This window comes from Artemia franciscana, unplaced genomic scaffold (genome assembly GCF_032884065.1).
Source record: "Artemia franciscana unplaced genomic scaffold, ASM3288406v1 PGA_scaffold_37, whole genome shotgun sequence".
Classification (NCBI taxonomy): Eukaryota; Metazoa; Arthropoda; class Branchiopoda; order Anostraca; family Artemiidae; genus Artemia; species Artemia franciscana.
This window is the reverse complement of record NW_027062675.1, coordinates 173,231-225,681: the sequence shown is the minus strand read 5'-3', so window position 1 is coordinate 225,681 and position 52,451 is coordinate 173,231. Positions and strand designations below refer to the sequence as shown.

The 52,451-nt window shown below is 35.5% G+C and overlaps 1 protein-coding gene across 1 annotated transcript; it reads left to right on the top strand.

The window, feature by feature from the left end:
• Positions 1 to 1,035: 1,035 nt before the first annotated feature.
• Positions 1,036 to 48,451, top strand: LOC136041761 (phosphatidylinositol 4,5-bisphosphate 3-kinase catalytic subunit alpha isoform-like). The gene is made up of 5 exons (XM_065726519.1): positions 1,036 to 1,209; positions 26,194 to 26,406; positions 32,113 to 32,195; positions 42,723 to 42,849; positions 45,804 to 48,451. Exons 1-5 carry the CDS (start codon positions 1,077 to 1,079, stop codon positions 46,073 to 46,075), a joined length of 828 nt encoding a protein of 275 aa, XP_065582591.1. The 5' UTR covers positions 1,036 to 1,076; the 3' UTR covers positions 46,076 to 48,451.
• The last annotated feature ends 4,000 nt before the right edge of the window (positions 48,452 to 52,451 follow it).

Genomic DNA, 52,451 nt, shown 5'->3' with positions numbered 1-52,451 from the left:
AATATAGGCAAGTTTCCAGAAATGGAAAACACAAACAACAGAAAAGTGCTTAAGAGAGTAATCACTATGGTCATGTGTTGAAACATCTCAAAGAATTGAGATAAGAAATAATTGTACAAAACTATCCATGGATTTTTTGATTTCCTTCATTCAACATTCAAACTTAAGTTACATTTCAAGCTCAGAATTTTATCTATTCCTTAAAAATTTGTCATAGCACAATATCATGGGACTTTAAGGAAAATGAGACCCATAATTGTTCTATTTTTACTGATTTTCTTTATTTATCTAACATAACCGATTTTTTTGCATTATAAAGAGGTGGGGGGGCGTTTTCTTTTATTTTTCTTCCGAAAGGTATGAATTTAATACATAAGAACATAGAAATAAAAAAATTAGTGGAACCAGACCACATGTAAAATATAAACATGCTTATGAAAATGAATATAATTTCTCATAGACCATTGTATAGGCTTTACATTTGCCCTGAAATTAGAAAAAATATCGATTACTCTATTTATTATATTCTTATAGTTTTAAAGTGAAATTGACCATTTAATATTTTTTTTCCTCAGTTATAGCAGCATTGTAAATCATTCCCACGTCCCAAGCCATTAAAAAATATTTTTAATTCATTTTTTATTGGCTGTTGAATACAAATTCATCTGCTGTTCCTTACTGTTAGACTATTGGACTTATTTTTGATTTTCTAGTGTTATTAGACCAGGGCTTAAGAACAAAATTTAATTTTTCCGTTTCGCCCTGATTTTAGGCGATTTCGATGAAGATGCACTTACTTATTATTCATAGCGGCGTTTATATTAAAGTGTATTTGATTACCAAAAGACCCCGGTGTTTCAGGAATCAAATTAATATATATTGGTTTAATAGTCATTCCAGCCTTATTTTTTTTATACACGAAACAAGAAAAAATAAACAAAAATAATTAATTTCAAGAAATTTTATGCTATATTTAGATGCCACTCAAAAGGACATCTATTATTTTCGAGCTTAGTCGTTATTCACCAATTTAGAAGAAAAGATAAAAACGCTTGTGCTTATAGAAATTTACAATAATGCCTCCTTCATCAGGTGAACTATGGGGATACCAGTTTATGCCCTCGACTATTGTTGTGGACTGTCTTCTACCCACTGGGATAATCATTCCGTTGTCTTGCCAGAGAAATTGGAAGCTAGAAGAAATCAAAGGTGTTATTTTGTTCATATAGCCTAATGTGTAGCCTGTTCTATTGAATTATGCCTAAGCTTATATCAAATTCCAGTAAAAAAGCCAAGCTTTGCGTGGTTGGCCATAGGTGGGCATTGGTCTAGTGTTTCTACTAGCTCCTTCTTAGAATCTATGGTAGCCTATTTGCCTTGAGAACTAACTGAAGAGAAGGAAAAATGCTAAGAAAACAGGCCTTACTTCATAGGCTAATAGGCTAGCCTATGCAGAATAATCATAGTTAACACACATAGCATGCACGCTTGCTGCATTTTGAAGTGAGAATTGTTTTTTAAAGACATTCAAACTTTCTATCAATCATTGTCAATGCTTGACTCAAGTGTCAAATAGGTTCCTAGGTGGTCAATTATGCTTCAATCATTTGATTGATTGAAGCTTTTGATCAAAATGATTGACTGTCTGTGGGCATCCTTAAAATGGGAAATAGGTAAATATTTACAGTTCATATAGGGTAAGACAACCAGTACTGGGACAATTTGATCACTCTGCCTATTCTGGGACAGAATCTTTGATTGGATTACAACATGTCCAATACTGGGACAAAAGACTTTAATCTTGGACACCCAATCTATACATTTTTCCAGTTTGCTTCCAAAAAACCTGTTGTCTTTTGTCCCAGTATTGGACATGTTGCAATCCAACCAAAGATTCTGTCCCAGAATAGGCAGAGTGATTGAAGTGTCCCAGTACCGGTTGTCTTACTAGCCTAATTGACTTAGCCTACCAATAAACTGAACTTGCCACTCAATGCCTTTTTTGTTTTCTTTGCAAATGTAGCAGGCCTAATTGCTTCTGTTGCAAATTCAGATTTTAGCACTTTTTGACCCAGTCTAACCTATCCTAACTATAAATAATTTTGGTAGCCTGCTGAAAAAATGTAGGCCTAGTATTATTTTGTTGAAAATGACCAAGAAAACAGTGCAGAGAAAACATAATAGGCCCATTATTTTGCCAAAAACAACCAATAAATTATACTTTAATCAAAAATTCATAATTTAAAGAGATCAAAAAGTTTTTAAATTTGTATTTGTATAGTAGTGATTATTATATTTGTAAAGAACATAAAAAGGCATCAAGTAGTATGTTCACTTTCTTGGTAAGTCAATTATATGAACTACAAAATATAGGTAAATGTTTACTTCCATTCCAAGTAAACTAAAGTGCATATTAGGCTACTACATATAGCAAGATTCTAATGATTTCATATTGTTTCTTTGTCATTATTAGAGAAGCACATCCATTTTTTAGGTTTCAAGTACCCCTATTCAACAAGACTAAAAAGGCATAAATTGGGCTTGCTTACTGGTAACATTACCTGTAAAGCAAAGCATAGTAGTCCATGAGCCCTGCAGGGCAAGGTCTGTATTCTAGGCTATATTTATTCAACAAAGAGTGATAAAACTAAAAAAAAAACTCAAATAAATATAGAATACAGACCTCACCCCACTGCCTGCAGGGCTCATGGACTAACATGCTTTGCTCTATAGCTAATGTTACCTGTAAACAAGTCCACTTTTGGCTTTTTTAGTTTGCCCCATGGAGGAGGAGGAGGGTCAACCACAAATGGATATGCTTCTCTAATAATGACAAAGACACAAATGTGATCATCAGAATCTTGCTATATGCAGTAATACTCACTTTAGAGCACTTGGAACAAAAGTAAACATTTACCAAAATATTTACTGGGAAATATATAATTTGGGCCATAGACTATATTTTCACATTTGGGGCATTAGGGTAAAGTATAGCGAGGATGCATGCAACATTTGTGAACTATGATTATTCTGCCTTCTTAGTACATGACTGCAAAAACCTGGCAACTTTTTACATTACCTTACCTTAATCCATCTGTGAGCTTTAAGGTATTCCAGACCTGTAGTGCTCTTGAGTTGACTGCCAGTTGAACCTCTACTGCTTCTTCTCCTACTCTTTGTGAAGTTGGTTTTGAAGGACTGGATGGAGGGAGCATTGACAGTTGAATCTTTCAGTTTATTCCAATGATTTATGACTCTTCTTGAAAAGAAAGTTTGGCAAGTTTTAGATTAGGAGCTTGACTTTGGTAGCTTCTTGGAGTGTCCTCTTGTGTTGTGCTGGCTGGTACTGAGATTGCCACCAAAGATTGCTGACTTTTCGTTCTGTAGCTTGTAAGTAAGCATCATATTGCTGCACAAGCGTCAGTAAACCAGAGTGGGTAGTTTGAGGTACTTGAGGCAGTCCTCATATAAGGTTGATGCTAGACTTCATATGCATTTTGTTGCTCATCTCTGTACGTTTTTGATGAGCCTCACATCTTGTTGATAAGAAGGACCAGCAAGACACATGCCAAAATTGAGATGAGGTCTGATGAGAGCCTTGTATAATTTTATAAATATAGATGCCTGTCTGCTGTTGAGGGTTTGTTTCAATAGTCCAAGACTGGAGATTGCACAGGAAACAACATGCTGGACATGGCTGTGAAATTTCAGTTTATCATCAATAATGACACCTAGATCCCTTTCTTCTGTTCTCTTCTTTAGTTGCTCTCTTACTTTGGTGGTGGGGTTGTAGATCATGTAGTTTGCCATTGGATTATTGGGTCCAAGGTGTAATACACAGCACTTTCCTACGTTAAATTAGAGAAGCCAGTCATGGGTCCAAGCTTGTAACTCATTTGTGTTGCACTGGATACTCTGAGGGCAAGCAATACCAAAGAGTTTGGCATCATCAGCAAACAGGTGCATGCCATTTTCAAGATGGTTAAATATATCATTGATGCAAATTAGAAAGAGAGTTGGGCCCTGTACAGTTCCCTGTGGTACTCCACTCATTACTTCAGGCTTGTCAGAGTATTTTGGTTTGCCATCAATGAATTCTCAAAGTAATTTTTGCAGGTCTGCATGCTCTTTTCAATGAATCCATTTGCTGTGGGGTGGTAGGGGCTAGATATGTTGTGTTTGATACCCTAATCTTTTGTGAATAAGTGAAATTCCTTGGAGTTGAATTGGGGCTTATTATCTGAAGTGAGGATTGCTGGTATACCATGGCATACAAATTGCCCCTTCAGCTGAGTGAAGGGCTACACATGTGTAGCAGTAGTAGAGGTTAAGATATCCAGCTAACAATAGTCAATAGTTATGATATAGTCTTTGCCATTCCACTCAAACAGGTCACACCGAACTGTTGCCAGGATAGGGCTGGAAGTGGTGTGCAAATCATTGGTTCTTTTTGGTTGTTGGCTTTTGTTTGAATGCAGACATTGCACTTTTGGATACATACCTTGATCTATTTTCCTATGCCAGGCCAGTAGACTACCATTTGAGTTCTCTGCTTTGTTTTGTCTGTTCTTGAGTATGAAGAATGCAAAGCCTTATAAAATATTTTCTTGTAAAAGGGTGGGGATGACAGTTCTGGAGCCTTTACAGATTAAACCATTGTGCATTGAAAAGTCCTGATGAATGTTCCAGTATGGCACTATTGTGTTTGAGCATGATTTTCAGTTACTTGGCCAATGTTCTTTATTAGTCTTTCTTAGTGCTTTCAGTTTATGATCTACAGCAGTCTTTTGCCTGATTTCCTCTAGTTTGCTGTCTGTAGCAGGTAGAGCTTTAACAAATGAGTGGACAAATATTTCGATTTCTTCATGCATATGTTCATCCACATCTGCAAATGAAGTCTTGATAGTGCATCTGCAACTTTGATTTCTTTACCAGCCCTATATTTAAAATAAGGTCATACAGCTAAAGAATTCGTGAGGCATTGAATTCTTGGTGAAGCTGTATGAAGAGGTTTTGTGAGAATTGTTTCAAGGGGTCAATGATCTGTGATGACTTGTACTCTGCTTCCATGGATGTAATGGTGAAAATGACAGCACCCATAGACAATTGCAAACAATCCTTTTTCCAGTTGAGAATAATATTGCTCTAACTTACTCGGTGATCTTGATGCATATCCGCACTTGCGTGCGGAGAGGTGCTGTCAAAATTATATTTTCAATTTTATTTACACGCAGTGGCGTTGTTTGACATTTGTGTATCTAATCTATGATTTTCGTTTTAAAAATATGAACTTGAGGATTATTTTGGATATTGAATCTCCGCACAGCAGGTAGAGAATTTCTGTGGTTTTTACCCCGGGTGAAGACGAGTTGGTCGGGTTTGAGGTAGTCCTCCTCCCAATCAGCCTAGTACACAGCACCTAGTTTTTTTCCAAGTTAGTTATGACTAAATATTACTGCCCTGAGTGTAGAAACCCAGCAACTAGTGGGACAGTTCAGTGCACCAAATGCAGTCAATGGTGGCATCCTAAGTGTGCAAGGATCACGCTTGGAGCAAGAGAAAAACTACAGGTATGGTTGTGCTTAAATTGTGACTTCCCCACTTCACCTTCATTTACTAGCGGTATGAAAATTCCGTGCAAAGTTACGCCACAAGCGTGCCCTAGACCTAGATCCTTTGGCAAAAACACACCCATAGTCACACCAAGGAATTCTAATCCCAAAACTAAGACAGTAACTAGGCCCAGCAGTGAGGATAAAACTCCATGCACGAATTGTTCTGAATACGTTAATGAAGTCTCAGCTTTAACTAACAGATGTTCCGTTCTTGAGAATCAACTCTCAGCTATTCAAAATGAACTATTACCCTTAAGAAATGCTCACGAATCACTCCAATCTGATTTACGTAACCTTCAGAACTTAACTGACGAAAAAACAACAACTATTGACACCCTAATGATGCAGTTAAATCAGTTGGGAATCCTTTCACCCATGCCACCCGTGAAATTACGCTCGTCTCCCTTTAGCTCTGAAATGAATAATTCTATACAAGGCCCGAGCAATCAGATTTGTAACTCATTAAGTGACGTAAAAAGTGCATGCAGTGTGAGAATGATCCTCGATAACGAGATTCAGGAAAGTGTTAAATTAGCTGACGTAAGGTTAACTGACGAGAATAATTTTCGTAACATTCAACCGACTGAAGATGAACCGTTAATTGTTTTCGAGAAAATAGTGCAACAAAAAGTTAAGCGCAAGCCCTTAACCAGTAAAGGATGTAATATTATATGCAGGTTTTTTGTGAAAGAGGCTCCCAAATTTAACAAGATATGTCGGTATTTTAATGAAAATGGTTTCTGTAAGCACAGAAAAAAGTGTCGTTTTTTACATATATGTCCGCGCTTTATTTCAAAAACTTGCAGTAATAATGAGTGTAATTTTGACCACGTTGATTTATGTTGTGTTTTATCATGTACGGAAAAAGAATGTGTTTTCGCGCATGCGTGTTGCGGTACATCAAAAAGACGTAGCTCCAGTCACACCAATCGACAGGAAAATACTTTTCTGGATCCGAACCCGGCATCAAAAAACTTAATTGGACGGGGGTTACGAATTCAAAAACATCGCGATTACACCTTTTGCGGACCTCCGTGGCCCCCCTTACCAACAATCCCTCCCGTACATCAACATACCCCCAACCAAGCGTGTGTTGCGCCTTCTCGGTCGGTCGGAATGTTTTTCCCGGATCCGCTACCTCAGCAGCATCAACTTTTCTACCCCCCACAAAAGATAACGTCCCCGAGCCCCCCGACAGTGTTTCAAATCCCCGTACCTCCCCCCTCCTGTCCACCCTCACAGCCCCCAATGGCGAGGACACAATTTCTTTCGTTTCAGCCGAAATTCCAGTACTGAATAAATTTGAGCCCCTGGTTGGTATGGGTAATCCTGATGACAGCCTCACCCACCAGGGAAATAACATATTCTTACAAAGACCTACAACAAGAACATCAAACACCACTAAGGTAAAGTATTATAATTCTGATGTTTTTTCCTTCCCTAGGTTTATTTACGCAAATGCTGAAAGTTTAAATTTTGATAAAGTGGCTGAGTTAGAAAGTCTAGCTCAGGCAACAAAGGCATCTGTCCTAATGGTTTCTGAAGTTCATCGACAAAACCCAGAACTCCTGAAAATAGGTGGTTTTGATGAGTTTATAAAAATACGACCTGATGACCATCCACTGGGGAAAAAAGGTGGCGGAGTTCTTATTTATGCCCATGAAATTTTTAAAGCAGCTAGACTTGATGTCCCTTTTTTAACTGAGTACGACGAAATAATGTGGGTCATTCTAAAACCACGATGTCTCCCCCGGAAATTCACTGGTATTGCTCTCTGCGTGTATTATTACTCGCCGGGTCAGACGAGTGAATACCGCCAAGCATTCGTAGAAAAGCTACAGCTCAGTTCGGATTTTGTTTTGGGCAAATACCCATCATGCGGAATTTTCATGATGGGCGATGCCAATGAATTAAAGCTCCATCACCTGGACGCCGGAATCGGCCTGAAGCAGCTCGTCAATTTTCCCACAACCAAAGGTGGCACCTCCCTTGACCGAATTTCCACAAATATGCACGAATTTTACAACATACCTACGACCGGGGCTCCAATTGGAGGAAGTTACCACTTTTCTCTTGAACTTAACCCCACCTGTTCCATTAAAATCGATTACACTACAACTGTAACTATCAGTCGACCAATCACAAGTGAGGGACTTCTGACTTTTGGCCAATGGTTAAGCTGCGAGAAATGGGAAAAATTCCAAGATGCTAAAAGTAGCAACGAAAAAGCTACTATTTTCCAAGAAGCTTTGCTTCATAATTACAAGGCCTGTTTTCCTGAGAAGTCAACAAAACGTTTCTCGTCAGATCGACCATATATTACACAAGAAGTTAAGAAAATGGTAATGGAAAAGAGATGGCTTTTCCGTCAAGGTAATACCCAACAAGCCAACAGGTTGAAAAACAAACTAAGAAAAGTCACTCGAAAACACGCGAACAAATATGTAGAACGTAAAGTTAATCATCTGTTCGAGTCCAAACCAAGCCAGTGGTACAACCGAATCAAAAGGATGACGGGCAAGGTGGAAAAAGGAGTCGATTTTGGCATTGATGAAGATGACGTCGTAACAGCCAACTCCCTTAATAAACATCTGGGTAACATTGTGCAATCCCTCCCGCCTTTGCTGAGCGTGGGAATACCCACCCCTCCTCCTGAGTCTTTTGATTTACCTTTGATATCAGAGTCCCAGGTGTTTTTCAAATTAAAAAGGCTTAAAAGAACAAGCATTACCCCTGTAGATATTCCCATTGATCTCATCAAAGCATTTCCAGATTATCTTAATGGCCCCCTAACACTCCTTTTTAATCAGGTGACAAAAACAGGTGAGTATCCATCAATTTGGAAAAATGGGTTCATTACACCAATACCAAAAAAAGATGCGCCCAATGATTTTTCGGGTGTCCGACCGATCACTATGACACCCATTTTTAGCAAAGTGTATGAAAGTTTTGTTGCAGCATGGCTGAAAGACCGTATTCTGGACAAAATTGATCCAAGGCAGTTTGGAAATATGCCAAACACATCTACATCTCATTACTTAGTAAGTATAATTGACAGTATTTTGCAAAAACTCGATGAACCAGATTCTTGGATTAATCTTATTGCAATAGATCTAAGAAAAGCTTTTGATTTAATTTGCCACAAAATTCTTGTAAAAAAACTTCTTGGACTAGGTGTAGATTCATTCCTTGTACGTTTAATTGCTAGTTTTCTTTCTGGTAGATGTCAACGGACAAAATATAAGTCCACCTACTCCGACCCACTGCCCATTTTTTGTGGAGTTCCCCAAGGTACCCTCTTGGGACCACTTTTGTTTCTTGTTATAATAAATGATTTGGCAACAACACTGGACGATCGCTGGAAGTATGTCGACGATCTGTCGCTCATTGAATGTTGTCGGAAAAACCTACCAAGCAGAGCAGGTTCATTAATGAAAGATATATGTCAAGAGGCAAAGGTGGACAAAATGACTGTCAACTTTGATAAATCTGTAATTTTAACATTTTCTTTTTTAAAATCTGCGCCAGTTTTTAATCCACCTATTCCCAGCGCCAGTCACGTGACCGAAATTAAACTGCTCGGCGTCCATATCACTTCAGATCTGAAGTGGAATAAACATGTTGATGGCATGTTAAAAAAAGCTAATTTGGCCATCAGGTCTCTAAAGTTGTTGGCTCGCCATGGAATCCCTGCACCACACCTCCTACGCATCTATTTCTCTTTTATACGTTCCACACTTGAATACTGTTGCCCTGTATGGCATTTCGGGCTGACTAGGGAACAGTCGGACCGGGTTGAGAGGGTGCAATACCGTGCCCTCCTAGTAATCTCAAAAGCCCCAAAAATACCGTACATATCCCTCCTTAATCAGTTTCAACTTCAAACCCTTCAATCTCGTCGTTTAAAACTAGCCCTATCCTTTGGTAATAAAATTTTGTCCAGCCCTATACACCGAAATATCCTTCCTCCCCAACATCAACCGGCACGGGTAAGGCCACTCAGGGCCGTTGCAGAGCCTGTATCAAAACTTCAACCTGTGACTGTGTCACATGCTCGTTATGAGCTTAGTTTTGTGCCCTCGTTTGTTAAGTTGTTTAATGCTGGATCGACTTTTTAATCCGGATTATTGTTGTTAATTGTATTATTATAATTTTGTGTATATTTGTTGACTTATTTTCGTGTGTATGTGACAATTATTATTGTTAATTGTATATATTATTAATTTTGTGAATGTTAATTTTGACTTGTCGACGAATTTTTGTGTGTGTATGACAATAAAAACTAATAATCGGCTCTGTCCGTCGAATGTTTTTTAAATAAAATGAATTTGAATTTGAATATGCAAAAACTTTCTCATTTGTAGATATTTGGGTTCCAAGTCCATGTTTTGAGGCATCAACTTTCAGCTCTATAGTCTGGCTGGAACTATCAAAGAAAGCCAAGTTCACGATTCTTTGGTATATTTTAGGCAGGTGGTGTGAAAGTCCTTCTAATCAAATTCAGTTGTTTTGAGCAGGTCTTTCAATGGTTGGCTTTGAGTGTCAAGATTTGGGATGTATCAGGAGAGGAAGTTCAGAATACCCAAGAGAGTTAGAAGCTTGTCCTTGGATTTTAGTAAAGGCATCTCAATGATTGCTTGCAACTTCTTCATGGTCAGGTTTAATACCTGTACTGCTAATAATTTGGCCAAAATAGCAGACTGATTGAACAGAAAACTTGCATTTTGCTCTATTAAACTTCATACCTTTTATTTTTGCTCTTTCTAGTATAGCTTCATGTCATCTGTCATGTTCTTCTAGGGTGGTTCCATAGATGAGAAGGTTGTCTACAAGTATTTTAAGACCCTCTAGCCCTTGTAAAATTTCTTCAATCTATTGCTGGAACTCATCCTGTGCAGACATTGAGCCAACTGGATTTCATTTCCAGCAATACCTACCTTAAATTGTGTTGAATGTGATAAGATCTGATGCACTTTCAGAAAAGGTCATTGACCAGTAGCCTGAGGTAGCATCTAACTTTGAGTAGTACTTAGGTCCACCATTGCATCTTCAAAGGTTGGAATGTTGGAACAGGGTAATAAGGGTGCTCGATAGCTTTGTTAAGATCAACTGGGTCAATGCAAAGTCTAATAACCCCATCTTTTTTTTTCTACCAGCACCATTGTGTTCTCTGACTTGGTAGGTTTTCCTACTTTTTCTATTATTCCAATATTTTCTTGCATTTCAAGTTCTTTTTTCAGTCTTCCTCTCATTGTAACAGGAACCTTTCTTGCAGGAAAAGCTGTTGGAGTGGATCCTTCTTTGAAATAAATCTCACACTCTCACTCTATTTTCCCAATGCCAGAGAGCAATTGTTCATATAGTGCAAGAACCATTCAAGTTTGCTGATTGACTCTTTTCTTTTTTTATGTCTACATTAAGGACAATTTTCACCAAGTTTAGTTCTTTGCTTGATTTTAATTGACAAATAGGAATAAAATTATCATCAACTATGAAGAAATTGTGTTTTTGTTCTGTGTTTCCATAACTTCATGATAAAATACAGGTTCCAATGGTAGGGATTGTTGAACCACACTAACAATTGAGTTTTTGCTTTGTATGTGGTACTGCTGGTTTTGGAATTAGTAAACTAAAGTAATTTTGTGGAATGGTGTTTACTGGAACTCCATTGTCAATCTTAAAACTGATTGAATACTGGTTTTTAATCTTTAATGAAATAAAAGCCTCATCCTTATTTCCATGTTATTGGACAGTATAAAGCAGAATTTCCTCTTCTTCAACTCCCTCTGAAGCTTTACCCAATGCAGTGTCTTCAATGGCATGCTTTGTTTTGCCTCAACAGTCTTTTGCAAAGTGATTAAGTTTTTTACACTTCGAGCATACTTTCCCTTTTGCAGGGCAGGGATGGCCAGGCCCATAGGTTCCAATACAAAAGTAACATTCAGTCCTTTTTTGTCTTAATCTTGAGTCTATTGGTTTTTGCTGTCTTTTGTGGATTGTTTCAACTTCTTGTTTGATGGGAGAAGGATTAGAGCTGTGTCTGGATTGTTCCTTACACTCTACAAAGTTCTCTGCTCTTTCTAGTGTTAGGCTGTTTCCTTCTGCAAGTACTTTCTCATGTATTCTGGTATTTCTAATACCACAATCAATTTTATCTTTAGCCGTCTCCTAGATAATTTTATCTTTAGCCATCTCCATAGGATCATGGTATCTCCAAGGCTTAACTAACAACTTCAACTCAGTAATAAATGTCTTGAGTGTTTCTCCTTCATGTTGGTCATGCCTTTGAAAAATATATTGAGCAAATACTTTGTTCTACTTCGAGCTTAGGATGGATTGATGGTTTACCCATATGCTGGTATAATTCCTGAATATCCTAATAATTTTTGTATTTATTCAGCTAAAAAACAAGTCTAGTTGTACTGAAAACATTTTTTTTTCAAGCTATATGTTTTTATTTCTCATAATCTCTAAATAAAGAAGAAAAAAATCACCATCATAACCAAGATTATTGACAAAAACAAATGAATATGGATTGATTATTCATGGGTTGGATGAAATGTTAAAACAAATTTCAATAGTAGTTGAAAGTTCTTAAGCCGAACTGGCCAGACATGACAATAAACAACAAAGACAGATAAAACAAACAAAGAGAGATAAATAAACAACAAAGAGAGATAAAACTCCTCAAAAAAAAAATCTCAAACGAGACTGCAGCCAGTAGAGAGAAAAGAGGTGAAAGACTAAAATAACGCATATATATTGAAGACGCCTAGCTTAGATACAGGCGAAATATCTGCGTTATTTTAGTCTTTCATCTCTTCTCTCTCTACTGGCTGCAGTCTCGTTTGAGGTTGTTTTTTTTTGTGGAGTTTTATCTCTCTTTGTTGTTTTTTAAATAAAAAAAACAAGTTTTTTAAAATGAAAATAAGGAGCAACATTAAAGCTTAAAACGTACAGAAATTACTCCGTATATGAAAGGGGCTTTTCCTCCTCAACGCCCCACTCTTCACGCTAAAGTGTGACTCTTTCTCTAAACTCTATTTTTAAAACAGTGCGAAATTTTAGCGCAAAGAGCGGGGCGTTGAGGAGGAAAAGCCCCTTTCATATACGGAGTAATTTTTGTTCGTTTTAAGTTTTAATGTTGCTCCTTACTTTCATTTAAAAAAACTATTTTTTTTTATTTAATTTCTGGACGTTTTTGATTTAATGCATGTTTTGATCTTGGCTCTCCGCATATAAATAATTAAAACGAAATTTGCATATTAATTAATTGCAATTAATCGGAATATTTTGAGAAAAAATGAGCGAGGGAGGAGGCCTAGTTGCCCTCCAATTTTTCGATTACTTCAAAAAGCAACTAGAATTTTTAATTTTTTACAAACGTTTTCACTGGTAAAAACTATACGTAACTTACGAATTAACTTACATAACGAACTTCTATATTCGTATGTTTTTATTGCGTATATGAGGGGGTTCAACCCTCGTCGATATCTTGCTCTTTACACTAAAGCTTGAATTTTGTCCCAATTCCTTAAGAATGACCTCTAAATGACAAAGGCTGTAGAATAAATAGTTGAATTTACTAAAAATACTTTAGCGTAAAGAGTGAGGTATAACGAGGAGGGTAACCCCTCATATGCGTAATAATTTTTGTTGGTTTAAGTTTTAATGCTGCTCCTTACTTTCAGTAGAAAAAACTTTTCATATTTATTTTTCCTTTGTTTTTTCAAATAATGCTAGAAAATCCTGCATCCTCTCCATTGAAATTCTCTCCCCCCATGAGAAGTTTATCCATGGAAATATCCTCCCACGTAACCCCCCTCAACCCTCCCCAAAAATCCCCCTGAAGACGTCTGTACACTTTCCAGTAACCATTACTATATGTAAATACAGGTCAAATTTTGTAACTTGTAGCCCCTCCCACGGGGACTGCGGGGGAGTAAGTCGTCCCTATAGACATAGTTACTAGGTTTTTCGACTATGGTGTATAAAATGGCTATCTAAGAATTTTGATCTGGTGACTTTGGGGAAAAATGAGCGTGGGAGGGGGCCTAGGAGCCCTCAATTTTTTTTGGTCACTTAAAAAGGGCACTAGACCTTTTAATTTCCGTTAGAATGAGCCCTCTCGTGACATTTTAGGACCACTGAGTCGATACGATCACCCCTGGAAAAAAACAACAAATAAACACGCATCCGTGATCTGTCCTCCTGCAAAAAATTCCTCGTTTTTGTAAATAGGAGCTTGAAACTTCTACAATAAGGTTCTCTAATACGCTGAATCTGATGGTGTGATTTTCGTTAAGATTGTATGACTTTTAGGGGGTGTTTTTCCCTATTTTCTAAAATGAGGCACATTTTCTCAGGCTCGTAACTTTTGATAGGTACAACTGATCTTGATGAAACTTATATATTTAAAATCAGCATTAAAATTTGATTCTTTTGATGTAACTATTGGTATCAAAAAATTTTTCCAGTTCTTTTGTTATCGTTATCGTTTTTCCAGTTTTTAGAGTTTCGGTTACTTTTGAGCCGGGTTGCTCCTTACTACAGTTTGTTACCATGAATTGTTTGATTAATAGTAGTTGTAATGTAGTGCTTTGGATTAATGGGTATAGGGAAAAGTGTATAAACTTTTGGGTGGAGAATTTGCAATATCTTGAGGTTGCGTAGAGCTGATGGAATTCTAACCCCCATTATGTTGCAACATAAATATAGACAAATGATAAGAAACTATACCCCTGTACATGCCTTAAAAGTATCAAGTTTATTTCCTTAGCGCCTTCTGAGGTATTGGAGATACACCTTTTAACAATAATGGATGCACATAGTGAGTTTTGATTTAGTTCAATCTCCAACTCCACATGCCATGACAATTTTAACTTAATAGCCATAGCTGTTCCTGAGATGTAGATATACTGTATGGATAAAACTCAATGCCCATAATATCTTTTGATTTACCTTAAATTTCCCCAAAACATACTCTGAAGGTCTAACATCTGGATTTAACCTGAAGTTTTTCCTGGGATATTGCAGAGACATATTTTTGATAATCTGGTTAAACATATTTTATTTTCACTTAGTTTTGCATCCCTATCAACTTTCCTGAAAGGTTGAAATCGAAACCTTACTTCATTCCTGAGATATAGTATCTTTGCCGTTTTGACAACCAGGATACACTTAAACTCTTTTGATTTAGCTCAATAGTAGTTGTAAAGGTGAAGTAGCCTAAGTAGAAGTAATTAGGCTTAGTAATGAAGTATATCATCAGGGAGAAATCCTGCTGCATGGCCTCACCATGCCAGAAGGGTGGCAACAGCCCTGCCAACCCAACCTTGGCAAACGCCAGCAAACACACAGAAGGGGTGCCATTGGATTGGGAACCTGTCAGTTAAATATATACCTACAAATCAATGGATATGGCACAAAGAATTAGAAAACCAACTTTGACTACAACATTCCTGGCAAGCAATACATTTGGGCTTCATTGACTCCAACAAAATATGAACTACTACTACTACTAATAACTCACTGCAGCACCAGGCCACCTGAGGCCAACACAGCTACGCACGCTCCTCCTCCAACCTAATCTATTCAAGGCCTCCTTCTTTACACTCTCCCAGGAAGTTCCCAATTGCTTTAAATCTTTATTTATGACATCCTCCCAACCCAGACAAGGACGATCTGCTTTCCGTGTAGCCCCATACGGTTGGCCTAAAGTGAACTAGCTGACCACCTATTGAAACACTGACAATCCCTCAGTGTAGTGTGCTGGAACGCATATTCATTGAAATGCCCTGCAACCCCGACCTTCATAGCAGGTGAATGCGAAAGATATTGCATAGGTTTTCTGTGTGTATCTGAAACCCAGCTAAATGAAAATCTGGAAGATGAGCTTGTCTCCACCCCTGGTAGAAAATCCGGATTCCACTTTTTCAATTATGGACCTAGCAATGCCTGTGGTAATGAAGGGGTTGATCTCCCCCTCAGTACTAGAGCAGCAAAATCCCTAGTTGAATGGCAGCCAATCTCACCCTGTTTGGCTAAGACTCATCTTAAAGGTCACCTGTTCAACATCACTGTCATCTCAGTCTATGCACCAACCAGAGCCACGACGAAAGTATAGTTGACGAGTTCTACAATGTTCTGATTCAGTCATTGAGAACAGTACCAAACCGTGATTTACTCATCCTAGGAGGTCGATTTGTCAATTTTGTCAATCTGCCACATATAGTACCTTCTGGTTTAGTTTTACATCATCTCAACCATCCCTGGAAATAAAAACTCAATACCCTCTCCTGTTGCAAAGATATTGTTTCTATGCTATTTTGGTAACCTACATGCCCTTAAACCCTTTTGGTTTAGCTCGATTGTAGTATCAGAAGTATCAATCATTGTAATCCTAAAAGTTTCAAGTAATACCCTCAGCCATTCTTGAGATATTAGTGAGATGTTCTATTGACAACCAATATGGACATAGTGTCTTTTAATTAGTTTTAAAGCTGCATAAATTTTCCCTGAAAGTTTCTACTTTATACCCTCTTCCAGTTGTAATATATCCCACCTAAGCCATTTTGAAAACCTGGATACACTTAAATTATTTTGATGTAGTTGAATAATAGCAGTAATTGTTATATATGTAGCAATATGGACATAGTACCTTTTGGTTGTTTCAATATCCCCCTCAATATGTACTGGAAGTTTCAACTTAAAACTTCAATTCAGCTGTTCAACTTCGGCTGTTCCTGGGATGTTGCTGTTATGCTCATTTGTTGGGCACAACTGTGGGGGTTTGACATACCCAATATCCCTTGAGACATAGTTATTGGACCTTTCAACTATGTTGAATAAAATGGCCATCTTGAATTGTTTATCAGATGTGTTTGAAGAATTAATGGCTTTGGGAGGGGGGCTACTTGCCCACCAATAACTTTTGACTCTTAAAAAGGGCACTAGAGCTTTTAATATCCAATCAAATGAGCTCCTTTTGTTAACCTGCATGCATTTATTATTTTTTTTCATATCCCCCTAAACATTTGCATTAACTATAACTATCTCTAATCATTCCCTAAAATTTTCAGCTTAATACCCTTAGCCTAACTTGTTACAGCAATTGCGGTAGAAATATTAGTAGTATACAAATAATGCCTTTTGTTTAGTTCAAATCCACCACAATATTCCCTGAAAGATCTAGTTTAATAACGGAAGTTTTTACGATAGTTCTGTGCTACCTATGATATTGCTCATATAGCCTTTTTAAAACCTGCATGCGCACAGTTTTTTTCATCTACCTCTAAACATTTAAATCAACTCAAAATCCCCCTAAATATTCCCTCAATATTTTACCTTAATACCCTTTGCCTCATTTGTTATGTCAATTGTAGTAGTAATATTAGTAGTATACACTTAGTGCCTTTTGGTTATTCAAAATCTGACACAACTTACCCTGAAAGATCCAATTTAATAGTCTAAGCCAATCTTGAAATATTGCTGTTGTATCCTTCTGACAATCTACATGCTCATGGTTTGTTTTGATTTAGTTCAACTTCCACCTAAATATTCCTTGAAAGCCTCACCTTAATGCCCTTAGCTTCAGTAGCAGTAATAGTTTTAGCAGTAGTAGTTCCATTAGTAGCAGTACATAGCACCTTTATTTTTTTTCGCAACATTCTCCTCAACACATGCTGAAAGTTTCAACTTAGTACCATAAACTATTCCTTAAGCACTGCTGATGTCCTCTTCACAACTAGTATACACATGGTGCGTTTTGAGTTAGTTCAAGACTGTTTCAAATTCCCTAACATTTTTGCTTCAATAACCTTAGCTATAATAACAGTAGTAGTAGTAATAAAATTAGCAGTAGAATTAGTGCTACTAGCCTTAGTTTTAGTAATAGTAGCAGTAGGATGCAAATATTGCCTTTTGGTTTGTTCAACATCCCGCACAACAAGCCCTGTAAGTTTCAATTTCAGACCCCAAGCCATTCCTAAGATATTACTGATACACCCTTTTGACAACCTGCATGCATATGGTGTGTTGTGAGTCAGTTCAATCCTCACCCCCTTCAGTATTCCCTGAAAATTTCACCTTCATACCCTTAGCAATAGCTGTAGTTGTGTTAGTAGAAGTACAATAGTATTGTACAGTACAGTTGTGTTTGTAGAACTAGTAGTATTATTAAGAGTAATAGTACTAGTAGCTGGAGTATTAATAACATTTTTGCTTTTGGTCAGTTGAACATCCCCCTCGTCAAGCTCTGGAAGTTTCAACTTAATATGATCAACTGTTGCTATCATAGCAGTTTCTAAGATTATGCTGATATGCCCTTTTTATAATCTGTATGTGCATAATATGTTTTGATTTAGTTCAACTTCCCCCTCAACACTTCCTGAAATTAACAGCTTAATGCTCGTAGCATTAGTAGTAGTTGCAATAGAAGTAGTAGTTGGAGTAGTAGTAGTAGTTGGAGTAGTAGTAGTATTAGCAGTGGTAGTATTACTAGCAGTAGCATCAGGGCTGGATTTGTCTTTGGCACCCCTAGGTCCAAGGGATTTACAGGGAAATCCCTGAAAATTTGGGGAGAGTGAAAGTCCTGAATAGAAAGCAACTGATGCGTGATGAGCCAAAAGTAATTCAAGAGAGAGGTGATACCAAGCCCTCAGCTGCCATTCTTAGGAGATATCTGACAGTTTCTAAGTAGCCTCTGAATTCCTGTGTTGTTCAAAAATCACTTTTCTGTGAATAGGCAACACAGTAGAAAAGTGCACCTGTCGCCTTAATGGTAAATCACATCAGTCCAGTTTTTGTTTAGAAAGAAGAAATTGCTCAGTTTTTTTCTGTGCCCTTCGGCATTGTGTACCCCTTGGGTCAGGCCTAGTGGGCCTATAAATACATCCTGGCCGTAGTTCGTTACAGTTCGTTACCACAAACTGCTTTATAAGTATATGCCAAATTTTATATATTTGTTGTTCTACCTAAGAAGCGATCAGGACTCGTTGGAATTAGCAGCATCTCCCAGGACCCTAGTTTGAACTGCAGATCCATGACTGAAAGCTCCATTTGTATACCTTAGCAGTGTTCTTAGGTAATATTGTTATTTTGTAGTTTCACTAGTTCATGATCCGTCTTTTTTTTCACAGAATTCACCACACTTATTACGAAATTCTATCAGAATCTACAAAAAGATGTTTCTTGAAATCCATAAACTATACAGGAAAATTTTAGAACTAAGTTTAAGAGAGCTGGGCTGCTAGAATTTTTTTCTTTTTTTTTTGTATTCTGGCTGAAGAGGTAAAGCATTGAAAAAATAATCAAGAAAAATCAAATAAGGATTTCCAGAGTTGGGTAGTATTCAGCAATGCTTTAGGCTGAATTTTTTGATATTACTAAGCAATAGTCACATTTTTGAATTCAGGTTAATACAAAAACAGAAATATTTGACTTAACACCTAAAGATTTTGTAACTACAAAAGGCCCCCTCCCACTTACATATCCCCCCAAATTCACGGTATCAAAATTCTGAGATAGCCATTCTGTTCAGCCGAGTCGAAAACCTTCAAGCTATGTTTTTGGGGATGACTTAATAGCCCCCAGTCCCCGGGGGAGGGTCTGCAAGTTACTAACTTAGACCATTGTTTACATATAGTGATTGTTAATTATGAAGTATGCAGACGTTTTCAGGGGGATTTTTTCGCGTTGGGGTGGGGGTGGGTTGCGGGGAGGAGGTTACGGGGGAGCTTCTTTCCATGGTGGAATATTTCATGAGGGAAGATAATTTTCTTGAAAGGGGGCACAGAATTTTCTAGCATTATTAAGAAAAAACAATGAGAAAGTATTTTTTTTTTCAACTGGAAGTAACGAGCAGCATTAAAACCTAAAACGAACACAAAATATTACGTATGTAAGGGGGTTCGTCTCCTCCACAATACCTTGCTCTTTACGCTAAAGTATTTTTTAGCAATTTCAACTATTTATTCTAAGACCTTTGTGATTCAGGGGTCATTCTTAAAGATTTGGGACAAAATTCAAGCTTTAGTGTAAAGAACGAGGTATTGACCGGGGGTCGAATCCCCTCATATACGTAATAAAAATACACAGATATAGAAGTTTGTTACTTAAGTTAATTCGTAGGCTACGCATGTTTATTACTAACAAAAACATTTATAAAAAAAAATAAAAAATCTAGTTGCATTTTTAAGCAACCAAAAATCGGAGGGCAACTAGGCCTCCTCGCCCACTCCCTTTTTTTTTTTTATTAAAATCGTCCGGTCAAAACTATGAGAAAGCCATTTAGCCAAAAAAAAAAAAATAAAAAAAATAGTAATGTGCAAATTTCATTATTCATGTGCGGTGAGCCAAAATCAAAACATGCATTAATTAAAAAACGTTCAGAAATCAAATAAAAAAGCAGGTTTTTTTAACTGCAAGTAAGGAGCAACAATAAAACTTAAAACAAACATAAATTATTCCGTATTTTAAAGAGGTGTGACCCCTCCTCTACTCCTCGCTCTTTACGCTAAAGTTTTTTATTGTTTTAAAAAGTAGAGTTGTGTGAAAGAGTCAAACTTTAGCGTAAAGAGCGAGGCGTTGAGGAGGGGTCAACCTCTTTTAAATACAGAATAATTTCTGTTCGTTTTAAGTTTTAATGTCGCTCCTTACTTACAGTTAGAAAAACTTGTTTTTTATTTAGTCTTACTAAAATATGTGCTGTTTTCATGTTTGACTTAGAGTCTGCTTTTGCTGGGCTGTGGGCCATGGTGATATGGTTCTTTTGAGTTGATCTGAATTAATGTCCGTTGGATGCATTTTTTTTTAAAGTTTTGTCATATTTTTTCAGGATAATTCAAGTCTCACATACACACTACAAATGTTAATTTTGACACTTGGAACTCGTCAGTTTGCCGTCAAATTGTCAGATAGCAGAAAGTCTCTGTCTTGCATGTAGAAACAATTCAATTGCTACCTATAAACTGAAATATTTCCTCATACCACAAAGGTTTCACTCTAGTAAATTTTACAGTACAAGACATTAGACCTGACTTTTCTTTAGAATGGAATATTTTGGTCAAATAAGAATTTTTAATTGCTTTAAATGACCTTGAATCTCTCTTCTGCAAGGTAAAGCTCAGGATCCTGTAAAATTCTTGCTGGTGTCTTGTACTAGAAGATAGATGGGCTGAAAGACCTGTCTATGTAAACTTGAATCTTGAATTTCTCAATGGTGTCGGCAGGCACGGTTTCTTTGTATATGTTATTCCACTTGATTTTAACTTAATTGAGCACCTCAAGTCATAGTTGCATTAGAGGGAGGAGGTTTAGGGGTAGAAGGTTTCAAGAACTTAAGGTATTTTGTATAAATTTGCCTATAAGCGAGTGAAAAGGTCTGCCAGGAATGACAAGAGAACTTATGCTGAATACATAGCAGCGGAGACAGAAAGAGCAGCTGGCCGGGTGATGGTAGGGTCGTTTATATGCTTACTACGAAGCTTTCCGGCGCGCAAACAGACCCTTGCCCCTTCATAGAGGATAAAAGTGGGCAGCTGCTTACCAATCAGGTATACGATGTCCAAAACCGTTTGAGTGAGGATCTGTCCCAAACTTGAGTCATAATAAAAGAATATTCCTTTTAACACATGTTTGAACTGCATGCTGAAAATCTTTACATACCTATTCTTGATGTTTAAAGAAGTCTTGAATTGAACAGAAAACCTCTATTGATGCTAATAATAGACATTGCATGTGAAGATCATTCTAAGGTGGAAAAAGGAATCAGTTCGAAAAAAGTTTTTTTTTATATATATATATATATATATATATATATATATATATATATATATATATATATATATATATATATATATATATATATATATATATATATGTATATATATATATATATATATATATATATGTATATATATATATATACATATATATATATACATATATATATATATATATATCTATATATATAAAAATAAGTTGTCTGTCTGTGGATGTGTGGATGGATGTGTGGATGGATGTGTCAGGTGACGTCACCTGAAAAAACTGGATTAGGTGACGTCAAAACTGAAAAAACTAAAAAAAGGCAAAAACTACAAAAAAAACTAAAAACTAATAAAAAAAATAAAAAAGCTAAAAAACTAAAAAAACTATAAAGGTAAAAACCAATAAAAAACTAAAAAAAAAACTGAAAAAACTAAAAAAAGGCAAAAACTACAAAAAAAAACTAAAAACTAATAAAAAAAGTAAAAAAGCTAAAAAACTAAAAAAACTAAAAAAACTAAAAAAAGGTAAAAAACTAAAAAAAATAAAAAATAAAAAAAAACTAAAAAAAAGGAAAAAACTGAAAAATAAGCTAAAATAAAGGTAAAAACCAATAAAAAACTAAAAAAAAAAAGGAAAAAACTAATAAATGACGACACTCAAAGAGAAAGCGACCAGGACAAAAAACTAAAAAAAAAGGCAAAAACTACAAAAAAACTAAAAACTAATAAAAAAAATAAAAAAGCTAAAAAACTAAAAAAACTAAAAAAAGGTAAAAAACTAAAAAAACTAAAAACTAAAAAAAAACTAAAAAAGGTAAAAACTAAAAGAACTAAAAAAGAAAAAAATAAATGACGACACTCAAAGAGAAAGCGACCAGGACAAAAGGAATGTTCGATTAGCAATCAACAAAGCACCGGGACACAGGGAGTATAAATGACGACCAGGACACAAGTAAAAAAAAAAATTAACAAAACTAAAAAGAAGGTAAAAACTACAAAAAAACTAAAAAGAAAAAAAAACTAAAAACTAATAAAAAAACTAAAAAATCTAAAAATCTAAATAAACTAAAAAAGAAAAAAAAAGGAAAAAAATAAAGGAGAAAAACAAAACTAAAAAACGAATGTATATACAGACCGGTACACCGGGATACAAATGACGACCGGGACACAGGGAATATAAATAACGACCGGGACACAGGGACACAACTACAACGGGGACACCGGGGGAAACAGGGGGATATAAATGACGACCGGGACAAAAAAACTAAAAAGAAATAAAAACTAAAAACTAATAAAAAAAACTAAAAAATCTAAAAATCTAAATAAGCTAAAAAAGAAAAAAAAAGGAAAAAAATAAAGGAGAAAAACAAAACTAAAAAACGAATGTATATACAGACCGGGACACCGGGATACAAATGATGACCGGGACCCGGGACACAGGGAATATAAATGACGACCGGGACACAGGGACACAACTACAACGGGGACACCGGGGGAAACAGGGGGATAACCTGACAATCTATTTATATGCAAAGACAATGGGACAGCAAAGAATGTTGTATATTCGCAAGTTTTACGTAGTTAAAACCATATATATATATATATATCTATATTCACAGGTGGGACATAGGGACACAACTACAATGGCGCGTAACTATTATGGCGCGTAACGACTTACGCGCGCGGGGGGGCTTGGGGGGGGCGCGAAGCGCCCCCACCAACTAGGTGTTGGGGTGTTGGGGATAATATAAATACCAAACCTTAAAACTAAAACAAAAACTAAAATGGAAGACCCTCTCATAGCAACGGTGAAAGGGTAATTGAATAAAATTACATCTATTATTGATAATCAACTTGTAAATTTCCCTGTTGGGTCATGTGACACTTATGGGTCTGTTTGATTATTTTATTCTCATGAGCGAATTTCTCCGGTATTCCGGTGAAAAGTGTCAAATGAAAAAATGTAGGAGGATGGGTCAAGGTTCGGTTAAGCTATTAAATGCCAAGTTACTTTGTACTGATTGGTCGCAATGCTTGGAGTCAGATGACGCTGAATTTGTATCCAGGTCGTTTTCTGAAACATTTCAGAATGCTTTAAATGAAACATGCCCTCTTGTGAAGAAAAGGTGTAAAAAGTCTCTTGTGCCCGTAAAGCCATGGATAACGAGAGGCTTGCTTAAGAGTATTGAGGAAAAAATCGACTTTACGCTGAATACATAAATTCTCCCACATCAAAAATGAAACTACACTCAAATCTATAAAAACCATCTTACAAGACTGATAAGATGGGCCAAGAAGATTCATTTTGAGAAACTATTACTCTAAGCTGAAGGATCTCCAAAAAAGACCTGGACAATAATTAACGAGTGTCTTATCAAAAGCAAAAGTCAAGGGCTTCGCGAATCAATGAATTTATCGGATGGATCAACAGTGAATGGTAAGCAAAAGGTAGTCGAGGAAATGAACCAGTATTTTCCTAGGATTGGAGAGGCCACCGTAAACAGTAATTTGAATGACTGCTTGGATCTGGAATCTGGATTTCGCGACTTTCTACCACATCTCGTCGATTCCTCCATATTTCTCTCTACCGTGACTGAAGTGGAGCTCAAGAATCTGGTAAAAATCATGAAGAACGGACATTCTGAAAGAACCGATTGCTCATCTACTTATCTACTGAAACAAACCATTGGATGCTATGCTCAGTTGCTGGTTCATCTGGTCAATCTATGCTTCAAACACGGATCTTTCCCTGAAGTGATGAAAACTGCTCGAGTTATTCCCCTACATAAACGTGGAAACAAGCAAGATCCATCCAATTATCGACCTATTTCCATTTTGTCCGCTTTTAGCAAAGTTGTTGAAAAGTGTATATATAACAGGTTGAACAGTTTTTTGAAGAAAACAAATTTTTTCAGCCCATTTCAATTTGGATTCAGGTCTTCATACTCTACAGAACATGCAATATTAAAAATAACCCAGTTTTTGAATGATGCCATGGATAAAGGTTTGCTACCTGCAACAGTATTTGATGACATAAAAAAAGCTTTTGACACTATTTCCCATAAAATTCTACTATCCAAGCTACATAATTGCGGTGTTAGGGGACAAGCGAGTCTCCTAATTGAATCTTACCTCAAGGACAGAAAACAAATATTGGATGCAAATGGCGACATTTCAGATGAGGAAAATCTATCTAATGCTGTTGGAGTTCCTCGGGGGTCCATACTTTGACCACTGTTATTTCTTATTTATGTAAACGATCTCCCTCTAAGCCTAACCTGCCATAGGACTGATATGGATCTCAGTTTACTGTTTGCTGATGATACAGCCAACTCTACCTGCGACATAGATCATCAATCTCTAAAATCAAATCTCGAATTATCACTGAGAAAGATGCTTCACTGGTTCCATTGTAACAAATTGGTTGTCAACACTTCAAAGACTCTTCTTATGTTTTTTTTCAAGAACTTCTACTGCAGTACCAGCGTTACAAGAGGTTGAAGTCACATTTGGAGGTTGAGTAATAAAGATAAATCGAGTGCAAACAACTCGGTATCTTGGAGTCATTGTTGATCAGAATTTAAGCTGGAAAACTCATATCGCTAGCCTAAGGCTTAAGTTAAGAAGGAACGTAGGTGTAATGCATCGTCTTAAATTTCTCCTGTCTTTTTATGCATTAAAATCAGTCTATTTTTCTCTTGTTCATTCGTATATTAATTATTGTTCCATTATTTATTTGAGTACGTTTCAGTCACATATTTCTCGTATTGTGAAGTTACAAAATAAAGCAATGAGAATCCTTGAGATGTTATTTTATTCCTCAGTTTCTCTTCCTGTAAATCTCCAACTAAGAGTCTTTACAGTTATTTTAATATCATTCCGGTTAGACAAATTTTAGCTTTTCAATGAATACTTTTCCCTGTCCGTTATCTAACGGATCTGCAACCAGATTGTTTTAAATCATGTTTTCCAGGCCCTCCCTCAGTCCGACCATATAGTACTCGTCCTTTAAGTAAGCTTCCTGTGCCTTTCATTGTCTCCGAACGGTCTAGATTTTCGGTCTAGATTAAAAACTAAAATCAAAGCTCTGCTAATTAGTAAATATTAATTTGTGAGTAGCTCCCGGCCCTTCAGCTATCGCATAAATATTGAGAATATTTTTAATAAAAGTTTAATAAATTTTTAATAAAATCCCCTGCCGGGGATTTTATGTGAATAGTTTGAATATGTATAGTTAAAGAAAAATAAAGAACTTGAATAGGGTAGTTGGCTCAGGCCTAAGTTTGTGTTTGCAAAAATAGATCTTTGACAGAATTTTTGTCAGCTTTGTAAAAGGAAAAGACATTCTAAATACCTTCAAATTTTTTGTGTGCTATTTTTTCTTCAGCTGTTCATTAATAGTGGTGGTCAAAGAAGTCTGAGACGGGGTGAAACGTTGTTCGTTAGTACCCGTCGTTGGCAGTTCAAATTTGTTTTGATTTGACGCATATTTTTTATTTATTTTGATGAATAACTCACTTTATTGTTTGTAAGGTATTTGATTTTAATTCTTTTAATTTTTGGTCTTTTATTGAATTTTATTTAATTGTTTGGTGTTTTTTTCATTGGTTTTATGGTACTTTCCGCACTTGTTTTTTCCTTGATCATATTATTTTGTTCGTGCTGAAGAAGAGAGGCGGTTGTTCTCTCGAAGTATTCGCTTTTTGTGTTTTCTTCAGTATTTTAATTTGGCCTTTAAAAACCCCATTTTTGGATCGTTTTCTTTCTTTATGTTATAGTAAATTGAATTTTTATTCCTTTTATTTTTACAGGAAACCTATGGAGAGAAATAAAGAAATATCCTCTCCATCACAAGATTAGTGAACCCTCATCGTATATTTTTAAAAGCGTTACTACAGATGCCACCGTGGAAGAGTTTTATGATGAATCAAGAATGTTGTGTGATTTGCGGTTGTTTCAACCTATACTAAAAGTCATCGAACCGCATGGGAATAAAATAGAGAAAATGATCAACAGCGAAATAAGTATGTTTAAGGGATGTCTCATTTGTCATTATTTGTGTAATTTTTTCATATCTTTTATCTAACCTCATAAGAATTATATCTATAAATTTGTAGAGAGATATCTGTCGATCTTGCTTCTTTATAAAATAAGAAATGTATATAATATTCAAGTTTATTGTAGTTTTGCTGCTAATAGTTAAATTGCTGACTAACACATCCAAAGTGCTCTCCAGATTAAAAATAACTGACCCATGGGAATAAAATTCAAAAAATATAGCAACATGGAAAATAGCAAGTTTCAAATCCCAAGAATATCAAAGTGAGATAATTTTTGTTGCATAGACCCATCTTGGTCAATCCATACCCGAAAACCATGATTGTCTAAGATCATTATGATAAGATTATATTATAATAACGATTATAATAAGTATTTTGATAACTTTGTCTATTTCAAATTTAAAAAGAGCTCTAGAAAAGTGATAGGGAACACAAATCTTTGCTAGTAGGCTAGTTAGGGTGAGCATTTAAAGGGTCATATCTGCCTTCTTCTAGGCACTAACAATATACCACTTATTTAAGCTGGCTTTGAACAAGCGTCTGGCTGTAACCCCATAGATACTTCGAACGATAGTGGTAAATGGTATAGATTCTGATACCCCTCAATGAGAAATGATTTGGTGTCCGCTTGAAGAATTGGTTTGTAGTCCGCTTCAATGAATAACGTGACCCAGATCTGACACACTAGAAGAATTGTGGATATATGAATAACTAAGTGATTTCTTTCCCGCAACGTAAGGGGATAGAACATTAAGTAGCGTATCGGAGCGAGTAGTAGTTTAAGTCGGCATTAAAATTGCCCACTATCAAGAGTTCATCTCCATTCTCAGTAGCATCGCTTAAAACAGTTTTGAGCTCAGCGCAAGACTTTGGAAAGCTGTTAGTAAATGTTCGATATCTGACAAGGTTGACATAATTGACAAGGATTGACATAATTGACATAATTGACAACAGGTATTTATCAGGAAAGAAGAGCCAAATTTAACTGCCAAGTAACTCACATCAGGGTCAAGAATAATCGGAGAAAAAGTATTATTGTTGTCATATAATATAATCGTTCTAAATAAAATCTTATTATAATCAGTTCTTCTTTTGGTTGTTTCAAAACTATAAAACACTTAGTGCAGTATCATATTTTCATCTGTATTGCCTCATTCAAACGTAAAAACAGATAAACAAGAATAATTAAATCTGAAAAGGCTTTTTGTCAGTAAAAATACTAATATTGACAATCCCTTGATTCCTAAACACAACTCCAAAAGGAAAGATAGACACTATTAAGTTGTTTTGTTCCATAATACTTTAGCCTGTGGATTTTTCATTTATGTTCCTTTTTTTTTTAAATTTTGGACTCAATAGTTAGCTTCCTTAGCCTTATTTACTCAATAATCGAATTCCATATTTATCCTACTTTTTTTTGTTAGATATACGTGGTTTGTAGGTTTCCACTTAACCAATTCAAACACTCGGATTCCTTCTCACTATCCTTGCTATTTCAAGGGACATGCTTTCAGTCTTAGTTGGTTTCAGCTTTTGATGTCCTTCATCCGAATCGCTGGTTACAGTTTTGAGAGATATTTGTCTCAATTTATACGAAATGTATTTTGGTCTGTTCTTTTTTCATTTAAAAAGTTTTGGAAGGCATTTCAAAGTTCAAAGTCAACAAAGCTGTTTCCAATTGCCAATTACACATAAGTATGTTTCAAAGTCAACGTATGTTTCAAAGCACATAAGTATGTTTCAAAGTCAAAGTTCAAAGTCAACAAAGCTGTTTCCAATTGCCAATTGCACATAAGTATGTTTCAAAGTCAACGTATGTTTCAAAGTATGTTTCAAAGGAACAAAGTCAAAGTTCAAAGTCAACAAAGCTGTTTCCAATTGCCAATTGCACATAAGTATGTTTCAAAGTCAACGTATGTTTCAAAGTATGTTTCAAAGCACATAAGTATGTTTCAAAGTCAAAGTTCAAATTCAACAAAGCTGTTTCCAATTGCCAATTACACATAAGTATGTTTCAAACAGTTCGTGGTAAGGAGCAACTCAGCTCAATAGTAACGGATATTCTAAAAAACAGAATTTTGATAACAATAGATGCATCAAAAGAATTGAATATTTATGCTGTTTTCAAATATGTTAAGTTTGTTATGTTTAATATACCCATCAAAAGCTACGAGAAAATTTGCTGAGTTACGAGAAACCGGGAATTCAATATCTAACGGCAAAAACCTCCAAATATAATTATGCAGTTTTTTGTTATAGCAGCACATACTGTTGATGCTTATGCAGATTTCTCACTTCAACATTCATGAAAACCTCAAAGGCCATCCAATCAGATGATTTGGCTTCCTAAAGTTTGACGATATCCAATGACATTGCAAGGGTGGAGCGTTGTTCATTTCTTTGATGGCGTAGTTGTCTTTGTGAATAAACAGACTATTAATGTTTAAATTTTACAAACGAAAAGCGTTGTCAAATTTACCGTACTAGGTTTTCTATTTTTTTTTCACGTGCCCGCAACGTGGTACTGCCTAATGTGGCAATACTGACGAAAACCTGGTACAACCCTAAAAACCTAATAATTTTAGATGAGTCAAAAGAAGAATTAAAAAAATTTGGCCCAAGTTACCCAGTTTTCGGAAAAAGGGGGAGGAAAACAGCCCCTTAAAAGTCAAGTAAGCTAAGTGTAAATCACAATCAGATTCAGCATATGAGAGAACCGTACTGTAAAGGTTTGAAGCTCTGTATACAAAAATGGGGACTCTTGAAAAGACTCCCTCTAGAAATGTTTAAACCCCACAAAATTCTAAAAGTCTTTTTAAGTCTCCCACAAAGGTCTCTTCAAAACTTCCCCTAGAAAGAGGGAGGGCGAGTCAGTTAAAAAACAGATTTTTTCAACCGAAGGTAAGGAGCTAAATTGAAACTTACACCGAACCAAAGTTATTTGTTGCATGAGGGGGGTGGCCCCTTTCTCTACAAGCTTTGACCATTTGGCACAATTCTTTAAGAAAAACAGCTTAAACACAAGGCCTGTTGAATTTGGTATGAGATGTTTTTAAGTTTTAGTGTTGCTCCTTTCTTTCAGTTGAAAAAACTTGTTTTTTTTTTAATTTTATTTGTATGAAACCCATTTTTGAATCATGCCTATTTTGAATTATTCTTATCAGCACTTAGAGATTTGAATATGGAAAGCTTCTGTATAGGTTGTTTTAAAACTGTTTTTTGATTTCGGTTTATTCACAACAAAATGAAATGTGAATCTAAGTTTTTATATATATGATATATATTTAATATATATGATATATATATATATATATATATATATATATATATATATATATATATATATATATATATATATATATATATATATGTATATATATATATATATATATATATAAATAAGTTGTTTGTCTGTATACTGACGTGTGTTTGTCGACTGACGTCATTATAAGGATTGAGGATTATGCCTTCGTGAAGTTGTTTGTCGACTTACGAAATTACAGACCGGGACACAAATGACGACTGGGACACAGGGAATATAAATGATGACCGGGACACTCAAAGAGAAATTGCAGACTGGGAGACCGGGACACAAATAACCACCGGGAGACAGGGAATATAAATGACGACCGGGACACAACTACAACGGGGACGCCGGGGGGCACAGGGGGGATATATAAATGACGACCGGGATGTTCAAGAGTCGGTAAACCTGACAATCCCGGGACACAAATGACGACCGGGACACAGGGAATATAAATGAAGACCGGGACACTCAAAGAGAAATTACAGACCGGGACACAAATGACGACCGGGACACAGGGAATATAAATGACGACCGGGACACTCAAAGAGAAATTACAGACTGGGAAATCGGGACACAAATGACGACCGGGACACAGGGATACAACTACAACGGGGATGCTGGGGGCACAGGGGAGATATATAAATGACGACAGGGACACAGGGAATGTTCGATTAGCAATCACCATCAACAAAGCTCAAGGGCAATCATTAGAATAATGAGGTATAGATCTGAATACGGATTGTTTTTCCCATGGACAATTATATGTTGCATGTTCAAGAGTCGGTAAACCTGACAATCTATTTATATGCACAGACAATTGGACAGCGAAGATTCACAGGTGGGACACAGGGACACAACTACAATGGCGCGTAACTAATATGGGGCGCACCGACTTATGCGCGCGGGGGGCTTGGGGGCGCGAAGTGCCCCCACCAACAGCTAGTATATATATATATATATATATATATATATATATATATATATATATATATATATATATATATATATATATACATATATATATACATATATATATATATATATATATAATCGTATCATATTGATTATTACTATATTATATTGAGAGGGAGGGGGATTTGTTAACCGATTAGATGTATTTAAATTGTCAAAACAGCGTCCATTCATCATATAATTGCGCCATAATTAGATAATTAATTATCATCAGACCTTGCCCACTTTTATCAGAACTGCAGAAGAACGATTTCATCAATTTTGAGACAAGTTTGTTTAAAGCAAGCTTCTACGTATAGCTTCGACAATCAAAAAGTGTTTTAGTTTGAATTTATCAAAACGCAAAATGACCTAATCGAATTAGTATTACCCATTAGTGAAACAGATTTGCACAAAATAGAAAAAGAAGAAAAAAAAAACTGACGAGATAATATATGAATAAGTGAGGCTATTAGTGTATGATTGCAAATGCTCTAAGTATTCTCTTTGTGACTCGTTCATTATGGCTCATTTTCTCGGTTCGCTAAACGTTTGTTTCGGGTCAAAATATTTAAACCTGCTGACCCTGAACCGTATTTAGTGCAGTAATAAGTAAGTTTGTTTTCAATTTATGTTTTATCTTTAGAGTCATATGTTGTTGCTATGGCCATAGTTAGTGCCGTAATTGATTTCTTGCTCATGTTTTTTTTCTTCTTTTGTTTTTCCTCTACTCTGTCTTATGTCGTGCAAAGAATGGGTGTTTAACAAATGAATAAAATTAAAGTGTAACATAGAATTTGGTTGCGTCCCAATATTTTCATAAAATAATAAATCTTAATTTATTAAAGATCGATAAATCATAGGAGACAATTCATGAAAATATAGGGGGAAAGATCTTTTTTTCATTTATTGAAAAATAAAAACACAAAAAAAAGTATTTTTCAATGGTTAGGGCTGTTATTTGAGCAATATTATTTCACTTTTATTGTTGGATCAGTACTAAAAGTTAACTACATAGGACAAATATAACATCTAGAAGAAAAACAGCACTAAAATAGTTGATATTTCCAATTATAAAAGTAAAATCCAAAGAAATATATGATTTGAAACGATTTTTAACCTTTGAAACGTTTTTTTCGGCGATTTGAAAAACAGCTACTTTAAACGTGAGTCAGAGACCTCTTCAAGAATCGCTGAAAATCCAAATAAAGTCACTACTTTAGCCAGTGACAGCCAAGGAAGGAAGTGATTAATAACTGAATTATCAAGAAAAACCTTACAACAAAAGAGTTGCCACACATGCTTGAGAACTTTCTCAGTAATGACGGTATATAAACACTGTAGATAAATTATAAAAATAAGTTTTTTTTTGTTATGGATGAACTAGCCAATAATATTTTGAGTTGTTCTAGGTCAAGCTGTTGGAGTTCATGTTCAGGAGTTCGACACTATCAAAGATCCAGAAGTGCAAGACTTCAGAAGAAGCATAATGCAAGTATGTACAGGCATTCCTTTCATTTATTATTTTTCGTAAAATTAGAGTTCTGCGAAGCAAAGAAAGAAGCAACGAAATTATGCCAATTTATTTTGGAAAACCATAAAGATCTTGTACAGATTTTGGATAGGGTGGTATCTTCAGACATGTTACTTAGGTCTCTCTTGAGGAGAAATTTTATCCTTTCACACTTATTTATACTTTTATAGAAGTATTTTTCTGTAAAAGAATTGTTCTATACTTTTATATAATTCTATATACTTTTGAATCTATTTCAATACTAAGAAAACGAATTTCTCACTTCCATTTATTTTTTCATCACATGTTTTGCAGTGCAAGGCATATCATGAGCTGGACTTTCACTTGTAGAGAGATTACCCTATTTTAGGTGAAATCACTTCTTTTAGAGGCGCTTACTTTGAATCTAGAGACTTTGGGGCAAAGTAAGAATTCATAGAGGCATTCATGGAAAGTTTAAGATAAGACCTGGTCATGAATTGAGGACTTGTCTTTTGATCCCCTTAAACTGTCTAATTATTTACCTCTCCCAAAATATGACATGCCACAATTTGTGAGATTGCCCGCTCTAGCAGAGAATCGCTCCCTCCAAAAAACATACATAGAATGGACGCAACGTACAATTTGTGATGTCACTAAGCTTCACTAGTCTCAGTTTTTTGAGACGATAAAAAAGGATAAACTTCATCAACTGTCGGCTTCTAGAGAAGAACAAGAGAAGAACAGAGAAGAACAGAATAGAGAAGAACAAGCAGCTTCTAGAGCCTGTACGTGAAGAAGAACTAGACATGACACCCAATTGAACACTTTTTGTATTCTTGTTAGTGTAAAAAAATACTTTATGCTTTCGTTATAGCTTTCAAGTATATGATGCTGCGCTTAGCTTATCACGTAAGATTTGTGGAAATCTAGGATAAGATATTCTTTTTCTTTTTGGGAGAAATCAGACTTTATTCTTTCGTAGAATATACATCACGAAATAACCCAGGACTTAACAAACATGCTGTTCAGCCAAAATGCAGTTTTGAGCATTGCACAGCTTTAACTGAGGAAATTACTGTCAGTGAAAAGTACTCTTAAAAATAATAAAGCATCAGTGACAACGATTAGAAAAAGTACACAAAATACAAATGCAAACAATACACAACTGATGCGTAAGTACATACTAAGTACTGAACTAAGTACAAATACTGAAGTAAGTACTGAAGACTCCCGTGACAAGAGAAATTTCTTCGAATTTCACCCTTGTGTTTTAAAGAAAAGGAAATCGATTTGTCTGGGAGGTTAAGGAGGTCAGTTTTTGTTGTCCAAAAACATTTGCAATGTTTTTTTTTTCAATTAGGTAGAGGAAATAGATATGTTGAATGAACTATGATAAATGTAAAAAAATTGATTTTACTTTCTCACTTTATTGCCAGGATTTTGTTAATCTATGTTTCGTTAATTTCTTTAATTCGTAATTTTCGTTAATTTCGTAAATGTCGTTAATTTTAGTAGCCTACTATTTGCTTCCTGTGCTTTCTTTAATGTATCTTACCTTTGTTTGCTGCTTGTATGTAGAAAATTGTTCCAAATTGCAACAATTATTCATTAGAGTTACAAGTTTCTTAGGACCTAGCCTAAAGTTTTCTGAAAATACGCTGAATTTCCTTAGTTTGAACTCTTAGTCGTGAATATAACAGGGTTGAGATTAGTAATCAGATTTTTTTTTTTTTTTTTTTTTTTTTTTTTTTTTTTTTTTTTTTTTTTTTTTTTTTTTTTTTTTTTTTTTTTTTGATTTCACCGTAGGTAAGGCAAGTAAAACATACCAAAAAACCCTTTGTTAGTTTTTTTCTTTTTACATTGATTTTCCAGTTTCATGGCTAAAGTTAGATGGTGTTCACTGTTTCTTTCTTGAAGATTAAGGTAAAGATCCTTTTTTGTCAATTGTCTATATAAATATTCGTAAATACATATTCCTATACATAATGAAAAAAGAAATTACCAGTGCAACAGCACAAACACAGAAACAAACGCATACCACGCAACCGAACATAAAAAATGTAACTGTAAAAAAATAATAATAAATATTAAATAATATATAAAATATAATAAATAATGAATAGTAAATAATATATAAAGTATAAAATATCTAAGAAAATATAGAAACAAAAAAGAAAGACAGAAGGAGAAAGGAAGACTGTTCTCCTACTTTAATAATATAGATAAGTACTTGAAATGTGAAAACTAGGTACACACTGCTCTTTGTTTTTGCCTGAATCTAGGTACACAATAAGAAAGGCAATTTAGTGATAGGGTTGGTTTTCAGTCATTGATTCAAATTTCAAAAGAGTATAAACACTGACCTGTTCTTTCTTAGTATTACAATCTTAATAATTTGACATTTTTTACAGTTAGATCTTTCACTGTCAGATTTTCAGCAGATTTGTAAAATAGCTCAAATTCCTTCCGCCACCACTTTTTATGGCTGAGGCTCGCTTATCGAAAAAGTTTGCAAAATTAGAATATGTTTCGCTACCTAATAGAACCTCAGATGATACCATACTTGGTAAATAATTTGACTTTAAAAATGGTTTATATAAAATTAAAGTTTAAATGCCATTCAGTAGTGTAATTTTTAATCAGTTACCCTTTTATTTTAACTTGGAAAGGATCTTCTTATTCTAGTTTCAGTGTTTGTTTTAAGGTATTTAATTCCTCTTGCACTAGACTAATAAATTCCGCTAGGAAGTGCTGATCAAATTTTTTTGAAATTTCACCCCATTTTCCTTATTGGTCAAAATTAAAATGTAAGGCGGGTCTAAATAAACCAATGAAATTCATTCTTAGCTAACATAAAAAGAGAATTTTATATTTTTACCGACGGGAAAACAACCCGACGGGTTAATCTGATCAGAATTCATGATAAAAAGAATCTGTAAAAAAAAAAAATTATTTACTTTTTTTCATTCTTGTCAGTGGTCTTTAGATAGATAACGGCAAGAGAATTTTTTCTCTTAAACTTACAATTTCCTCTCGGAAATTTACATATGTTCCAATACTCCCCCCCTCCCAGTACTCATAGCCAGATTTTTCTTGCCAACTAAATGGCCAATGGAAAGTAACAAAAACAGATTCTACTTCTTTTTCTCAAATTTTAGAATAATATTAAATATATTTTCAAGTAAAAAACTACAAATATCATCAACACAACATAATTCATTAATCCATAAAGGCTTTACGTTCTGAAAAGGGGGAAGAATACGAATACTCGTAAAACACTAATAAGAATTAAGTAAAAAATTATAATAATTCAATAAGAGAGAGAGAGAGAGAGAAGGATAGGTATTGTTGAAAATGTTCGTTCATCGACGGCTTTTGATAAGACGAACATCAAAAGTCTGTTAGAATTGGAACCGATGACTATTGGGAGACAAGTTAAAAAGATACAAATTTTCTTCTGAAGTTTATATAAACTGTATAATATTCCCTCTCATGGAATACTTTTCATGTCTATTAAATAGCAGTGGGAGCAGTGAAGCTGTTAAAAGTAGAATAGCTAAGGCTCAGGGTGTTTTTTCAGAGTTAAAAAAAGTTTGGAAGAATAGAAAGATAAGTCTGCAAACCAAGATTAGAATATTGGAAGCTACAGTGATGACAATGGTCAAATATGGCTCTGAAGCATGGGCGCTCCGAAAAGCAGATGAAAATTTACTAGATGTTTTCCAGAGAAATTGCCTACGGATTGTTCTGGGTACCCGGCTGACTGAGCGTATTTCAAACAGTAGGTTGTACGAAAAATGTGGTTCAATCCCGCTTTCTAGGGCTATAATGAAAGAAAGGTTGAGATGGCTAGGCCACGTTCTACGGATGAAGGATGACAGATTACCGAAGATTGTCCTTTTTGGCCAATCGTCTGGGGCTACACGGAAAGCAGGTCGTCCTTGTCCGGGTTGGGAGGATGTCATAAATAAAGATTTAAAGGAAATGGGAACTTCCTAGGAGTGTGTAAAGACGGAGGCTTTAAGTAGATTAGGTTGGAGGAGGAGCGTGCGTAGCTGTGTTGGCCTGAGGCGACTTGGTGCTGCAGTGAGTTATTAGTAGTAGTAGTAGTAGTATTAAATAGCAAATTGGAAGCAAAAAGTGTATATTGTACTTCCTTTGTCGAATCATAGAATAAGGAGAAAATATTGAAAAAAACAAGCAAATATAATTCACTGATACCCATAGAAATTCTATCACCTTATGCCACAAATAATAATCAACACCAGCTCATCAACATTCAATGGTTGTAATAAATAAATAAAAGAGAGCTAATAGAGAATTTTAGATCCATGGCGAGTTTATAATTCAAACAAATAGCCAAAAGATTGTCTGATCGTTTTTTCAACTGATGACCATTAAAACACTAAGTGGAAATGTGCGCTGCTGGAAAACGGTTAGAGTTCGTGATAACGAACTGTAAGTAAGGAGGGGTTCGGGTAAATAGTAATCAAAACTAAAATGACATTTTGATATAAATAGATACATTAAAAAGTCGACTTATGCTCATTTCAAATAAATACGATTTATTAGCCTGAGAAAATTCAACTGATTCCTGAAAAAGGGGAAACCCTTCTGAAAAATCAAGAAGTCTTATTGAAATTCGCAACATCAGATTCAGCGTATCAGAAAACCAGAATCTGATCCTGCATTGATTTCATGCTTCCATCTGCAAAAATATGGAACTTTTTTGCCACAAAAAGGGTCACGGATGCGTGTTTATTTATTTTTTTTTTCTTCCCAGGGTTGATCGCATAGGACCAATGGTCCAAAAAGATCAAAGAGGGTTCATTTGAACAAAAATTAAAAACCCTAATACTCCTTTTAATTGACCAAAAAATAGGAGGGTGCTTAATAATAATTTGTTTTTAACCCATTTTAAATAGCAAGACAAAAATTGAGTAATGAATTACAAAAAGAAAGAGATAAAAATAAATAAATAAATAAAAACAATCACCTAGACAAAAAAAACACGGGATCTTACTAATCCCATTTAAATCAACAGGCTTCGATTTCAGTTACAAAATTGTACTCCACACGGCGTCAACAGAAATAGGTATAACTTGGTGCTTAGATAGACTCTTCGGAATGACATTTGATTACAACTTTGATAATGATCAAAATAAGATCATTTTTTTTTAAATGAATACACAAACATAAATTGGGAAGTGATCAATATCAGTTGAATTTAGAGAGAATGCAGTTGAGGTTTTTTAAGCGTATATTAGGTCTTGATAATAAGTTTAATGGGTTAGTACTAAGAGGGGATATAGGACTAAAGTGTATGAGACAGAGTAGGTTAATTAGTATGGTTAAATATTGGGAAAGGGTATCATCGATGAAAGATAATAGGTTAGTTAAACAAGCATTTTTAATGATGCTTCAAGATAGGAGGAAGGATTCGTGGCCAAATCAGGTGAAGAATATATTAGACCGTGTAGGGCTAGGTAATTGCTGGAATGAGGGAAAGGGGATAGGAGATATAGTAGGGACTGTATCTAGGTTAGTTGCTAGTAGGCTAGAATCTCAGGAAGTTCAGGTTTGGCAAGATGAGAAGGCCACCTCGCCGTCCCTTGGGATATATGCGGAGGTCAAGGAGAACTGGGACGAAGAAATTTATCTAAAAATGGGATTGGCTCCGGATGATTTGAAATGGGTAATGTATGTAAGGGGAAATTTTATGCCTCTTGGAGAACGTAGGAAATATTTAGGGAGAAATAGATTGAGGGATGGTCCTTACAGTTGCCCTATGTGTGGAGAGATGGATGAGTCTTTGCAACATTTTTTAGGGGATTGTAGGGAGTTGAGGGATTTGCGCTTGGAAATATTTGGTATGGAGGTTGGGGGGGAGAGATTGGATATCGGAAATTTTGAGAAGTAGGTGTTGCTTAACTATAAACAATATTGGAAAGTTCGTCCGGGTAGGTATGAGGTATCGTGATGTTTTCTTAAATAATTAGTTTAATGTCTTTTCAGTCTATGTTTGTTGCTGTATATTTTTTCTTTCATTTGTTTTGGGCATGTCACCATGACCCAATTGGGCTTTTCGTGTGAATAAATCTATCTATCTATCATTCTTATGTAACCGGGTTAAACAGAGTCTGGAGAATTAACTAGAGTTAGAGTAGCGTGCAGACATAAAACTTTGCTGGTTATAATTATATATATGTTGAAATAAATAAATAAGAAGAATTCCCACAAATAACCTGTACCTAATACCCGAGATACAATTAACACATCAGGGTTAAAAAAAGAGCATATTTTTTATTTCTATAAGAATTATTGTTTTTTGGTTTTTATTTACTTCTAAAAGAATTTCATAGAAATTTATTTCTTGTGATATAAGTACAATCTAAACGGTCACAAATTAAATACAAAAAGTTTTTTTTTCAATTAAAAGTAAGGAGCATCATTAAAACTTAAAAATAATAGAAACTATGACGTATATGAGGGGGGTTACTACCTCCTTCATAATTTGCTCTTTAAGCTAAAGTAAGGCTCCTTGTCCCAATTCCGATCGACTTCTAAAGCACAAGAGCGGTTTAGAATCAGAAGTTTTTGAAAATTCTAAAAAACTTTAGAGTAAAGAGCGAGGTATTTAGTAGGGGCATCCATACACGTAATAATTCCTGTTTGTTTAAGTTTTAATGATGTTCCTTACTTTTAGTTGAAAAATTTGTTTTTGTATTTAATAAACATTAAATACCCCCCCCCCCCCCAAAAAAAAAACAACAACAAATTACATACTAATCAAACACTAATAATAAACGTTGAATAAAATATATTAATAAATAAAACAAGAGGACGAGGGAGAGAAAAAAGTGAGTTAGTTTCTATTAGGCGTCATTTAAAAAAAAAGGATAAAACTTTCAGATACAAAACTGAAGTGTATAAACTAAAAGAAAAAAAGAAGAGTTCTTAGGATAATAAAAGGAAAAATAGACCGTGTTTTTGTCTGTTTAGAAGTCCTGTAAACATAAGTACATAAAACAAAAATTAAGTTTCGTCAATTTTCCGTTTTTTCAAAGAGATCATCTTTTTTTTTGCTTTCATTTTCGATTGAGCTTCTATGACCTCTGGAAGCTCACGAACGTCCATATTTCGTACGAGTCTTGAGTCAGTATGCTCGGGCAGTAATCAATGTTCCCAAAAGTAGTCCAGTTTTGGCAACATCTTTTTCCAGAATTCTGTGTCACGTTGGACCTCGACAATTTCAAAATCATTTTCGTCAACAAAGGCAATTAGAAAGCAAGTTTCTTTGTCTACGATATTAAGCTGACCCTGTATTTGGTAATAATATTTATGTTCCCTTTTGAGTAGAAGACGGCTTTCAACAGGATCCCACCTAAGGAAAAAACCACTCACTAAATTTCCTTGTGCAGCTTCTTTTATTGTTTTGTCTGCTTGAATATTTGTTATTGTTTTAACTTCAAGAAGTCCAGAGTCACATATCCCGTCAAGAGAAGTTACAAGCCACCGTCTATCTTTATCAGCAAAAAGGCCAAAATCATTCGATCTTTGAACAACTTGGCCCTTTTTACTTTCAGAACACGCGGTTGCAATTGGCTCTCAATCAACTCCGTGATTCATTTGCCAGTTATAATACATTTGTTTCCCTGTTACTATTTCTTTGACAAGCCTTGCCGAAGATGTGGCAGGCCTACGAACACAGATAGAATGGAACCGTGTGCTTGAAATAGTTTCCATTCTTTTAGAAATCCATTTGGGATTATCAGCCTGACCAACCGTAATAACGGGCAACTTCTTGAGCTGGTCAATAGATGGTTTCATTTTTCTCAAATATAATTGTTTGGCAGCCTCAAATTGTGTAGGGAGAAGATCTGGAGTTTGGCCCATATTCTGAATTATTTTTTGGCAATTCGCCTCGGACACTGCTACCATTGCTGATTTAACGTGCCTTGTACCTGCCTCTACGCCTTTCATATGAAGATGGAATCAGACGCCTTGCACGTTGCGCCATTTTTTCCCGCTTAGCAGAATTCTTGATTCTTTTACTTGGGCTTCTGCCAAAAACACTTTTAATGTGTGCGAGTGCCACTTATTCCCAAGAGAATTTGCAAGGGCTGCTGCTGTCACGCGCACTCTATGGGAATTTCGCTTGGAACGGCAAACCTGTTTGTGACCTAAGAATTTGACGACAATTCTCATAAAGTCTCTGCTATATTTGTGGTGACCTCGATCAATAGGCTGGGGGCTTTGCGAATGACTTCTTGAAGCTTGTCGTTGACTGCTTCTCCAACTATTGTAGGAACTCTTGACAGTTTCCCTTCAACATTGCCTGATTTGCTGCACCCAGAAGAACATTTATTGTGGTCCCCAAATACATGAGACGGCACATTTCTTAGTAGATTTTTTAAATTATCTACAGAACCCCCATCTTCTTGGCCCTTTTTTATTGTACCACGAAGATTTTTAGTAAGACTTGATATGCAGCTCTTTGTCAAGATTTTGGAGAATTGGTATTTATTTTTGGTGAGGCTAAATAAATCCCCAGTAAAATTCTTAGTAACATGGTTAGAACATTCATTCTTCACAATTTCCTTTCCATAGGTCACGCGCTCTATAAGGCGTTGATGTACACTAGAATCTCCATCACCAATAAATTCTAGATATCGTAGCCCATGAATTAAGATACTAAGCACAAAATCCTCTACCATCATATCCTGCTCCATTCCTGAAGAAGACCTGTTCCAGTTGAGGTAGCAAAAGTGATCTAGAGGGGGCACTTTTTAGTTCTGGCACAAGAGTAAATGTACCAATATTTATTCCTAGAACTCACAAATAAAACTTTTTTGGTATAATAGTCAAAAATTATGGTATGGCCAGCTTTCGCATTGTAGTCGTGCCCTTTCGTCCTTTTATCCCACCCGGCGTCCAAAATAACTCTAGTATACGGTATACCATCTTCTGAAATTCTGCCATCAGATATAGCCAGGTCTCGAGCTTCCTTGCCATTTACCTGAATAACATTGTCCAAATCTTCTTTCCAATTCTGAAAAAGGATCTAATATAAACAACACAAATCAGATAAGTTAAATATAATATATATCTAACTAAAAAGACAGTTTATATGGAGACTAATTGTGAGAAAAGGGAAAAAAATGAAATCAAGAATAAACAAGAACTCAAAATTTATGCGGAATTTACTCTAATAGGGGTTTTAATAGGGAGGGGGGCTCAAAGGAAGCCCCCCCCCTCGTAGAGAGAGGTTTCCAAAAAGAGGTGGCACATTTCTTAACATTATTTGGAAAAATGACAAGAAATTAATTTTTTTAAATCAGTTTTTGAAACCGAAAATATGGAGCAACATTAAAGTTTAAGATGAACAAAATTAATCCTTAATATAATCCTTATATTAGGCTTGCTCCTCAAGCTAAGTTTAACTTGTTGTCCCAATTCTTGAGAACGTATCCTAAAACATAAGGGGTGTTTATTCTAATAAGAAGCTTTTTTTAACTAAAAATCATTAGCATGAACAGCAAGGAATTATTCTTATCGTTTTATGTCCCTCCCTTTCAGTAAAAAACTTTAATTCCTAAATCCCTTTTTATTTAATTCCTAATTGGATTGACCTTCAACAAGATAGACTCAATAATACAATTACTACGTTCATAACTGTAAAAAAAATATAGAAGGAAATTAACTTACCTTCGGAACTGTCCCGACTTTTTCCTTTTATTCAGCGCTGCTGCTTTCTTGTTACCCATTATCTTTTAAAAGTTCTTAACAATAGTTGACACGGCCGAAAAAGATACACAAAAGTTATTCTGCGTACACCCAATCGTATTTGTTCTCTCCCCAAAACCCCCCACTGCATTGAATCTCCTGACGATAAACCGGAATTCAGCACCTGTCTGCCCTCTGAGATAATTTGAATATTCTTGATTTTGTGTTTTTTATAGAACTTGAAACTGCTTTTTTAAAGACAAATTTAAGCAATATTGTAATTTTAACCTCGTAAGTAAATAAATCAGAAAGTGCTGAATGCAACGGTGTATATATTTTTTTTTTATTTTGATCGAAGATAAAGAAATGCAAGATTTTTAAAGAGACCCTATTTTTTCAAAGAACTTGCAGGGTTTTTGCATGATTATAAGAAATGATGAAAAAGAAAAAAAAAATTGAAATAGACATTTTCAAGAACACAGTCTTCGCTATCGAATGGCATCTCTATCTTGATCTTGCGGTGAAGTACAAAGAAATACAAGGTTCCAGAAATTTTTACATGGGAAATCGAAACAGGAATGATAAGGCTTAAGGTTTGATTATTATGTTATCCTCTGGACTTTTCTCTGTAATTTTTTATTATACAGCAGGAGACAGCTGAGGCCTCGACCGAAGTATTTGCATAGTTCTGTTCAAATATCCTCATATATTTCTCTGTAATTATCCTCGATCTCTTCTCATGATTTTTCAGTTTTTTCGTGATAAGCCAGTGCGGTTTCAGAAATTATTTACTTCTTTTAGGTTTGTCAAAAAGCATTTGATGAAAGGGAAAAAGCCGGGAGACGGTCGCAAGCTTTATACGCCTTCCCTCCGGATACGGAAGCTAGTCCTGACCTTCCACGTGGTTTAGATAAAAAGCTTGATAAAGGTAAGCGTTGTTATCCCTACCTAGCCGCTGATGAGTGCAAATATAATGATCAGATGGTGGACACCCCCCCCCCACACACACCTCGTATTTTCCCGAAAGGCATCTGATAGAAATTTTGAGATGGCCATTTGTTGTCGAAGAAACTTCGAAAACGGCTCATTTGATTGGAAATTGAAAGAGCCAGTGCTCTTTTTAATGGTCGAAAGTTATTGGATGGTAACTAAAACCCCTCCCACGCCTGCCATTTCCCTAAAATCATCCAAAGAAAATTTTGAGATAACTATTTGGTTCTGAAAGGTCTCGTCTTTGAGAATGACAACCCCCCACAGCCATCTGGGCAAGGGTTGTAAGTTATACCCTGGGGGCATAGAAGTTATATGTAGAAAGGGTAAATCGTATAACCTTTGGAGAGGGTACTTTAGACTGGTAATCGAAAGTTCTAGTGCTCTTGTTAAGATTCAGAGTGATTTGAGGGTGGATACCCCCCCCCCACACATACACCTCGTGTTTTCCTAAAATGTATCTTATTTTGATTTTGCGATGGCCATTTGTTGTCGTAGAAACTTCAAAAACAGCTCACTCGATTGGAAATTGAAAGGAAAGGAAATTGAAAGGAAAATTGAAATTGAAAGGCCTTTTTTAGTAGTCGTAAGTGATTGGAGGGCAACCAACCCCCCTCCCATGTCTACCATTTATTTGAAATAACTATTTTGTTTAATGCAGTTGAAAAGTCTGGAAATTATGCCTTTGAGAATGAAAAACCTCCCCCCTCCACAGCCCTCAGGGTAAGAGCTGTAAGTTATGCCCTGGGGGCATATAAGGTACATATGGAAAGGGTGATTGTATACACTTTGGAGGGGGCTCATTGGATTGGTAAACAGAACTTCTAATGCTCTTTTTAAGACTCAGAGTGATCGGAGGGTGGATACCCCCCACCACACCTCTTATTTTCCCGAAATATATCTAATAGAAATTTTGAGATGGTCATTTGTTGTCGTAGAATCTTCGAAAACAGCTCATTCGATTGGAAATTGATAGGGCCAGTGTACTTCTTATTAGTAGAAAGTGATTGGAGGGAAACTACAGTCGATTGGAAATTGAAAGGGCTAGTGCCATTTTTATTAGTCAAAAGTGATTGGAGGGCAACAAGCCCCCCCCCCACCACACCCATCAATTCCCAAAACGTATCTAATCAACATTGTGAGACAGCCATTTTGTTCAGTGCAGTTGGAAGGTCTGGAAATTATGTCTTTGACAACCCCCATACTTTCTCAAGACCAGAACATAATTTATACTTTACTGGAAAAAAAAACAAAAAACAATAGCTGATGATTGTCATTTTAGAATACATGTACTGATATGTTGTTCTTAAAGGTTTAATAATTTTTAATTTATTGAACACAGAAAAGTTTTTTAATTTATACATGAAACACAGAAAAGGGTAAACTTTTTTTTTTTTACCTTTTTCTTAAGTACAAGAAGTAGGTTAGTATGTTGAGCATAGGCTAGTTTAAGAACGAATGGAAACAAGTATGATCATTAGCCTAGATCCAGTTAGCTCGAATTTCAAACTCGATTCCAACCTTCCTGATCCAAACTTATTTGAACTTAAGAAAAGGTTTTAACCCTTTTTTGAATCCTCAAATTGCAATAGTTTTGCTGTTAAGAAGAGTAAATACTTGTTTTACAACTTCAGTAAACAAATATACCAATTAGACTGGTGCTTATCTTACCCGGGAGCGCACATGCTTGAAAATCTTGTTTTTCACTATAGGGCAATTTTTTTTAAACCTGTCCCTACTTACTACTCCTACTGGGTTTTCTTTTCGCTACGGGGTAAGATTTGTTTGTTTAGAAAGCACAAAATTTTGTAACATGCACATAATAATTCCAACCAGTACTTTACTGTCGGGTATCATCTTGTTTTCTTAACCTTTTTTAAATGAAGTTTTTTTTATGAACTTCTTGAAATTGTTTATTTTATTATTTATATAAAGCTTTTTTCATGCACTTACGTTAGTGAAAATGAAATCTGATTGTTTGAATTAAATTTTAGAAAATGTGGAAAAATTTGTTATTCTGCTTTTATTTAAGATGAACCTCGATATGCAGTTAGGTAGTGTGCGGTAATATTGGAACCTAAATTTGAAAAAAAACCGAAAACTGGCTAAAATAAAAATATATATATATATATATATATATATATATATATATATATATATATATATATATATATATATATATATATATATATATATATATATATACTAGCTGTTGGGGTGGCGCTTCGTGCCACCCCAACACCTAGTTGGTGGGGCGCTTCGCGCCCCCCCAAGCCTCCCCGCGCGTAAGTCGTTAATATATATATATATATATATATATATATATATATATGTATATATATATATATATATATTTATATATATATATATATATATATATATATATATATATATATATATATATATATATATATATATATATATATATATATATATATATATATAGATCACTTCGAAGACCACACTGCCTTTCCATGACGAAAGTAAAACAGTTCAAAGTAGGGATGATACCTTTTTAGTTTTACTGCTGATGATGAACACTGTATATGTGTTCGAAATATCTAGTTAAATAATTTTATATCCATTCACTATCAATAAAAAGGTATCATCCCTATTTTTAACTGTTTTACTTATATATATATATATATATATATATATATATATATATATATATATATATATATATATATATCTATATATATATATATTATATATATATATATATATATATATAGGAAGGGGATGGGAATAATTGTCGCTGTATAATATATCCTTGATACTTCGTCATTTAAAGGCCACTTTTTATAATTATAACCTTTATAATTTTGAAATAGTCAATGCCTTAGTTTCCAGGCCTATATTGAACTATTTTCAAAACGTAACTCCTTTTAGGCTGCCTAATTATCAATGTGAGGATCATGAACTCATCACCGGATGACCCATCTCGTCGCACTGCAATACGGGTTCATTGGAGTGAAAAACCTGAAGATCTTGTTGAAAAAACACTCGCAAAACAGAACAAGGCCAGAATGTCTCCTGATCATGGCATTGTCGACTCTCTGAGATTCAATTATGTTCTCAAAGTTTATGGTTTTGACGAGTATCTTCTATCCTCTTGTCCTTTATCACAGTATAGGGTAAGTATATTTAAATGCAGAGGTTGACACTCACCCAACTTCCTTCTCTCTGTTTTTGTCAGCCTTTAATTCACCTCCCTCTGTTTTCAATAAAAGAAAACACTTTCCAAAACATTCACTGTTGCCATGCTTGTTTACCTACATTTTAATAATAAGATATCTTATTAAGTTTTACTATCAACAACCTATTCCCGAACGAATTTTTTTTTCTTCTTGTATTATCACATTGTCTGTTTCCTGAGATCATGAACCAAAATTCTAGATTATGTTTAAGCAATTATCTGAATAAGCTCCTAAATAATATAGGGAAAGGACTCCCCTTTTTAGAGGCTCAGGCAAGGCTAGGAAATCAGACTCTTAAGAGCTTTTTAAAGAAAACAAGATAGTTTTTTTTTAGCAAATGCTAACTGTTACTGAGTTGCAGTTAAGCTTGAGAACACATGTTTAGCTTGAGCTTATGTTTACAGGATATGTTTATGTTCAGTTTGAACGTAGCATTTTAAAATGAGAACGTTACTGAATAGACATTTATCTGGAAAAAAAGAAGCATGAATGCTAACTCCTTTTTTTTAAGGAGCTGTTCTTTAGCTGCTCTTAGGAGCTGTTGAATTTCTTTAGCCTAATAATTTTCTATGATACCGCAAAAAACGCATTTCTATGGTTTTTATGGAACCGGTTAATTCGAAAAAATAGAAAAAATGAAGTATTTTTAACTTACGAACGGTTGATCAGATCTTAACGAAATTTGATGTTTGGAAAGATATCGTGTCTCAGAGCTCTTATTTTAAATCCCGACCGGATCTGGTGACATTGGGGGGGAGCAGTTGGGAGGGGGAACCTGAAATCTTGGAAAACACTTAGAGTGGAGGGATAGGGATGGAACTTGGTGGGAAAAATAAGCACAAGTCCTAGATACATGATTGACATAACCAGAGCAGATCCGCTCTCTTTGGGTAGTTGGGGGGGGGGGGGGTAATTCTGCAAAATTAGAAAAAATGAGATATTTTTAACTTACGAACCGGTGATCGGATCTCAATGAAATTTGATATTTAGAAGGATATCGTGTCTCAAAGCTCTTATTTTAAATCCCGACCGGATCCGGTGACATTGGGGGGAGTTTGGGATGGGGGAACCTAAAATCATGGAAAACGCTTAGATTGGAGGGATCTGGATGAATCTTGCTGGGAAGAATAAGCAGAAGTCTTAGATACGTGATTGACATAATTGGAACGGATCCGCTCTATTGGGGGGGAGGAGGTTTAATTCTGAAAAACTAGAAAAATGACGTATTTTTAACTTACGAAGGAGTGATCAGATCTTCATGAAACTTCATATTTAGAAGGACCTCGTAACTGAGATCTCTTATTTTAAATTTCAACCGGATCCAGCGCCATTGGGAGGATGGGCAGTTGGAGGGGGACCGGAGATATTAGAAAATACTTAAAGCGGAGAGATCAGAATGAAACTGGATGGGAAGAATAAAGACAAGTCTAAGATACGTGACTGACATAACCGGACCGGATCCGCTTTCTTTGGTGCAGTTGGGGGGGGGGGATAATTCGGAAAAATGAGGTATTTGTAACTGACGAAAGGGTGGCCAGATCTTAATAAAATTTGATGTTTAGAAGGATCTTGTGCTTTAAAGCTCTTATTTTAAATTCCGACCGGATCCTGTAACATTGGGGGGAGTTGGAGGGCGAAACCAGAATTCTTGGAAAACGTGAAAATTGGAGTATTTTTACCTTACGAATAAGTGATCGGATCTTAATGAAACTTGATATATAGAAGGATCTTATTGTCTCAGATGCTCCATTTTGACTCGAATTAGATCCAGAGACACAGGGGGTTGGAGGAGGGAAACAGAAATCTTGGAAAATGCTTAGAGTGGAGAGATCGGGATGAAACTTGATAGGAAGAATAAGCACAGGTTCTAGATACGTGATTGACTTAATTTGAACGGATCAGTTCTCTTTGGAGGAGCTAGAGGGTATTAATTTGGAAAAATTAGAAAAAATGAGGTATTTTTAACTTAAGAACGGATGACCGGATCTTAATGAAATTTGATATTGATAAGGAATTTATGTCTCAGAGCTCTTATTTCAAATCTCGACCAGATCTGCTGACATTGGGAGGAGTTGGAGGGGGAAATCGGAAATCTTGGAAAACGCTTAGAGTGGAGGAATCGGGATGAAACTTGGTGGATAGAATAAGCAAATGTCCTAGATACGTGATTGAAGTAACCGTACTGGATTCGCTCTCTTTGGGGGAGTTGGGGGGAGGGGTTCAGTGATTTGGCGAGTTTGGTGCTTCTGGACGTGCTAGGACGATGAAAATTGGTAGGCGTGTCAGGGACCTGCACGAATTGACATGATAGTTGTTTTCCCAGATTCGACCATCTGGGGGGCTAAAGGAAGAGGAAAAATTAGAAAAAAATGAGGTATTTATAACTTACGAGTGGGTGATTGGATCTTAATTAATTTTGATATTTAGAAGGACATCGTGACTCAGAGCTCTTATTTTAAGGCTCTGATTTTCCTTTTAAATCAATCTATTGATTCTTAGAATTTTGTTAGAGCTCATACCATATGAGCTCTTGGCTCTTAGCTCTTCTTGCCTCGTCAGAAGTGCCATATGAGCTCTTAGCTCTTTTTTTTTACGATTTCATGGTGACTGACCGCTATAAAAATAGGATCCGACAAGATCTAGGCAATTTTTTCGTCAAGGTCTTCAACCTACGTGGGTTTTAAGAGACTAGTTTTCAGTGATAACCGTCCACTGGAAACCATTCTGAATGGAGTTGCAACGTCATGCAAAGCTAATTTTCAAGTAGACATTGCTGACATCTTATGTATATAATCGGACCTTACCGTTGATTCCTCGCCTTCTATTCCTTTGCTGTTTTCCCGATTCATGCTTTAGATTCTATGTCTTTTATTTGTCTAAAATTTTGTCCCTTCAAAATTTTCCTTCTATGTCATCTAAACCTTGACCATATCATCAATTTCGTTATGAGACAATCAAATCTTTAAATAACAAAATTATAGGTGTCGGGTAGGCACCTTCTTATTCTGATAGCAAATCTATTCGGATCCATAGGAGAGAATTATTGATCATCAACGCCACCGACATAAAAGTACGTTTCGATCCAATATCCTGGGTTTAAAATTCCCTGTAAAAAAAGAGAAGAAAAACAGTAGGCCTCTTGATTCTTCTATAAGAAGCCCTAATACCCAAGGGCTGCTCAAAAATGACTGGATCACTGTAGTTTCAGTATTAAGTAACAATGTCATTGGGATATGGCTATTCAAGGACGAGGAGGGTAGGGTCCAGGAAGTAGTACCCGACCCGAGGAGGGTAGGGTCAAGGAAAAACAATAGTGGACATCTTTGAGCTACTAATGATGGCTTTTCTACAAAAGGAAAAAGGGTAAAGACATGCTCTGTCTAAAAATATCCTCAACCTAGGGGGTATCGATAGCCCTATTGGCTATGATTACTTTTCTTGTGTAGGTAAAGGTTCTTTGTTGCCAGAGTTTTGACTGGGATATGTGAGTCTGCCCATGGTAATGCTAATAGTTGGCAATGTAGTAACTATTTAAACTAGTTTTTGTCTGGTTCAGCTATTTTTATTAGATGGATGCCATTGGTACTAATCTAGTACCTTGCTTGTGTACTCTCTAGCAAAAACTTATTGTATTTTTGACTTGGCGTAAAAGATTGCACTTGAAGCAGAAGAAGATAGTAACTTTTATCGTTCGTTTATGGTTTTCTTGTTTTAATTTTGATCTAGGATGAAGGGATCTGATTTTGAAATTTTTCAAACAAAAATAAAAGATGGAATTTGTTATAGAATTTTTGAGGTGGTAACTGCTGACCCCCCTTTGTTGTATATAATCCAGTTCACACTCTTTAATGCTATCATAAATGGGAAATATTACAGCGATAAGTAAGGCCTTCGTTTTGATGAAATATATGGAATAGATCTCTGAATGGAAGTAATGGTTGGGTTTGTTTAAGATAAGTAACGGCAATCCCAAGAGGCTATAGCCTTGTGGGGAGTAAAGACAACAGTAAGGAAATGAATTCAATTGGAATAAGCCCAAAGAAGAGAAAACAACTAAAGAAAGCTTTACTTTCTAGACCTAGTACACCCAAACTTCACAGAAAAAAAAAAAAAAAGAAATCCCATACAAAGCATTACAATAGGCTATTTGTTTGTTAAAAATTTGTTTATTTCTCTTTTTGAATTTATTACAGGAAATTTTTTTACGTTTATTCAAATTGAAGGTGTTATTCTTAATGTTTTTCTTTCCTAAACTCCGTGTTTAATCCATATGTGTAACTTGGGTAATAAAGAACTTAATTTGTTTGTAAAATTTACATATTCCTGCAATTGGAAAGAAACTTGTAGTAACGATGCCTGACTGATAAACTTCAGTGCCATGGCTAGAATCAGCATTTCAAATTCCTTTATCGTCCCCCTCACTGGTGACTTGGATAAGCATAATCCCACTCTTTCGTATCTTGGTATCAGTGCTGTGCCAAGTACCTCTTTTTTTTTTACTTAAGTACAATTACCTTGTACTCAGAGAAATTTATATTTAAGTACAAGTATTAAGCACTTCTCTAAAAATATACTTCAGTAATAAGTACTTTTGAAAAAGTACTTCAGTACTTTAGTTCTCAAAGTATTTCCATATTTCTTCAGTATATTAAGTACTCAAGTACTAATTTTTTACTTACAGTATATAACACGCAGAACATTTCTTTAATATCCGTTTCCTTTCCAAGTAGACAAGGAAGCAAGAATTTGACGAGAAATCGACCGCTTGTCAGAAAAACTGACAGTTTTCATGAAAAAAAATCAACTGGTTTCACAAAAAATTGAATTTTACTTCAGTTAAAGAGATAAAAAGAAAAGATTTTTGCAAAGAACATTCATTACAGCTTCAATCATACCTTAACTTAATTTCTTAGTTGCTCGTTTCAACAGCGAAGCTTTTCAAACATACCATCTCCAAGCATGTTTCTTTTTCGAGTAAAAATCCACCACCTAGCGAAAAAGTCATTCTGCAGATGCAGGCAAAGGCAAAAAGCAAATACTTTTGAAAACTTTCATTACCCTTGGTTAGACTTTGAGCACCAGATTGTTCCGTTCTCAGCTTTTTGATCTTTCTTCAAGAAATATGAATGTAGGATAAATAGCACCGAAATAGAATTTTCCGCTCCATAATTTTCACGTATTCTTCAAGAATTTCCACATCACGAGAAGTTAGCCTTGGTTTTTGCAAAGCATCAGATACGTCAGCAAGCTTTCCAATTTTGTAACAATCCTTCAGACGTTTGACATCATACATCGATTTCCATCTGGTTACCATAGGTCTTATAAACTGTTTGTCATATACTCTTTCTCAGCATCAGCAGCTTTTGAAATCTTATTCCTCGCATCCCAGAGAGCAATACACTTCGAAAAAATCGGCATGTACTGCCTCTTATATGCAATATCAATATCGCAGAGGGCTTTATCACCATCGGTGGATGCAAGCAGGTTAGTGTGTGGCTGATACACCAAAAGTGTGGAGGAAGTTGGAAATATCCCGGGGCGTCATGAGAATCGAGTATCTCTCCAACGTTTGTAAAAGAGAATGAGCCATTCTTGCCTGCATCATCTTCATTTTCTTCATCGCTGTCTTGAACATCTTCATTGGAAACCATCGAATATTCTCTGAATGCCTTACTAAAGTTAGAGGCGTTATCGGTCAAAACCCTCGTACCTTTTTATCACCTGCAATTGTGTACCTGGCAAATACGCCATTCAGTTGTTAAGCAATTCTGTCATAAGTGTGGGAGCCCCCTCGTTGAGCAAGTGTGCAGTCTTTCCCAAGTAGATTTTGTCGTTGGCAGACCAAATGTTGTTGTCAACAACATGTAGTCGGGGAGTTAAAAATCACGAAGCATATCTTTCTGTACTTCAACAAACTTAGCTTCAATTTGCTCAGCTAAAGAGTTTCTTCCTGAAACCTTTGCATAAGGTGCAAGACCTGTTATCAGATTTTTGAGCGACGGCTTCTCAACAATGTACAGGGGTCGTATTTCATCCACATATAGTCCAGTATCAAAGAATTCACTTTAACTGTGTCAGTTTCAAACGGTCTGCACCAAGAAATCTCCACTAACTTTTTTAGAAGGTGATCTATAATCAGGACCAGCATTATCTTCATTATCTTCAGCTTCAGACGACCCCAAAAAGTAAGCCTACAAGTTCACTAGCCTCTTTGCTAATTGATTTCCTTATGTTCTTACGTTCTTAGTCAGCTCAGCAAACTCCCGGTAACAGAAGAACTCACCTTGTGACGTTTGTGGAAATTTCGGTGTTGCATCAGAATTTTGTTTGGGCAGTTTTT

Excerpts from the sequence above, each read along its gene's own strand:
- LOC136041761 (XM_065726519.1), top strand. The coding sequence starts at position 1,077 with ATGCCTCCTTCATCAGGTGAACTATGGGGATACCAGTTTATGCCCTCG. Across the intron at positions 1,210-26,193 it reads GAAGCTAGAAGAAATCAAAG|GAAACCTATGGAGAGAAATA; the intron begins GTGTTATTTTGT and ends TTATTTTTACAG. Across the intron at positions 26,407-32,112 it reads AATGATCAACAGCGAAATAA|GTCAAGCTGTTGGAGTTCAT; the intron begins GTATGTTTAAGG and ends GAGTTGTTCTAG.